We start from the raw sequence: 72,089 nt of genomic DNA, 5'->3' as shown, positions 1-72,089 counted from the left end.
GTAAGTCTAGTACATGTGCCTAAAAAGGGTGGAATCACAGTGAAGAAGACCATTTTTCCATTGCCTTTCATTGATTAGATGTTGGAGAGATTGGTAGGTCATTCTCATTACTGCTTTTTGGACGAATATTCAGGGTACAATTAGATAGTTATTGCTCCAGAAGACCAAGAAAAAAAACCTTCACATGCCTTTACAAAACTTTAACATTTAGAAGGATGCCTTTCGGTCGATGCAATGCAACTACAACCTTTCAATGGTGTATGATGGCCATATTTTCTGACATGGTAAAAAAGTACATCGAGGTTTTCATGGATGATTTTTTTTACGTTTGGAGATTTCTTCGACGACTGTTTGGATCATCTTTCTCTCATGTTGCAAAGCTGTGAAGAGAAGAACCTGGTGCTAAGTTGGAAAAATGTCATTTCATGGTAAAAGAGGGAATAGTACTGGGACATAGAATTATTGCAAAGGGTATTGAGGTGGCAAAGCCAAGATACAGATGATTGAGAAATTGTAGCCACCTAATTCGATACAGGGTATCAGAAGTTTTCTGGGACATACAAGGTTTTACAGAAGATTTATTCAAAACTTTTCAAAGATTACTAAACCGTTGTGCAGTCGTTGGAGAAAGATGTGACATTTAATTTTTTTTATGAGTGTTTAGAAGCCTTTAACACTTTGAAGGAAAATTTGACATCGGCACAAGATTCAGACTACCTTTTGAGCTCATGTATAACGCCAGTGATTTTGCAGTGAGGGTAGTGGTAGAGAAAAGCAAAGGAAAAGTATTGCATGCTATATACTATGTTAGCAAAACATTGACAGTTGCTCAAATCAATTATGCAACAACTGAAAAGGAAATGCTCGCAGTGGTTTTTGTGTTTGGCAAATTTCATTCATATTTGATTGGTTCAAAGGTGATAGTCTATACAGACCATGTGACTTTGGAGTATTTGTTTGGGAAGAAAGATGCGAGACCAAGGCTGATTCGATGGGTTTTGTTGCTGGAAGAGTTTGACGTCGAAATTCATGATAAAAAAGGAATAGAAAATTAGGTAGCTAATTAGTTATCGAGGTTAAAGCAGTAACATGAGTCAGATGAGGTGGACATCAATGAGATATTTCCAGATAAACAATTATTACAAGTGGACAAAGCACCGTGGTCTACAGACATCATCAATTACTTAGTAAATGGCTATGTAGATCTAGACCTTACCTACCATAAGAAGAAGAAGCTGCTACATGAAGCCAAGTTCTATTATTGGGATGATCTAAACTTATATAGAAGGAGTGGACCAACTTATCAAGAGATGTATTCCAGAGGATGAGATGAAATCTATCATTTCAAGGGTTCATGCTTCAGTATACGGAGGGCGCTTTGGCCCTACTAAAACCGTAGCAAAGGTACTTTAGTGCTAGTTCTATTTGCCAACACTATTTAAGGACTGCCACATTTTTTGTAGGTCGTGTGATAAGTGTCAAAAAACTAGTAATATATCAACTCATCGCGAGATGTCGCTAAACAATATTCTAGAGGTGGAAATATTTGATGTATAGAGAGTTCATTTTATGGGACCTTTCCCTTCGTCCTATAATAATTGATGTATATTGGCAGTAGTGGATTATGTCTCCAAGTGGGTAGAAGCCAAGGTGTTGCCCACCAATGATGCAAGGGTAGTAGTGGATTTTATAAAGAAACATATCGTCAACCGCTATGGATTCCCAAGAGCCATAATAAGTGATGGTGGGACTCATTTTCACAATCTGACTATTTCAGGTTGTACTTCATAAGTACGGGATACAACATCGAATTGCCAATCCCTACAATCTTCTAACAAGTGGACATGTAGAAACTTCTAACAAACAATTGAAAGGAATTTGAGAGCTCACTATGAATGCATCTCGAAAGGATTAGTCAAAGAAATTGGAAAATACTTTATAGGCATATCACATAGCGTACAAGACACCTATTGGAATATCCCCATATCGACTAGTCTTTGAAAAAGTGTGTCACCTATCAGTGGAGTTTGAACATAAAACGTACTAGACATTGAAGTAGTTGAACATGGACCTCAAAAAGGCTGAGGAAACAAGAATTCTACAATTGCATGAATTGGAAGAATTTGGTACAAGACCTGTGAGGACTTCTTAATGCTATGAGCTACTTTAGTTAGATTAGATAGAGAAAGGAAGAGCTTCGAGATGCTCGTACATTCAAGAATGACGAGCAAAAGGACGCCTTAAGGAGGAGAGTAGCTTACGAAAATGCATCTATCTAAAATGAAATGACAAAGCATTGGCATGATAAAAATAGTCGGCAACAAATTTTTAGATTGGGAGATCAAGTACTATTGTGTAATTCTAAGCTTAAACTCTTCCCAGGAAAGTTGAAATCCAAATGTTTCGACCCTTTCACGGTTGCTCAAGTATTTCCCTATGGCACAGTTGAATTGCACCATCCAACAAAGGAAAACTTCAAAGTTAAAGGCCAACGTATCAAGCACTACTTAGAAGAGTTTTCCACCGCTAAAGAGAGTCTTGAACTAGCTGTTCTAGAATGATCGTGGCACAAAGTCTAGATAATGACTTTAAATAAGTGCTTCTTGGGTGGCAACCCAAGCTCAACCCTTTGTTTGATTCTTAGTGTTTTTGTTTTAACTTTTCGTTCTTTTGATAATATAGGCTAAAGTATTAACAATTTTTTATTTTTTTATTTTGTAGGAATACTCTCAATTGAAAAATATATTACATGTGGACGTGAGATGGAAACCAAGCTATGACGTGTATGGGATGATAATAACAATGAAGGAGGTATTTTAATTTTAAAAAAATAAATAAAAAAAATAAATTGGCAGAGATGTGGCGCTGCGGTGCCACACCCAATCCCCGTTTCATTTTATTTTATTTTTATTTTGTTTTCTCTTTTACTTCCTTTATTTCCCTCTTTTATATATATTATACACCTCATCCCCACTTTATACCTATTTTTCTCAAATCTATTTCACCCTAACTCTCTCTCTTCTTTCTTCTTTCTATGATTTCACTTATAATTTTCTTTTACACACAAAATATTCACAACTTCATGTGTATAAATTAAACATCTCTACGTACCATCAACAAATTGGACTTGCTACAAGTGACAAGGTATGTGTTTATATGCATTTTGGTTTGTAGTGGTAGTATATGCTAAATGAACCTTAGCATCTATTTGGAATATGAAATTTCTAATGGGTTGTAGTGGATTTTGATTACATAACAACTTGAGATTGTACTTTTATAATTTGAATTAAGTTTGGGGGGATTGTATATGTGAATTGTGCTATGCTAGCAAGGTGTTATGTGATTAATTGATCACTTTACCTCCTTATTTTATGAACTTGTAGTATCTCTGTGGAGAATTGCACGGTTGGAGGTGATTGAATTGTTGCAAGACCTATGTTTTGGTCAGATCTTAATGTGTGTGGACAAGTTTGTAGTTTGTTGGTGGTAGATTCACTTTATTTCATTCTACTTCGTATAGTACACAATTCCACCGAAAAAGAAATCCAAGGCCTCCGTGTCCTCATCTAGCTCCTTTGACACCAGCAAATTTGTGAGAGGACGCAGAATGCAGATACCATGACATGGTAGTAAACAAGAACTGTATTCCAAAGAGGGGCTTTGATGATCTGGAGCCTTATATGCGGGAACTAATTAAGGAAAGAAATTGGGAGTGGTTTACATGACAACCACAGCTAGGATTGATACCAGTGTGTGGGAATTTTATGCCAATGCTAAGGAGCACCGGGACTTAAAAGTATATGTTTGTGGAAAGTGGATCCACTTTGACCAAACCGCAATTAATCGATAGTATGGACTACTAGATATCGACGAGGATGACTTTTTTAGACTGCATGACGAAGGGGTAATTGATCTGATCGATATAACTAGAAAGTTAGCCCACCCTAATGTCACATGGAAATGATTAGGCTCTGATGTCACCAACTTTCTAGCTGTGGGTATGTTCTCCAAATGCAAGGCTTGGTACTATTTCATTTGTGGTAAACTTTTGGCCAGTAGCAATATCAATGAGGTGACCAAGGTGGGGCTCTATTAAATTATGTTATTTAGCGGGGAGTAAGCATGGATGTGGGTATTGTTATTCAAACCAACTTCTTACGGTCAATATTAGGATCTATGACTACTAGTTTAGGTTATCCTTCCTTGATATATGCTCTGTGTAGGAGAGGAGGAATTGCGACTTCTCCAACTGAGGAGATAGTTCAACCTCAACCTGCCATGATTAAGAAGCTGATTTGGCAATTTCAGGTTACAGAAGCTCAGCTATCTCAACCTTGTGATCCTCTGCCTGCTAGCTCCCATATCGATGACATTACTGAGGGATTGAGGCTTTGCAGTTACAGCTGATCGAAAGATATGATGAATTGGAATCACAGAATCAAAAAAGATATGATGGACTTTAGCATCATTTGGATCAGTTGCAGGCTTCTATGTACAATCAATATCAGCAGTTACATAACTCTATGTATACCCGGTATCAGTACCCGAATGAGTTCTTTTTAGTGCTGGCCTCCGCTTATCCCAACATGCCATTCCCGCCATAGCCAACCTATCCGCCTTATCCAGCCAATCCAGATCCATCTCACAAGGGCGATAGCGATGACATCCATAGCAGATTTCAAGGAAGTCCTACCCCTTTTTTGCATTTATTTTCACATTGGGGACAATGTATGGTTTAAGTTTGGAAGGGGTCAATCATTTGGGTTACTTGCTATCGTTTCTTTTTGTTTTAGTATAAATTTGTGACTATTATTTAATTTCGTGTGAATGTCTGTGATAAAAATAAAAAATATATATTTAATTAAAATTATTTTGCGTGCTTGTATGAGTCCAATGGTTTTGTCAGCTATGATAAATATATTGGAGAGCATGTGTTAGTTTTTGGATTGTGGAAGATTTATATGCTTGAGTTGAGTTTTTACTTATCTATGTGAAGCAGTGTAATATTTATGCATGAGTATTAAGTTTAGCATTGTATATAAACATGATGGTTCATATGCACAGGCTAAATTGATAACTTAGGTATTTGACCTTTTACCCCATGATTCATAACATCCTTTGACCATTTATTTAATAATTTGGGGCATTCTAATAATTGAGATAATGGAAAAATAGTGTTAATATGCTATGTATTTAGTGAACGGATTTAGACAACTTAAATATTGAGACATGAGATTACAGATATAAGAGAAATTGATTGGAAAAAGAGTAATTAAGGAATATTCAGGCATGACTAACAAGAATGAGCTAATGCCATTAAGTTTTTTCCTTTGCATTAGTCGGTTATTCTTTTGAAGTTGAAGAATGAGTTCTAATATGTAATTTATCTTTATTTCAGACGATGACAGGAATACTGGAGAAGCCTACCAATCGAACTAGTTAACACAAATCTCTTGATGAGTGGAAAAATTTAATATATTAGAAATGATAATTTAATTATACTATCAAGTTACGTGTGATTTTTAAAGAATTATTTGTCAATTATGTGGTTACAGTGAAACAAAAGTATATTACATCATGATATTTGTGGAACTACAAATATTGTAAAGTGATTATCTTGCCCACGTCCGATAGTACACCGAGGGATCTTGACTGTCTACATATATTTCACTGAAGGGTCTTGGCTATAATGTACTAGAATTGATTACCAAAGGTTTTTGAGACTCACTTTCATTCATCGATGGGACCTAAGACACGTCACGAGTGCTTAGTCAAAGGGAAATTCTACATGCATATGACCAGAATACAGATTTTAGTCAAAGATTACACTTTTAGGGAGATTAATTTCTCTTTATATTGTGATGTGATGAGGTTGTTGTACAGATATGAGCTAATTATATTATTGTATATGATATTATATTACCTATTTGATTATAAATGTGTAGATTATATTTGTTTTAAGTGCTATTAAACTGTGTTACAAGAATGTCTCACTAACTTTACTATTATATGATGTTACACAGTGACTTGTCAGATAATATGAACTCGATTTTCGATAGATATATATAATTGAAGAAGTATAATTACAAATTGAGCCTGTTAACAAGGGCCGGCCCCGAGAATTTAGAGGCCTTAGGCGACTAAATAATATGAGGCCTTCAACATAATATTTTATTTTACAAGTGCAATAAAAACCTTAAATATGTAGTTATAAAGGACAAGACATTTAGCAAATAACTTAATGGATAAGCCAAATTCATTTAGTGAAATCAAATGGTTACAATCGATCAGATGTGTGCTCAAAATACAAGATGGTATTTATTCATAAATAGACCAAATTCAATTTTTGTTTGAATCGTAAGAGTAATCCCACAAAGAAGACACCTCTCCTCTATAGCAAACAAACAACAAATACACATGACTTCAGCAGAAAATAGTCCCAACCTATGAACTAACCAAAACTCCCGGTACCAAAATTAAAAAACTAAAAACACGAGTTACTTCAAGAAAAAGAAAAAATAAACGAAAAGGCAATCATGGAAACTACTGACAAGTATGCTTTAGTTGAATTTGATTGTAAAAAATTATACTCACCAAAATTCCACTAAAATTTCGAAATTTCACAAAAATTAGATTCGACAATGCCCTCTCATCTTGACGGTCTTGTTCTTGATTTTTTAAAATATTAATGTTCAATCTAATTTTTTGTGAACATGAATCTATATAAAGGCGAGGTCATTGAAGCGAGCTCAAGATCCACTACCATTTTGTTGAAGGTGGTTTTAAATATGATGTCGATTGAGCTCTTATTGTCTACCAACATTCACTTTAACCCTTGCGAGCCATCATGGCCCTTACGACTATGGCATCACAGTGGGAAAAATGTAGACCTGCTGTATCTTCCTGTGTGAAAATGATGAGAGCGCATCTTTGGACTCTCGTGGGCGATTGCTAACTATTAAGCTCGTCATGGGAGGATCTTTCGCCTCTCTTGCTTAATTTCTTCGAAAATTCCTAGTCTCATCCTCAACATAAAGGGCCTCCAAAGATGGTGTCTATTTCACAAATCCTTTCCGCTTGGGGCTCTCTCCCATAACTTTGTCCATCTTGTGGCCTCCATCGAATTTATTTCTCTCGGCAAGGAGAAACCTCTATGGGGGTCACCTCGCCTTAGCTTACACGGGTCTGTGCGGGGCTTATCCCTTCATTTAGTGGGAGTATTCTTGGGGCAATACGGTAAGGAAAGATAGTCCCAAGAAACCATTCAAGAGATTCAAGATTCAAGATCGTTCCTCTTCCTCTCAAATTATCCATAATCCATGTTTTGTCTTTCCAATTAATTATGTTTTCTTATGATTTTGTAATGCTAGTGATGATATTTTAATATAAATTCAATAATTTCATGCCTATACGCATTTATTCTTGGGTGATTGTTATAGAACTTAATGCATTCCAATTAATTGGCCACTAATTGGAGTGATTTGTAAGTTTTATCGTTATAGAGAGAAATAATAGATAAATTGCACTTCTACCAATTATTGTAAAGTCAGATAAGAACAAAGTTATACTACTATGCTTATTTCTATAGATGTTCTAGTGTTTTTAATGCCTGCTTTCACATTCGAATCTTTCATAAAGATATAGAAAGGTCATATAAGAGAATAAATTTAATTGTTATCAAGAGAGACTATTAATTTAACTTAGGACTATTAATCGACTAGAATGTGTACATTGTGAGAAATGGAGAAGAAGCTGGGGCGCCTAGGCGCTGGCCCGGTTCTGCTGAGGCAGAAACTTGGCACCTAGGCGCCACTCATGGGCGCCTAGGCGCCCCGATACAGCTATATAGAGCTAGTTTTTTTCCTTCCATTTGGAATATTGTAGAACCCAATTTTAGAGAAGAGAAAAGAGAGAAGGGCTTGGATAGAATTTATCAAGTAAGAGGTTGTTTTTCTTGAGTATAAATTCAAAGCCATTTTTCTTTCTTTGGGATTAACTTGAAGCTTGTTCAAGTAATCAAATCCATTGTTCTTCATTTATATTGAAAATCATTTCTTCCCCAATTTCTTATCTTCCAAGTGGTTTGGGATTTTTCATTTTTCAAGTTATCTTTCTTGGGCAATCTTGGGAGTGTTGTTTTCCCAACAATTTGGTATCAGAGCATCTTCTTAAATCAAGGTGGTTAAACTCCGATTTTTGGTGGGTTGGCTTGAACTTTGTTGTGCACACAAGGTGTTTGTGAAAAGTTCCAAGTGAACTTTGTTGGTTTATTTCCAGTAAACAAGTAGATAAATCATGTCTACTAGAGGAACGGTGAAGATTGGGAAGTATAAGATAGAGAAATTCAATGGGAAGAATGATTTCTCATATTGGAGAATGCAAATGAAAAATTTGTTAATTCCTCAAAAGTTGCACAAGGCATTGGCGGGAAAGGAGAAAAAGCACATAGATATGTCTGACGAGGATTGGGAAGAGCTAGATCTTGAGGCATGAGCGTCTATCATTCTATGCCTTGAAAGAGATGTTGCTTTCTTGGTTGATGGTGAGGAAACGACGGCGGAGGTGTGGACAAAGTTAGAGGCGAACTTCATGATGAAGACTCTAACTAACCGGATCTATTTGAAGTCCAAATTGTATACTTGCAAGATGGATAAAGGTACACCAATCCGGGAGTACGTCAACAAGTTTGATAGGTGCATATCAGACTTGAAAGACATTGATGTGAAAGTAGATGATGAGGATCAAGCACTTCTACTACTTCTTTCATTGCCAAAGTCCTACGAGAACCTAGTGCAAACATTGATGCTTGTGGGTGATAAACTTGTGATGGAAGACACTAGATCGTCACTTCTAAGGGATGATCTTCGTAAGATTGCAACTAGTGGCATGTCTACCATTGGTAACAAGGAGCAAGCTCAAGGATTGTTTGTAAGAGGTAGAAGCAATGTGCGATCAAAGGGTGAGGGAGAAAAATCTAGATCGAGTTCTAGACCTCTTGTGGAAAGGACTTGTTTCAAATTTGGTGAGCTTGGGCATTTCAAGGCGAATTGTACAAACAAAAGGAGTTCAAAGAAGAACAATAAGAACAACAACAACGGGAAGGTACAAGTCAAGCAAGAGGTTAGCTATGCCTCGGAAGGAGGGAAAAGCGATGAATGCTACACCATCTCTTGTGATGAGGAAATCTCTGATAAGTGAATTCTTGACTCTGGATGCTCTTACCATATGTGTCCAAATAGGAAGTGGTTTACTACCTATAGAAGCACTGATGGTGGAACCGTGTTGATGGGTAATAACCATTCCTGTAAAACGGTGGGGCTCAATTCAATTAGAATCAAGATATTTGATGAAGTGGTTAGAACATTGATGGATGTTAGACATGTTCCTGATTTGCGGAAGAACCTTATCTCTGTTGGTGCTTTAGACTCCGGTGGTTGCAAGATTGTAACATGAAATGGAGTAAAGAAGGTCATTCGTGGTTCTTTGATTGTGATGAAGAGTATTCGTGACGGCAATCTCTATGCTCTTTAGGGTACTACAGTTACAGAAGATGTAGCGGTTGGAATAAGTGGAAGTGGTGGAGACCCATGTGAGTGCACTCGACTATGGCATAGGAGGCTTGGGCATATTCTAAAAAGGGGCTAGATCTGCTAGTCAAGAAAGGTTTGCTAAAGAACTTGAAGAAGCCTTGCATGGATTTTTGAGAGCATTGCATGTACGGTAAAGCACATCGAGTTCAGTTCCAGCCAAGCAAACATAGAAGCAGAGGTATTCTAGACTATGTGCACATGGATGTATAGGGTCCGGCTTCTGTCACTTCCAAAGGCGGTTCCAGGTATTTTATCACATTTGTTGATGATTATTCTAGATATGCTTGGATTTATTTTTTGAAGCATAAGAATGAGGTATTCGACACTTTCAAGAAGTGGAAAGCAATGGTTGAAAACAGAATAGGAAAGAAATTGAAGACACTGCGATCTGATAATGGTACTGAGTATACAGATGGTGCTTTCAAGGAGTTATGTGGTAAGGAAGGCATTGCGAGACACTAGACAGTTAGAAATACACTGCAACAGAATGGGGAAGATTGAATTGCACATTTCGAGAGAAATCGATATGTATGCCATCCTATGCTGGTTTGGGCAGAGTCGGTTGCAAATGCTTGCTACATAGTGAACCGATCTCCACATTCAAAGTTAGATGGAGATGTACCTTATAGAGCATTGACAGGAGAACATGCAGATTATGAGAAACTCAGAATATTCGGATGTACAGCCTACTATCATGTCAACGAGGGAAAGCTTGATGCGAGGGCCAAGAAGGCTATATTCTTGGGGTATGCGGCAGATGTAAAAGGCTATCGCCTATGGTGTGTAGAGGATTCTAAGTTCATAATCAGCAGAGATGTTACTTTTGATGAGAACTCCATGATAGCTTCGTTGAAAGCTACAGTGCCTGGTGGTGATGATGTTGAGACTACAAAGTCTCAAGTTATTAACATAGAACCTAGAGATCAACCTGGTTCTAGGCATGTTCAAGAGGAGCATCATGCAGACACTCAAGATGAGAGTGATGATGAGCTTGAACAAGAGGCGGTTCAGCAAGAGAATGTATAGGCACAACAACAACAACAGCTTGCAGATAACTTGGCTTCCTCTAGGCCACGCCGTACTTACAAGCAAGTTCTAAATTTGGGGTCAGACGAGCCTTTGAGGCACTATGGGCAGACAAATTTGGTTGAGTATGCACTCTCAGTGGAGGATGATGAGCCTGCCACTTTCAAGGAAGCTATTTTAAACAACAATAGTGAGAGTTGGTTGGCAGCGATGGAATAAGAGATGGAATCACTTCACAAGAACCAAACATGGGAGGTTGTCCCATTGCCCATAGGTAAGAAAGCTATTGGTTGCAAGTGGTTGTACAAAACGAAAGAGGATCCTACCAAGCTCGGCGGTACAAGGTTCAAAGCAAGGTTAGAGGCTAAGGGATTTGCACAAAGAGAGGGAGTTGACTACAATGAGATCTTTTCTCTGGTGGTCAAGCACACTTCCATTCGGGTGCTATTAAGTATTATTGCTCATCATGATCTTGAGCTGGAACAACTCGATGTCAAAACCACCTTCTTGCACGGGGACTTGGATGAGGAAATTTATATGCATCAACCTGAGGGCTACAAGGTTGAGGCTAAGGAACGTCAGGTATGTCGCTTGAGAAAATCACTATATGGATTGAAGCAATCTCCTCGACAGTGGTACAAGCGATTTGACTCCTTCATGCTAAAGCATGGTTTCTCCAGAAGTGAGTATGACTGTTGTGTTTATATTCGAAAACTTTGGAGAGGTAACTATATCGATCTTCTTTTGTATGTGGATGACATGCTTATCGTTTCGAAAAGCAAGGTGGAGATAGATAGGTTGAAATCTCAACTTGGTAAAGAGTTTGAGAAGAAGGATATGGGGGCTGCTAGGAAAATACTGGGTATGGAGATTAGAAGAGAGAGGACGAACCGGCAAATGTTCTTGAGTCAGAAAGGCTACATTGAGCGGGTTATTGCTAGGTTTGGATTGTAAGGTGCAAAGTCGGTGGTGGCTCCACATTTCAGGCTCTCTGGTAAACAATCTCCTACCACAGTGGAAAAAAAGGTACGCAGGGATCGTGTACCTTATGCTAGTGCAGTTGGCAATTTGATGTATGCCATGGTGTGTACACGCCCAGATATTTCACAGGCGGTTAGTGTGGTCAGTAGATTCATGACGAATCCGGGGAAGGCACACTGGGAAACTGTGAAGTGGATCCTGAGGTACTTAAAAGGTACTGCGGATACGGGTTTATGTTTTAGTGGAGATGCATGTCATATAAGTGGGTTTGTGGACTTGGATTATGCAGGTGATCTAGATAGAGGACGATCTACTACTGGATATGTATTTTGCATACATGGTGCCCCAGTTAGTTGGAGATCGATGTTACAGGCTACAGTTGCTCTTTCTACTACAGAGGCCGAGTATATGGCCATGGCAGAGGGAGTGAAGGAAGCATTGTGGTTGTGGGGTCTTCTAGATGATTTGGGGATTGAGCAGGATTGTGTGGACTTGTGGTGTGATAGCCAGAGTGTGATTCACTTGGCTAAGAATCAGGTTCATCATGCTTGAACCAAGCATATCGACGTCAGGTATCATTTTGTGTGTGATGTCATAGAGGAAGGTGATATTTCACTCTTGAAGGTACACACAAATGAGAACCCTGCAGACATGTTAACCAAAGTGGTAACGGGTAGCAAGTTTCAGCATTGCTTGGACTTGTTTCACATTAGTCTGTGTTGATAGCCCAAGTGGGCATGGCCCTTCAGGGTGGGGTTGAAATGAGATGAAGAGTATATGAAGGTGGAGGTGAACTACGGAGGCTTGCTCCCGAGTTTTGGGTACGTAGGCAACCATGGTTTGAATGGTGCAGCCGAGTTTGGCGCTTGCTTCTTCTTCTTGTATTCGTCCAAAATTTGAGGTCTATTAAATAATGTATGAGGTGGATAATTGTGAGAAATGGAGAAAAAGCTGGGGCGCCTAGGCGCCACTCATGGATGCCTAGGCGCTCTGAGGCCTGGAACCGGGCAGGAACTTGGCGCCTAGGCGCCCCGATACAGCTATATATAGCTGGCTTTTTCCTTTCATTTGGAATATTGTAGAACCCGATTTTAGAGAAGAGAAAAGAGAGAAGGGCTTGGATAGAATTTATCAAGTAAGAGGTTGTTCTTCTTGGGTATAAATTCAAAGCCATTTTTCTTTCTTTGGGATTAACTTGAGGCTTGTTCAAGTAATCAAATCCATTGTTCTTCATTTATATTGAAAATCATTTCTTTCCCAATTTCTTATCTTTCAAGTGGTTTGGGATTTTTCATTTTTCAAGTTATCTTTCTTGGGCAATCTTGGGAGTGTTGTTTTCCCAACATACATGTTGTCATGTTATTGAATTGCATTAAAACGGATTAATAAGGGAAATTCGAAATCTTAGTAATATCTCATCTAAATTTACGAAAGCTTCTTAATTTGCTTATTAGAATAGTTAATTCAATTAGATAAATATAATTGATAATAAAAAGTTGGCTATTTGATTAAGATTAAAATTAATTGATCCTATATTTAGTACGTAGTCCTTGTGGGAACAATACTTTAATCATCATTATATTACTTGTTTGCGATATAGTACACTTGTGGATTTAGTACAACAACTTTCTTGGGTGTTCTCTAAATTTAATGTCAAAGTGTAATTCATCTTGCAATTGCTTACAAATGTTAATAACTTACCAGCATATATAAAGAATTATGAAAATGGAACAATGCATAGAAATCCAAATAACCAACTATATATTACCAAAAAGTAAAAAAGAAATTCATCTTATCGCACAATTATATGCTGCATATCATTTAATAAGAGAACAAAAAAGGCAAAAATTCTGCCTCGCGTCAATGAGGCAGGCCTTTATTAACTTAACTAGAGTCGGTAAAGACCCTTTTTCTTTACCTACTGGCATTGTTGAGGTAGTTGCCACACCGGTGCTGTCCCATAAGGCAATACTTCATCATTTCTGATGAGTTTTGACCAGAAATCATTCATTTTTCACATATTCTTCAATTTTAAGTACGTATACACCTCAATAAAAGTATTAAAAGCATAAGTAACATTATCCATCAAAATTACAAGTAAAATAAAAGATTTGTAAACTAACTATTCGAAAAATCAAGAATATAAACCATTAATGAAGAATCTAACCTTGAATATTATTGGACATATTGTTGTCAAATGATCTCCCGGGCGATGATGTAAACCAGTTATTAATTGTTAGTCAGCGATTACCATATGACTGAGTGATAAATCAATACCAAGTTGGAACGACCCGACCCAAGAAGAGATTCGACCATTTGAAGCAACCAATTTAATTGTGTTGCTCATGGGTCACGTTTTCACCTGCTTGGATGGCTAACGAGTCTTAAGGCCAACTCTATTGTCCACTTATATGCTATTGGGTCTTGAACCATTACGTAGACCTAACTTACCTTATTTGTGACTTGGCCCAATATATATTTCTTGGTCTTGCACGCCTCTTTGAAGAACAAGACTTGGTGTCTCTCTTTTCTTCTCCCTGCGTGCTCTCTCTTGGCTTCAACCTCTCTACCTTCTGCCACTTTCTTTAGTGTATATATCTTGGTGATATTTCTCTCCTTTGTGGTGGTCTCTAAGTGGCAAAAGGTTTAGCAACCGTAGGTGAAACCTTTGTGGTGTTCTTGGATCGTTTATTTTGGTATTGATTCGGATTTGGTAAACTGAGATTGTATATTGCCTTCGTGGTTAATGATTTCACTTCCTTACAATTGGTATTAAAGCGTAGGGCTTCAATTTCTATCAAAATCGGTCCAAAATCGAGAGAGAGAGGTGCTAATCTCCAAACTGACCGAACCTTAATCTGCCAATTACTCCCAAACCCGACCTCATTTGGACAAACGGAGGCTGGACCCATCATCAGCAGGCCGGGGCACCCCCTATGAGGTGGCGCGTGGCAGCACCGACGATCAGCGATTGGCGGTGCATGGACTACCCTACGATGTGATTTTTTTTGCCATTTCATTTATTTTAATCTCCTAAACGTACTATTGTGTTTGGTTTAGTGTTTCAGGTTGTGTGGGAATGTTTGGACGATTTTGTCCCTAACCACCATCTGTATTTGTTGCTAAAAGAAACTGCTATATTTGCTGAATCTTTAAGGCGAATAGTGGTTGCCCTAAAGCAGCAAATTCGTATCTCTCCATGTTACAGACTCAGATAGGTCTGCTATGGTAAATTGATTGAAACCTTTAAGTTTTGCAGATCATCTTGTGGGATAATCGTTAGGATTGGGGGTTCTCATTGCTTGGCAACTATTACTTGTGCTAGAAACTAGGGTTACTTGCTCTTAATAGATTAATTGAATACTTGTCTTTTGATTAGATCAGTATCTAACTCTTAGTGTCATAATTGCCGTAAAATTGGTTATTTGTTAGACGTACCTTTTGTTGCATTGTTATTTCCACTGAGTGTTAATTTCATTAGAATTACCGTGACTTTACCAGTTCGAAAGTTCCCTTGATCTAAGATCGCGAGTCTTACGAAACCCTGGAAATTTAGAACAATGTATACTGTCTGTGACCCTAGGGCTACTTTGTGTGATTTGATTGTGTTTTGTGCATTCTTTGACTGTTGTGTGAAGATGGCAACTTACAACTTTGATTTGGGGATTTTTAACGGAAAGGTTGATTTTTTTATTTGGTAACAAAAAATGAAGGGTATTTTAGTCCAACAAAAAGTTTCAAAAGCCATCGAAGGTAATTTTTCAACGGATTTTTCAAAAGAACGAAGGGAAGAAGCCGATGAGCTTGCTTACACATTAATCATTTTATACTTGTCTGACGTCGTTTTAAGAAAGGTGGGTAAACTAAAAATCACCAAAGAACTTTGAAAAAAATTAGAAGACTTGTATTTGCTTAAATCTACATCGAATAAACTCTACCTGCTTGAATGTTTTTTCAATTTTAAAATGGACCCATAAAGGATCTCGATGACAATTTAGATGTATTTAACAAATTGGTGCAAGATATAGTTAATAGTGATGAGGCTGTGTCCGAAACTTATAAGACTACAATTTTGCTCAGTACGATTCCTGATTCTTCTAAGAAAGTTAAAAATGCCATTAAATATGGTAGGGATACGTTGACACCTGAAATTGTCAAAAATTCCCTTAGAAGTAAAGAGGTGGAAATCATGGCTGAAAACACGATAAAAGGAGTGGTGAGTTATATATGATGCGGGGTAGAACTCAATTTAGGCAAAATAGTCATAACGGATATCAAAGTGGTGGTGAGTCGAGTGGTAATGGATGGAAAAAGAAGGGCAAGGGTAGGTCTAGATCAAGATCTAAGACTAAGGTTAGAAAATGCTATGGCTGCGGAAGCACGGGACATTTTATAAAGGATTGCCATAAAGAGAAGGGTAAGTTAAAGATTAAGGAGAGAGATGAGGTAACTGTGTTATCCTTTACATCTGAGATAGATAGCGGTGAGGTCTATATGATTACAAGTCCTGTTACATAAATTGTTGAATTGAATCTAACTGCTAATTCCCGCATGCATGAGTGAATACTTGATTCTAGTGCATCTTTTCATGTGACGTCTGAAAAGAATTGTTTTGATAACTTGCATGAACCTAATGCCGGGCATGTTGTGCCGTGTGATAACTTTGCCTGACATAAACATAAAATTTGACACGGGTTTTGTGTACAAGTTAAAGGATGTTAGATATATTCCAGAATTGTCTAGGAATTTGATTTCAACGGGAAGACTTGAAAATGATGACTTCACTGGTAAAATTGGAAATATTATGCTAAAGATGATTAAGAGTGCTTTAGTTTCCATTAAGAGAACTAAGAAAAACGACATCTATACCACTACTGGGGAAGTGATTAGAGGTTTGAACTCCTCTATCACTTCTGTCAAGATTGATCACACACACACATGGCATAATAGACTTGCACACATAGGCATTAAGGGACTAGAGCTTCTTAATGAAAAATATGCATTTGGTAATGACTGTGTGTCAAATTTGTCATTCTGTGATCACTGTGTGCTTGGTAAGTATCATAAAACATCATTCTCCTCGAGTATTCATAAGGCTAAAGATATGCTTGAATATGTGCATTCTGATCTGTGGGGTCCTGCTAGTAATCCCACATCGGGTGGAAATAGGTATTTCCTATCTATTATCGATGACAATACTAGCAAAGTGTGGGTCTATCTATTGGAGGATAAATCTGGGACTTTTCATAAGTTTAATAACTAGAAGCGATAAATGGAAAACAAAACTGGCAAGAAGATCAAATTTTTAAGGACAGATAACGGCCTAGAATTTTGCAACACGGAATTTGATAGTATGTGTAAAGAAAATGGTATAACTAGATATAAGACTATCCTTTACACTCCCCAACAAAATGGGGTAGCCAACGGGATGAATAGGACAATACTTGATAAAGTGCGTTGCATGATGTTAAGTTCTGGTGTCCGCAAATCATTTTGGGGTGAGACTGTTATGACCACTTGTTTTCTTGATTAATTTGACTCCATCTGTTGCATTGAATGGTGACACTCCGCACGAGAGATGATCGGGTAAACTGAGTGATTATTCTATGCTTAGAAATTTTGGCTGTGCTGCCTTTACCCATCAGAGTGAGGGAAAGCTGGAACCTAGAGCTAGCAAGTGTGTCTTTCTAAGATATTCCAAGGGTGTTAAAGCATATAGGTTATAGGATAGAAGTCAAAAGGGTGTTAAGATCATCATAAATAGAGACATCACAATTAACGAAAATGAGATGCCATGTATTAAAAGGAAAACTGAACCTGTTAGTGAAATTGAACCAGGTGAGAAAAGAGATCGGTTTAAGGTGGAGTTAGGAAAACTTAGTACACCTGTCCCTACTACTCCTAATGAGGTGGAGATTCAAGTTCAGGAACCTGAGGTGGAAAACGGTAACGAAGTAGTGATAGAAGAACACCCCAAGGAAGAAAATCATTTAGCTAATTATAACCTAGTTAGGGATAGAGAGATGAGACAAACGAGAGAATCTAGAAAGTTCGGTTTTGAGTCTGAGTTAGCTTTTGCCCATGCCAATTACGAAGAACTAGTCGATAGAAAGCCAAAAACCTTTGAAGAGGCGACAAGTAGTGATCAATCTAAAGAGTGGCTTAAGGCAATGAATGAAGAGATGAGTTCTCTAGAAAAGAATTAGACTTGGGAGCTAGTACCTAGGCCTAAGAACAAATCGATCGTCGATTACAAACCTGTTATGTTGTCTTTTGCTGATCATTTTTTTTTATCAAAAGAACAATCTCCTTGCAATAAATGTGAAATAGAATAAATGAGTAGAGTTCCTTATTCTAATGTGATTAGTTCCATAATGTATTTGATGGTTTGCACTAGACCGGATTTAGGTCTTGCTGTTAGTACTCTTAGTAGGTACATGACTAATCCGGGTCCTGAACATTGATAAGCGTTAAAGTAGCTATTAAGGTACTTGAAATGTACGAGTGACGTAGGTCTAAAGTTTAGTGCTAATAAAGAAGGTGTGAAATTGAAGGGTTTTGTAGTTGCTAATTATGCCGGAGATAGGGATGGTAGGAAATCGACTTCATCTTATGTGTTTACCTTATCTAGTTCATGTGTTAGTTGAAAATCGCAGTTACAACACATTATTGCACTATCCACTGCAGAATCAAAATATATTGCCACCACTGAAGCTATTAAAGAAGCTCTATGGCTTAGAGATTTACTCCATGAACTATGTGTCTTGAATGATTATGTGGTAATATATTCTGATAGTCAGTCGTCTATACATTTATTCAAGAACCCTGTTTTTCACGAGTACACTAAACACATTGACGTTAAACTTCACTTCATTAGAGATATAGTGTCTCAAGAGGTGATAAGACTTGAAAAGGTCCACACACAATACAACCCTTCTAATATGGGCACGAAGGTGCTGCCACTGGTAAAGTTTAGAAGTTACAAGGAACTTCTCAACATTGGTACAGGCAAATGATTTCCCATTTTATTGGTTTTTCGTTAGTGGTGTCACTAATGGGAAACATTCTTTTTTGCAGGTCTTTTGACACCAAGGTGGAGGTTGTTGGACATATTTTTGTCAAACGACCTCCTAGACGATGTTGTAAACCGGTTATTAATTGTCAGTCAGCGATTGCGATATGATTGAACGATAAATCAATACCAAATTGAAGCAACAAATTTAATTGTGTTGCTCACAGGTCACGTTTTCACCTACTTGGATGGCTAACTAGTCTTGAGGCCCACTCTATTGTCCACTTATATGCTATTAGGCCTTGACCCATTACCTAGACCTAACTTACCTTATTTGTGACTTGGCCCAATATATATTTCTTGGTCTTGCACATCACTTTGAACAACAAGACATGGTGTCTCTCTTTCTTCTCCCTTTGAATATGCACACCCAAACCACAAATCTTCAAAATTTTGCTCTTTCTCGACATCACCATTAGATACATAAATATCTATACATGTGATCCACAACTTCCATTTGAACATCATGCCCAACAAGTTTCAATGTAGATTACGGACAAAGTTATAGATGATGAAATAATGAAATCCAAGCAGAAATTATGGAAATATGAAAATATAATTATAACATTGATGAAAAAATTCTAGAATTGAGACACCATCTAGGCATTTGTCATAGAACACTTTCACCCCATCAATATTTAAACTCGCTAATGACATTTTCCATATGTTAAACAACAGTGCGACACATAGCTAAAAAGAACTACAATATCTGAGTTTGAAAACAAGTTCGCTGCTTGAATATCATAAAATTTTTAGTGAGCCCTTTAATATAGTCCTCGTGCCATAAAAGATAATAGCCAAGAGAAGAGTTCAAATTGTTCTTTTTTTCATCTCTATATCTGCTTTTTTTCAATCTGTGGCTCATGTTGCATTGAACCAAACCTCTACTAATCAATGTGGTAGAAACACGTGAACGGGGGCTATATGGTCTTTGACCTAATTCCACATGGATTCCTTCCTATCAATAAACGAATGGGGCTCTAGATTTACAGTGACTTTGGTGACTTAAATTCCAATTCCTCTTCATCTCCCTCTCAATACTTCAGCGTTTTCCTCAGTTTTACCCCTCCCCATTCTTATTAATTTTACATTTACCCCTTTCCCCATTCTAATTCTTTTAATTTTGGCTACAATAAGTAGAAAATAAGAGTTACTGAAATAATAAATTGTTCAATAATATCTTTATTGGCGTACCAATTTACGGTTTCGAGTTCTTCAGGCTACAAATTATTGGCGTTCTCCCGTCTGATTTACTGATTCATTTTCATCCCTGCCGTTAAAAATTTAATTAATTAATCAATTGAACAGGTGAGGTGACCTGACCTACAAGATATTAAAGGGGTTGGAGGGAGTGGTTTGAACTTGAAATTCAAACCTACAACTCCCTATAACCACATTTAGTCTTGCACTTGAGGGAGAGAATGATAGAAAAATGGTGAAATTCGTATGGAAAACATGAACAAAATTGGAAGGCCCTAAAATCATTATCTTGGCATGAAAACTCACAAAATAAGGCATTTAGATTGTGGATAATAATTCTCTTCCATTATGATCGAGATTGGGATCATTGGAGTGCAAGAAAATTCTAAATTTTGAGTTTTGGAAATCAAGGTGATTCGACCATTTAAAAGATCTTGAAATTCATCATTTCATGTACGGATTCTTGACCCGAAATTTATGTTCAAGAATACTACGAATTATTACACTGGTATCAGAGTCTTAAGGTTGAATTCCATGCAATATTTCATGCTTAAATATTCCATTACATAATTCAATTAAGTTACGAATTTTGTGCTTAAAGTTTTCAAACCTTATGTGGGTTTTATGGCATCTTTTGATAATTTACTGCTTTTTGTACATTGATAATTATGCAGTTGATAATTATGCAGTAAGATTGGTATAATTAGAAAGATATTTCAATGAGCATCCCAACCACATAAAGAACTTAGATTTTGGACTTAAAATGAAGAAGTTACGAGGTTTTGAAATTTAGATGAAAATTTGATATATATTTTTTTTATGAAAATTTGTAAAATTCGAAATTTCATTACATGATAACTTCTTCTACACTTCATTTCATGCTTCCCATTTAGTATGGTTAGATAGATCTACTCAAGACCTTTCCAAAGACATAAAGATCATTAATTTTGCTCTTGAAATGAAGAAGTTATGCACTCCCGAAATTTGTATGAACTTTGTCCCTACGAACCCTTTGAAGATGAATATAATACGTCGCATAAATTTTTTCTCAATATAATTATTTGTCTACTACAGTTACTTTGGGCCTACGAAATGGTTTTGCGCGCGCGCGCCCACATACACACACATATATAAATATTTGTGGAGAAAGAACATTTATGGGCTCAATATATTATTTGTCCAAATAATTAAAGAATTTTCATGGAGAAATTAAATTATTTTCAAATATTTTATTTTTTCTTCTTATGTTGTATTATTTCTTTAGACTTTATTCAAAATAATATAAAGATACGAAAAGATAATAAATTAAATTAAAACATTTAGAGTGTGTTTAATTGGCTTTATATATATATATATAGTCATTTTTACCCAAATTCCTACTTTTAGGGGTATTTGTTGACAATTTTTTTCATGAAATTTTTTTTCCAACTTTTGGTCATGTGATTATATTTCCTCAAAAACAAGGAAAATATTTTCTGTAGGGAGAGTTGATTTTTATTTCCAGGTAACTCACTCTCTTTCTCTCTCTCATCTATCCATTCTTTCATCTACCCATCAATAAAAATTGAACAAATATAATATTTCGGAGGTTGAAAACTAAATCAATTAAGCATATTTAATTAATAGTTTTCATACAAATAAGTTTTAGGTAATTGAATTTCCTAGAATTTATTTTTTCCCATGTAAAATTCATGGTCGCAATCAAAGCTACGCTTAGCGTCTATTAATGTAGCATCCAATCCAAAATATTACATCAAAACATAAATAAAACTCATTCACTTAGTATGGTTACATAACTTAAAAAGAGTATAGTAAATATGCTCTGTATCAGCTATTATGTATCTAAAAAAACATAACTCCACATAATCATGAATTAAATATGTTGGTCCTCGCCAAAGTTGTGCTCTCATCAAAGTTGTTCTCTTCGTCCTCAATAGCATTATTTTCCTCATTAACATTATTCTCTATTGACAAAATGGTGAAATGGTGGTACAACAAGTTCAAGAACCTTACCACATAGCCGGTGCGTAGAATGATGCAAAGACTTCAAAGTCAAATTAATGGAACTATGGAAAGATTCATCAGGCCCTTCATTTAACAAGATAAAATTGATAATTGATTCTTCACTATTCCAACTCAATTTAGTATCCTTAACTAAGCGAAGTAATGAGGCAAGAAGACTAATAGTAAGACAATTTTTGCATATAATTTTCCTGATTAAACATTTCTTGATGAAGAGTTTTGTTTATAGTTTCTTTACAAGTAAAAACTAATAGCAGGATTTGGGTATAACATAAATATTATGCCCTAGGTCTTAGCGATTTTGGACGTAAACACTTTCAATATATTTAATGCATTTTATTTATGGAAGATCTATTATTTAGTTGATTGAAATATTATTCTAATAAATTAAATTCATAGAGTTTGTAGATTCAAGTTTTAGTAACTTATTAATCAAAAGAAATTATGATAGTGAGAGACAAATTAAATATGATTGAATTTTAATTTATCAGTGGTCGTAAGTAATAATGAGATTTGGATATTGTTATTATAAGAGGTGATGTGTGTCATTTCTTACTTGTGAAGCGAATACTTGATCTCACAAACTAAAATATGGAGACATTTAAACGAATATGTAGATGTTTTGTCATAAGAAAAAAAAGTGGAGACCAGTTGGAGAGATCAACATGAATAACTATTTGAATGTTAATGGTTAATTCCTAACATTTGGTAGTGGAATTGGTTCTACGATTTGAGGACATCTTTTTACTTCAAATATACATTAATAGGGCCAAAAATACAAATTAAAATAAAAAAACTCCCGCTAATTATCAGCCTACAAACAAGTCTAATATTTTTATTGAAAGAAGATATATCTTGCATATCAAATTTTTGTCGAGAAAATATACAATTTTTTGTGTGCCTATCCTCCAATTATTGAAAATTTTGAAGCAAATCATAGCCCTATGAAATGTCTTTTTTGTGGAAAAAGTGAACTTCGTCTACCAATTTCAATGTCTCCCAAAATTTTATAAGGAAAGTTTAAATTTCTTGTAGTGCTTGTATGGCCATCAGGAGTACCATGCATACTCATAGTACTAGTACAAACATTTTACTTTCGGGTTTTGAATTTTCAGCTAATGTATGGGCATATCTATTAAAACCATGTGTACACGTGGCCTTTTTCCAAGCCTCTTTCGTTGAAAATTAATGTTTTACTCGTTGCACTTGAACTCTCGGCCCATGTAGCATGGACAAGTCCTTGCATGGCCCATACAAACTACCTCTTTCATCAATAGATAAAGGAATTAAATCCGAAGAAGTTAGTAGATTAAAACCACACACAATTTTAAAGGGAGAGTAAGAAGTAGTAGAATACATGACCCTATTGTATGCAAAATCTACAAATGGTAAGCAATACTCCCAATTTCTCAAATTTTTATTGATTTTAGTACATAAAAGTTGATTAAGTGTTTCTATTAACTAATTCAAATTTCCCTGTGAATGCAAGCAATACATGGTTTATTAACTCATGAATCTATTAGGTGCATTAGTAAGACTGAATGTCACATAACTAACTACTTATATAACCCATATTTTATTTGAAATGTGTTTCCACTAATCTTCTTCTTTCATCCTAATGTGATGATACACATTTTTAAAATCTATCATACTGAAAATACATAACCTTGCAATTCATTGAGCATATCATCTAATCTAGGTATAGGATAACGACACTTTACCATTATATTGTTGTCTGCCCTGGAATCAATGCAAATTCTCCATGTTCAATCCTTTTTATGTACAAGTAGCAATGGCACAGTACATGGACCCATGCTCTCCTTCACGCACCTTTTGCCCATCAACTCCTCAAGTTGCTTTAGAAATTCCTTTGTCTCCTTGAGAATACTTCTTAGGCTGTCAGTTTGGGAAAACAGCTTCAGGTCAAAATTGAGGACGGTTTTCTTGTATACAATAATATCAGATGCTGGTTTTCGATGAAAGTCCTTTTAACTCACTCTCTTTCGAATAAAACTTCACTTTTTTCTTTCATTTTCTCTTATGGCTCTGCTCTTTTTTCATGATTTTCAGCCACCTTTTTGTTTTCTCTCTCACTTTCTCTTTTCTCGTAGTTTCGGCCTCACTTTTATTTTTCCTCTCTTTTTCTTTTCTTGTATTTCTGCTTCACTCTCATTTTTCCTTTTTCATAATCTTTGTCACCTCACCTTTTAACTACATTTGGTTTTTAGAGACCTATTTTGGTGTTAAAAGAACAAGAGTATCCATCTTCGATAAATATGTACATATTCTTAAACCCATCATGGATCTTAGTTCTATCATACTGCCGTGGTCTCTCTAACACAATATAGTCAACATGCATAGGAATCACATCACACGTCACCTTATCACTATACCTCCCAATATCAAAGCTCACCAGGAATTGCTCGTTAACCTTGACCTCTGCATATTCATTTAACCAATGCAACTTATAAGCTCTTGGATTGGTGCAACTCTTTCCATCTATAAACATGTTACATATTTTATTTTTAACATAGCATCTATTATGAATAATATCCTCTCTGCTGCTCCATGTCAACAGTTTTAATTTGTGCACTAAGAGTACGCCTCACAATAACGATATAATTTTTAAAGCGTATTGACCTGATGGAAACTTTATGCAAAGTTTAGTAATGAATTAGGTAATTAGCCCTATTTCCTTGTGTTCTTTTATCATCTTTTTTTTATTTTGCAGTTTGTTTTCATTTTTATCAATCTTTATATTTTTTTAGTCTGTTTCTTTCTCTTTTGTGTACTCCTACCCCACATTTTATGCTCTCTAGCATCACCAAACATCATTGATCACTTAGTAGTATTCGATTTTGAAATTCGTACACAAATTTAGCTAAGAATCTAATAGATTTTTAGTTTTTATTTAGGTGTGTCCTAATGGAAAGAGATCTAAACTGAAACAGCCCCTGGAACTATCACACGTGACCACAAAGCTCATCAAAAAACCAGCACAAACAGTATTGCTTCAATCTTTTTTCGGACTCGGGGGCTGTCACACCAATAACTGAATTTGTTTTTGAGTTCAACAATTTGCAATAATGATATGGAAAAGTTACATATCCTTTTTACACTTCAAAGTTTAATGGTTTCCTTTAAACATGAATAAGAAAAAATAATTTTCAAGCAAGCAAAATGCTTAGGGCGAAATTGGACAATGATGTGAAGCTCTTTCTAATACTAGAAGCAGCATATATTGGAGCAGTGGAGTCTGGAAAGATTACCAAGGATCTTGCCCTTATTATCCACGGATCCAAGTGAGTGATCATTGCATCATTTTATCAGTCTATAGTCCTAAAATCATTTTACTTTTTTCCTGAACAAAAGGTTGTCATTATGCTCAATATTATGCACTCTTTTATAATGTTATTATAGGCTTGGCCAAGACAAGTATCTGATCACTGAAGAGTTCACGGATACTATGGCAGAGGAACTCAAAGATGAACTTTCTTGTTAAGTTAATGACTTGAATCATCATTAAACTTTGCGCAAAATTTCCACCAAGTCACTGAACTTTAAAATTATCACATTAATCATTGAATTTTCCAATTCATTACACGATCCCTCATTCAGTTTTTAAATTGCTAATGATGTAGATGCCGAGTGAAAAATAAATTCCAAGTACGTTCAATCCAAAACGATCGCTACCTTTTCGAAAAGTATTTATGGGCCCAAAACAGACACCGTATGCAAAAGTTACATTCAATTCTTCGAACTACAAACCAATTTCATTAGCCATGTTAGCAAATTCGTTAATATTTTTATTGTCCATTGAGCGAGTGATGGATGTGATAACGAATCACAATGTTTAGTGATTAATGGGATAATTTTTAAAGTTCGATAATTTGGCGGAAGCTTTATGCAAAGTTCAGTGATGATTTGAGTGATAAACCCATTTTTTAATGGATAAACTAGGATAAACTAACAAATATAGATACTGGGTGACTTTTGCAACGTTTGGGAGATTTAATCGGGTTTTGCTCTAAAATGAAAGATTATGAGGTATTTTCAAAAATGGCAAACTTTAGGAAGTATTGCACCAGTTACCCAATATTTAAAATAAAATATGATAATTAAGAATTTCTTAAAAAAGTTAAACTGGAGATAAATGGTGAAGGGGCTCCTTCACCCTGCCTTGCCCTGTCCCCAATTAAGTTGGATGGGGCAAGGATGGGATGGGGAATCCTCGATAGGGTGAGGACAGGAATGTGTTTTTTCGGCTCAAACCCACCCTGTTGTTATTCCTGAAAAAGGCAGTCAGTTTTTAACAAACTTTGACAGTTGAGAATAAACACATTCCCCCATACGAGTATAATTATTTAGAATTAATAAGAAACTTTATGAATTTCATCAGGTCATGTCAAAACAACCTTCTTTCACGTCAATTTTGAGCAACATATAATGAGTTTTCATATAAAATTTTACTTTCACGTCCAACCTTCTTTCTTCAAAAAACAATTTACTTATAAACTTTGATAAATTCAGTTTCTTTCCCATACATCAGGTTCGATGTCCTCATAAAAAAGATGGGAGAGACCAGATGGGTCTTAATGGTTTGTGCTTATAATCAATTTTGACTACAATGATCTCCAATTCAAAAACAATAACATTGTGAACAACCATTACGAACTATCAAAGATCTCACTAAATTAAAAAAATGTTACCACTATATAGAATTTCACTCATAAAAACACCCAAGTATTTTTTATGCGGACATCCATTTATTATTTATTTTCTATTAGTTATATTTTATTTGGACTATTGTTTATGTTTTCGTTATTGGGCTTGTTTAGTGGGTTTGGCCCAAGCCCTTCTCTTTAAGGTTTGTGTTTTGCTATTTATTTCCGTTTTGTTTCTCATTTGAGACAGTTGATGATGAATTAGAATTAAAAGTTGGTTTTGGCTTGCAGCCGGCCATTTCCACCCTTGCTTCTCCCTTTCTGTCCCCTGGTCTCCCCTCGTTCCCCCTTATTTCTCTCCGGTTCCTCCCCCTTTCTTACTGCTTCCGCCTTCTTCTTCTTCTTCTTCTGGTTATGCTATATTCTGCCTGCTCTAACTACTTTGCAGGAATTTATTTTCATCCTGCATCAAATTGGTATCAGAGCTAAAATTGGGAATATTTCAATTGTCTTTCAGATATTTTTCCATTCATCTTCACAAAAATATACACAACACCGCCATCCAATCGCTCATCCAAACCCTTTAACCATCTTCCGTCAAAACCTTAGAACAGCAATTAAAAAAAAAATTCAGCAGCAGTTTCTCCAATTTCAGTTAGTTGCAAAAAAAAAAAAAAAAGAGAGAGAGAAAGAGGTTACTGTTCGGGTTACTGTTCACCCGAAATCAGTAAAAATAAATAAATAAATAAAAATTTGAAGCCTTTATCATTTAGAAGTCTATTGTTGCACACTGCTGCTCAAGTTCTATTATTGTTGTTGTTTAATATTAATCAATTTTTACAGATTTATATTCAAAACCCTAGCCTCATAACCCTAGACTAGCTCGGGCATCTAGAAAATTACGTAGCCCATTTAACGTAACCCAGTAGTTGTTTCCCTGTTTGATCCAAATCGATGACCCAGCTCACCTACCCTCTCTCAACAAACCCAGGCCCAGCCCACTAATCCATTTCCAGAAACTCAATACTCCAGCCGGCAACCCAATCACCCGAACCTTCAGCGTCGGCAAACCATCAATCACCGAAAACCCACTCACAACCCACCATCTCCACCACCAGCACCAGTATCGCACAACTCATGTCATCCTCCTCACACCGTCTTCTTCTTTTCGCCTGGCACAGCGCAGCTTCCCCAGCGTTGCGGCGGTGTCTCGCAGTCGTCACCAACTACAGCCCCATCTCTCGTTTCCTTCCACATCAACAAAGCCGCTACCTACAATAATCAATCATCCCCCTCACATAGGCAACAATCCACTATACTTCTCCATCTTCTTGCCCTTTAATTATAATTGGCCATTCTTCAATTTTGTCAGCAGCCCACACACCCATCATCAATTGAAGAGACCCATTCATTACCCAGGCACATTCACGCATCAATTCCTCAGAAGCCAGGCCATCACAGTATCTACGCCGATTAACTGCAACTGCCCTTCCGCCGACAGCAGCATCATCGTAGGTGACCCACCACTGGCCCAATTGTTCAACAACTTTCTTTGAGGATTGCAGCCAGCCACCGACTTCATTGATCAAGTAGTTTACTGTCTCTACTACCAAGCAACCCATTCAGTTACATAGAGGTTTCTATTTCAGCATCTGTCCAATTTCAGTGAAGCCAACAATTTAGAATATGCAATGACCGTGAGTTCAGGAGCTGGAGACATTTGACACAGGCAGATCAGAGGCCCAATCATTAGTAATGCAACTAGACTACAGGGAGTTGCTATCTCCTAATTCTCATTGGTTTATACTGCTATTTTATTTTAAAAGTGCATCACTTAGATTCTTTGTATTGCTGTTACTATCACAACTTTGGCCTCAAACTTCACTTGACTAGAATCACTCATTGAATTGACTTGCCATTGTTGCCCCATTTATCTCACTGAATTGATTGCCATTGTTACCTCTTTTATCTACCTGATTGGAAATCTTAACAATACCATTTGATCATGACAAGCATTGGACCCTTGCTTTATTATTTACAAGCATCAGCACTATTAACTTGCATTTTTGGAAGGGAAGAAAAGAGAGAGAGAGAATTTCAAATTGATGTTTTAATCATTGGTCCTTGATGCATATTGGTCTCTCTATTGCATTTCATTTAGGTAGTATTGCTTTGCGTACAATTGCATAGTGGTCGTCCTGTCACTTTACTACTTTAACATGAACCCCTCACAATTTGATGCACTCACCCGACAAATAGCGGAACTCAGGTGATTACTACTCTTGAAGAAAGTAAGGCTTTATCTGCTAATTTGAACAACTTTAAGAAAATCCCTCGTTCAACAGACGTTCATAAATCCAAAGTGTCCCATAATAGACATTATCATCATCATCATGGTGATCAAAAATGCTTTAGACACGATCGTAGGTATAGGGATCAGATTCGTGAGCGAGAACGAGATAATTTTGAAATTCTTACTCAATGGAATGCCCTTAAACAAGGAAATCAACTAGTGACTGAGTATATCGCAGAATTTGAGGAATTTCGAATCAAATGTCATTTAATTGAGGATGAGACTACGACTTTGAGTAGGTTTAGCCAAGGTCTGAGAGATGATCTTAGGCGTGAGCTTTTCCTTCGAGGTGTCACTACTCTTGATCACGCTTACTCGTTAACTCGAGATTATGAGTTGATTATTAGTACTCCATATGAAAGGCGTGGTCATCGTCGTTCACCCATCCCATTAGCTTCGCCTCGTCACAAGTCTATCATAAAGCCTTCTCCGTCTAATGTTCCTCCTATTTGGAAAAATAATTGTAAAGGTCGTGATAGTCCAAGATCTTCTTCTCCATGTAGAAAGCATATTGACAAACATCTTTCGATTTCATTGGCTCCACCTCCTCCCGTTAAGTCCCTTCTAAGACCTTTCCCGTCTAATCTTTATACAATCTTGGAAAATAAGGGTACAATTTTTGAAGCTTCAAGGACTTCTTCTCACTTGTTGTGCATCAGTTGTAAGGACTTTGGCCACATTTCTTCCAAATGTACTAATCGAACCTTAGTCATGGAAGAACGAAAGAATGTAATAGATATGCCATTAGAAGATCTAGTCTATGAACCTAAACTTGAAGATTTTGATGACTTGGATGATAGTGAGGACACTTCTTTAGGTGGACTCTAGACTCTTCTCGAGACTTTAGATACTATACCCCTTGTTTCTGACAACTCTCAGTCACATGTTATATGTCATACCCTTACACAACTCAAAGAGCTTGATGATTTCACTGGCCACCCTTGGAGAATCCAGTCGCCTGTGGTTAGCATTAAATCAACCTTCCCCACTACTAACCAACTTCAAACTGATGGTCAAAATGAAGTCGTTAACCAAAGTCCTGGCAATTTATTCAAGTCTCTAGTCCAGAAAAATCTTAGAAATTGGGACTTGATTCCCCCAACTGTTCAAATTGCGTATAACAATTCTGTAAATTGGTCTCTAGGTTTGAATCCATTTGAAGCTGTTCATAGTTATAAGTCTAGGCAGCCGTTAGACCTTATTTCCATGTCCCCACATGCTAGTGTGTCGATATCAGTTGAAGCATTTGTGCATCATCTTCATGATGTGCATATGAAGATCAATAAACAACTTCATGTAAGTAATGCATTATATAAACTTCAAACTGATTTGCATAAACAATATTTTCAATTTCATATTGGGGATTATGTTATATTGCAAGCCGGTAGTGCTGATCCTTTTAAAGTTTTAAAGCATGTTGGTCCATACACACATGTCATTAATTTTTCATCACATTTTGGCCACCACTCTACTTTACATATTGAAGACTTAGTTACTTACAAAGGCCTTTTTAATTTCCTTGATGATCCTTTTCTACTTCCTTATGTGGATCCCCAACCTAAATATATTACCATTTTCACTCCAATAACACATGTCACAGTACACAAAAATGTAATTGATGCTAGTTTAGATAAACAGGTTGTGTTGACCAATGAGGAAGATTTTGGAGATGAGTGGCATGAATTTTTACTATTGGGAGTTCAATATCGGTATGTGATTACAAAGAAAGATTGTCCTCCTTGGTTGGATCATATCCTTGAGGATAAGCTACAACTATCCTTGTTATCATTTGTGGAGTTTCGGTATTTGGTCATCGAGAAAGGTCGTTCCCTGTGGCATGACTTGGAGCCTTTCGCATCAGATTCAGTGCAACATTCTGCTTTATCTACTCGACGGGGTCGAGTTTTTCTCCCACCCCGAGAGAGTTGATGCTGACATCCATTTATTATTTATTTTCTATTAGTTATATTTTATTTGGACTATTGTTTATGTTTTCGTTATTGGGCTTGTTTAGTGGTTTGGCCCAAGCCCTTCTCTTTAGGGTTTGTGTTTTGCTATTTATTTCTGTTTTGTTTCTCATTTGAGACAGTTGATGATGAATTAGAATTGAAAGTTGGTTTTGGCTTGCAGCCGGCCGTTTTCCCCCTTGCTTCTCCCTTTTTGTCCCCTAGTCTCCCCTCGTTCTCCCTTGTTTCTCTCCGGTTCCTCCCCCTTTCTTACTGCTTCCGCCTTCTTCTTCTTCTTCTGGTTATGCTATATTCTGCCTGTTCTAACTACTTTACAGGAATTCATTTTCATCCTGCATCAATTTTAAAACAAATATTGCCAAAAGTTTTACCACAACCAGAATTTTTAAATCTTGGAACAACTCACAAAGAGAACAAGAAAAATTAAGATGCTAAGTTTACAATATTTTTCTCCTGAACACTCACTAGTCACAATCATGCAAACAAAAGAGAAAAGAGTTTATGCATATTCAAACAAATTAGCCTATTTTTCTCCAAATTGTTCAAGTGTACTGATTGAAGTGAACACTATTTGTACTAGTTTTTTCCTCCAAAGAGTCCAAATCCCAACACTAATACTACTCCATGGCGTACTTCCGAGTCCAACTCCTTGCAATGGCTTCATACTTCTTCTTGTCCATAATGTAAATGTAAGCAATCTCAGGCACCAAAGGATCATCAATGACTGGATCCGCCAACAATGCAGAAATAATAAGTAACACCTAAAATTGATAACCAAACAATTCAACTACATTAGAAGTTTAACTTGAATTACCAAGCCAAAGCAATTGAAGGAGCAATTTATTCAGTGTAGAGGAAAAAATAAAATAAAATCTTTTGGGAAATTGGATCCCTTACTGTAGCAACCAAATCAATAAGATTTCAAGTTTGTGCCCTCTTTTGATTTCTACACTAGAATGTTCCTTCCATGTCGACAGTAAAATACGCTAGACAAAATAAGTGAAGATTTTGAGAGATAGAACATGAAGGTTAGTGATGGTGGAAGACAATGACTATGGAGTACCTAAGAATCCAATTTGTAAATGAATGAGAGAGAGAGAGAGAGAGAGAGAGAGAGAGAGAGAGAGAGAAGATTAGTGGTGGTGGAAGATTATAGTGTACCAAAGAATCCAAGAAAGAGAATTAAGTTGTCCTAATGTTATATAGGTATATTTTTTTCATAAAAAAAGAGGTAGATAAATATGTAGAGGCAATCTAGCTGAACACCAGTTAGTTCTAGGGCCGGACCTAGAAATTTTTTTATTGCAAAAGATATTAGTAAAGGTAAAAGAAATAACAATAACATTACAACACAAACATTATGCTAAAAATTATTCTACTTTTCTTTAACCACTAACTAAGGTCATTACTTTTAATATTTACCAAATGTTAATATTTTTTGTTCAGCCCATTTCGTCCATATTTGTGTAAATTGCCCAACAATAAACCAATACTATAAATGAGCAGCCACATAACAATTCAGAATCTCATTCCAACCCATCAAATATTGAAATCACACCAAACCCCAGAGACATGATAAACCAAACACAACCTTAATTGGGTCCTATAAACACTTTTAGGTTTTTGGTTTTCCCTTTCTCCCTTTAGTTTTTCAATATGAGCAACAATGATAGCTTGAATATGGCAGATCTTGGTGATGGTAAAAATATTTTTTCCAAAGTTCAGTGCAGGCAGTGCACTGGGCCTTCATTGGGTCTGTCCCTGGTTGGTTCACAACCACCATCTATTCCTTTGATGGAAGTTTTAGGGTGGGGAAAAGGATGTGAATTTGGAGAAAGATGTTCAATTGTTTTCGTTTAAATAAAAATAAGTTACATTGGTAGAGGGATGAGGTCCAGTATATGAGAAGTTAGCTTTTCAAATTAAAGAGAGTTTGCATGCTTATAAGTAAAGAATTTTGGGTTCAAAAAAAAAAGTGAGTACTTATAATTAAAGTATTCACTCATATATGTGAAGGCGAAACCATTTTTTATCATAGAACTACGTCGTAGAAGAAGAGTGAAAATGAGACCAAGCAAACCAATCAAAATTGGAAATCAACCTTTTTCTTTTCATTTTTTTTTAATCTTTGGGTATTGTAACAAAAACTACCCCCAATGGTCTAAAGGTGACCATCAATGCAATTGGAAGTTGGGTGTTGAACATCAATTTTCTAACTTATTTCATAATGGTAAGGGGCAGATATTAACAATGTTTTGGAACATTTTTGTTATTGTACTGTTAACAAATAAAGTTCAGACAAAAATACACAATGGCTAAAGATTGGCCTTACATTTTGTCCACTGATATTAATAAGAAATTCATTACAAAGCATTTGAATTATTAAAACATGTACGAAATAATTGTGATTAACCGAGAAAATACATAACAATTTCAAAACGTCTATGTTTAATAAAACTTATGTCATGTCCCCACTGAGTTATCTTTATGGCTCCTCCACACTACAATTAACAGTCATTAGACAAAAATCTAACTCGTTAATGGACAAATGGACAAAATCCTCCCCCAAGGATCAAGGTGCTACAAACTAGTATGATTGGGGACTCAAGTGCCAAAGAAATAGAAGGGTGGTGGGGATCCAAATGTACAATTACAACATGTTAAGAACCCCGGACTTATTTTCAAAGTAGAAGGTTGAATACATGGACAAATAAGGTGAACCAACATTAGAGAATTAGAAAACAAACCTTGGGAACAGTTACGGCAGCACTGTAATTCTCAAACATTGCAGGGCATATAGTTCTGTTACTGTTTATATTTGGGTGGAAAACTTTTGTTCTAAAAGCAATCTGCAAAACCCGTCGAAATGAAAACTTTCATATTTTAAAAATGAGCTATGCGAGATGTAACACTCAATATTAAGAATTACTGGGATAAACTTCTGTAGTTGTTTTGCGCGGGTTAGTCGCTCACAATTAAAAGGGATCAGACGATTGTGTAAGGGACAAACCTCTCGAGACAAAGTCCCAAAAAGGGGTGTTCTTTTATTGGCGATGACTTTACAATTGGAAATTAAAAATAACGTGCCTCCAAGGGGCGCAAGCACACGAGTTACTGAAAGAAAAGTGTTTAAGTCTAAACTAAGGAAATTAAAATTACATGTTCTCTGTTCGAGAGTTTTTGATTCGATCTTTTGCTCTATATCTTTTCTCCCTTTTATACTTCATGGACGATCTTTTTGTGATCAACCGCTCTAAAAACTGCTTGATCGTCCTATAACTGCCACTTTCTTCGTAATGGCCAACTTGTCATGAAAACTGTCTTTTTTAACTGCTGCCATTACTCTTTGTCGTTCAACCGCTTTCGATTGAATTCCTTAAATCGTGGAACGTGATAGGGCTGCTTTAATAACTGCTTTGATAACTGCACTTTTTGATAACCATGACGCTTTATGTTTGTTAAGACCTTGGGCGACTTGAAGGTTTGAGCGAGAATAGAGTAACAACTCTGGGCGACTGTATGACACTCCATTCGTTCAGATTCTGGGCGACTTGCAAGCTTGGACGATGGCGTTACCGCGTTTTTGGGCCTCCCTATTTAGGCCTTCATCTTGATTTGTTTGATTGGGCTTCGTTCTTTGGGGTATCTAATTTGGGGATCCTCCAATTGGGCTTCACTCCTTGAGCCGTTCGATTTGGGCTGAATTTTTATGTGTCAACAATTACCCCCCAATATGGCAGAATTAATAATAATTATTAAATTTTGCCATATTCACTTTGTGTTTCCAGCAACATTCGAAATTTTCAAGAATTTCAATCATTGTTTTCTTCTATAACTTGAAAAGGTGCGTCGTTTTGCAAACCCTTATAACCCCCAAACACGCCATTTCATTGTACCACCAAATCACACCTCAAATTTTTCGCGTCTCTCCCACGATTTACTGTTCATCTTTTGCTTCCCTACTACGTAACCCTGAAAAACTTCGTTCCATCTCAAATGGCTGCTTCACAATCTCAAGCTGGCGACTCCTTTAGTTTTGATGACTTTCAGAAACTCCTGAGTCGTCCATACATAACACCGAGTTTTCTCGCGCCCGCTGATGTTGAACGCAATGAGTTCTACTTAGGTCATTTCTTCAACAATGCAGAGGCAGTTGAACAGGCGGCGGTGGGTCAGCTGTTTTCTTGTACTCAAGGCCCTTCATTTCTAAACTCTTTGCCACTGGGGCCACTTCGTGAGAGAGGTATTCGCACTTGGCCTAAATCCGATGTAGCTTTCCGTAGGTGGCATGCTCGCCTTGTGGGTCATGGTCCTACTAAGGCACTTTTTGATAGCGCTAGGATTTCTGATTTGTTAGAAATCTCTATTCGCCCCCCTACTTTTGATTCAGCACTTTTTTCGATTGCTTTGAGTTTTTGGTCTTCCGAGTATAATGCCTTTATTTTCCCTCTTGGCCCCATGTCTATTACCTTAAGGGATGTTTGGGCCCTGGTGAATCTACCACCTTTGGGCGATACCATTTTTCCTGGTATCTTGGTTTCTGGTGGCGCCCCAAAGTTTGGTAAAAACTACACCGAATCTTATTCAAGCTTGCAAACCCTTCACAATCATTCGAGTACTGAGCCTTCCCATACTGAGCGAGTGGCCTTCCTTCTAGTTTGGCTTTGTAAATATGTTTTGTGTGTGCCAAGCATAAAGCCCTCCCTGAGTTACTTACCTATAGTGCACGAATTGGCACGTGGTAGGCCTTTGAATTTATGTTCTTTGTTTTTGGCTGCCCTTTATAGAGGCATGGCCTCTCTTCAAACTCAATTGAAGAATGGTGCATCTCCCACTGGCAATGGACCTCTTTGGTTCACTCAACTGTGGTTGAGATCCTATTTTCCATTGCTTGATGCTCCATCAATTTCTCGCTCCTCTGCTAGCTGTTATGGGCTAGCCATGGAGCCCTTGGCTCCTGTAAATATGTCCAGAAGGGATATTTTTTCATTCTTTTATTCTTTGGATTCAATCTCTTCCTTTTTTCCTTTTCCTTCTTTTTTGACTCCAAACTATGTACATTCCCCCTCCACTATAGACAATGCGAGAACCTCCCTGCTTATTTGGATCCAGTTTTTAACTTGGAGGGAGCTATTTCATGATATTTTAACTGGGACCAATGCTAAGGCAGGGGTAGAAATTTATGCTCCCCAATTTTTTGCTCGCCAGCTTGGTTTCGGCCAAACTTGGCATGTTCCTCCTTGCTATTTAAGGAACTTAATTGACCATTTTCATACTATTAATAAGGCGGAGGCAGAGGCTATAAATGCTCGCAATCTTCTTTTAAACAGCCATTTTTCATTAGCCCCCTTCAATTCTAGCCACGCCATTCACCCACTTTTTGAACAGCTCTAGCCGTCAGTGAAGCATATATTATTTGCAACTGACGCCAATCGTGCCTTTCATTCACTAGACCAGCCGAGCATTTCTTCCCCTCCTCCTGTTTTAGTCACTCCCTTGTCCATTCGGAGTCCTTCTCCTTCTCGTCGCACTAAACAGTCTGCTCGTCCATCTTCTTCTCTCCCTGCCAAGCCTACTACAGCCAAGAATGCCCCAAGCCGCAAACAGCTAGGCTCAGCATCTCCCATTCTGGAGGATGATGTTGATGATGATGATGATGATGCCCCTCTTATCGTCAGGAGGAAGGTAATTAAATTGGTTTACTCATAAGCATACTTTTCCACACTTGAAACTTTTCTGTGTGCTGATGATCTTTTGGATTTCTCAGAAAAGTTCAGCCTCTCCTTCAAAGGCTTTTGGCATCGACAGCTCCTGCTCCATCATCCTTCACTGAGGCTGCTTCATCTAAATCAGTTGATGAGGGGGCTACGCTTAAAGAGACATCTTCAGTCCCAGAGTCCTCATCACAACCCATGGATGAGCCACCTTCTCCCCAGGACGTCAACCCCCCAAACATCGAAGCAGAAGGTAATTCAGTCTTTTGATGTCTTACCTTTGCTTGTGCCGTTGGTTTCTGATTTGTTGCTCTTGAGTTTTGCAGATACTCCTATGAGTCCGTCCGTTGTGGCAACATCTTCTCGCTTAGACAAGGGGAAGTCCTCACGAATGGAGAAGTCGTTGGTGGCAAACTTGGCTGAGGACATGCCATCTTCTATGATTGTTGATGAGGTAGTCTTTGCTTCACTTCTATTTCTATCTTGTTCGTTGTAGTGAGAATCTTTAGTATTGGCAATTTTCTTTGCAAGATGCTAACAAAATTGTGCGTTCTATCCAAGACTTGTTCGCTTCCTGGGGGCAAGTCCAGACGTCTCGCCCTGCTCCATCTGATCATCCTACCGCTTCTTCAGAGGAAGATTTGAAGTTCCTCAAGGAGTCGATATTTGAGTACGTGTCCTTCATGGATATGGACATTGGAAGGGCTAGTGCTGCCAGACACAAGGATAAACTTGAGCATTTGAATGCAAAGTTGGAGCAAGCACTGATGCTTCCGTCGCTCAATCTTTCTGCTGATTTTAAAGCGACGTTGAAGGTTATCCACTCCGAGGTCCTTTCTTTGCTGGCCAAGAATGCTAAACTAAAGGCCAAAAGTACTCAATATCTTCGAGCCGTAGCTGAGAAAGAGTCTTTGCGTATGGAGATTAACAAAGCTGAGGACGAGTTGAAAGAAATCTCTTCCGAAATCATGGCTGAAGACTCTTTGATGGTTAATTTGGCTGCTCAGATGAAGGAACTTCAAGCCAAAATGGACGACTGCAGGACGAGAATGGCTGCTAAAAAGTGCAACGCCTCCCAGGGAATTGAGCGAACTATGTCCTTGGTCGAGCAGTACAAGAAGTTGGAAGTTGATGATGATGTTGCGGCCGAATTGAACATCACTTCCTCTCGGCAGAACGAGGATTGGGAAAAACTGAGGAAACGAATTCGTTCAGTATGGGGTGGACTGTAATTAAGACACATGATGTCCCTTTTTTTTTTTTTTTTTGTAATTTGATTTTCCCTTTGTAACTTTGTTCATCATTAATGAACATTAACTTCTTGTGCATTTATTTGACGTTTGTTTTTTTTAGTCGTCAATTCTTCAAGCATTTAACTGCTTTGTGCTAAAAATCTTGTCCATTTTCTTTTGATATTTCCACCACTTTTCCCAAGACTTTGGGCTATTTAATTCCATTTACTAGGCAGAAATGTGGCTGTTCATATTCTGTCTCTTCATCTCCACCCCTTATAAATGCTTCGCATTTTCCATCTTCCATCTTCATCTTCATTTTCTTCTTCGAAACTAGTTTGCTGCCATTGCTTGGCATTCTGACAATCAATCCGATCCGAAAATGGACTGTTTAGTCCGCCCATTTTACTATTTACCTTGATGTCACCTTTGGTGTGGGAGGTATAGGAAATATTTTCTGGCCAGCAGCAAAGTTTTTACCATCGAAGTTCTTCCCATCGTCTCTTTGTCCTTTACAAGGAGTCGATGATAGAAGGCAATTTTTGGGATGCTTGCGGGCCATTTTGCTTGCTGAGAGTGCTTCTCAACTTGCTTGCTGAGAGTGCTTCTCAGCCTCTTTGCCCGCCATTGCAGCGATACATTTAGGAAGGTGGTGAGGCTAGTCAACCCTCTTACTCGACAATCCCACCATTGTAGCGATGCATTTAGGAAGGCTGTGTGAGGCTTACTCAGCGATCAACCAGGAGATTAGTTTACTTTTAATTTTATTTTGTAGAGCATCCATTATTTGTATTTTTGCATTTTTGTAATGAACGTTTGATAATAAAGGACTTCATTTGAACGTATTTCGCTCTGACCTTGTTATCCTTTAATCTTTCAACATATTTGATTATGATTTTATCTGTTCACATTCCCATAAAGAAGGAACATATTTTTTCAAATATTTGCCGTTAATGAATCTCACGTGCTTGGTGACATCTAAATCTTCCAAGTGATACGCTCCATTGGGCAACACACTGTTTATTTTGTATGGTCTTTCCCAATTGGGCGACCACTTCCCGTACTTTGAATCTTTGCTATCCAAAGGGAGTATCGTCTTCCAAACTAGTTCACCCAGGCTGAACGACTTGGCTATGACTCTTTTATTATAAAACTTAGCCATTCTTTGTTTTTGAACTTGCAATCTATCTAAGACGTCCAACTTTAATTCGTCTAACCTCAATAAATTTTGAACTAGTGATTCGACATACTCATCATCATTCAACTTATGTTGCAAGCACACTCTAATCGATTGCACATTGATTTCCATAGGTAAAACGGCCTCCTGTCCATAAACAAGTTGGAAAGGAGTAACTTTGGTACTTGACCGAGGTGATATTCTATAAACCCATAAGGCCTTGTTCAGACATTCGTGCCAATTTCTAGCATTTTCATCTGTCATTTTTCTGATGATATTTTTTAGAATCTTATTAGAAGATTTCGCTTGTCTGTTGGATAGAAGCATAGTATGGTGTCGAGTTTACTAATTTAACCCCAAATTCGCTCAAAAATTTGTTCAATTGATCCCCATTCAGAGATGTTCCGTGATCTACCATTAACGTTTGTGGAATTCCAAACCTATAAATGATGTGATCACGGATGAACACTATAATATTTTTCTGGGTGATCTCTTTCAAAGGTACCGCTTCTATCCATTTGGTGAAATAATCGGTTGCAACTATAACAAAAGTATGTTGCTTGGACGATGAGGGATAAATCTTCCCTATCATGTCTATCGCCCAACCCTTGAACGGCCAAGGTTTAATAATAGGTGCTATCTCTCGTGCTGGCGCACTTTGTATTGGACCATGCTTTTGGCATGCTAAACAACTCTTTGCATACTGAACGCAAAATTCTCCCATCTTTGGCCAAAAATATCCACTCCTAATAATTAACCATCTCATCCTTTGGCCAGCTTGATGAGCTTCACATATCCCTTCGTGCACCTCAGGCATGATCGTCTTGGCTTCTTGCAAACTTACACACTTTAGTAATACACCATCAGAGCGTTTCTTAAACAACTCTTCATCTATTAGTGCATAGTTCAGCAAACACAGCTTCATTTTCCTAATAATCCCTACATTAGGTTCTTTAAGGAATCATTTAATCTCTGCTCTCCAATCCATTGCATCTCTATCTTGTATGCAGTGAAGTTCAATCTTTCTCGCCCTTCTTTGAGTCACGGGCAATATGATTCTATACTCACAAGTAGACTTCCAATTCAAAACCTTTGAGTACCCTGAGGCCATTTGGGCTAACTCATTTGCCACGTCGTTATATATCCTATTAACGCATAGAAGTTCTACTTGATCGAATTCCTCTAATAATTCTTGGGCGATCTCATATTGACTTATAATGGAGTCACTTTGGCATTTAAAATCATCGATCAATTGATGGATCACCAATTGAGAATCGCCCCTAACGATCACATTTCTTACTCCCATATCTATCAATAGTTCTAGGCCTACAATTAAGGCTTCATATTCGGCTTGATTGTTGGTGCACATTCTGTCTAAAATAAATGTGAACTTGTAGCAAATCCCTAAAGGATTAATCAATGCTACTACTACTCCGGCACCATTAGAGGTTTTTGACCCATTGAAATACAACACCCAAGGTTTTAACTCAAACGAATTGATTTCTAGTTCGATTTCTTCAGGCATGTCAAGGCATGGATGATCGGCTAGAAAGTTAGCCAAAGCCTGATTTTTGGCTGCCTTTTGAGGTATATATTGTTTTTCGAATTCTGATAAAGCTAGTGTCCAAAGGCCTACCCTTTGGTGTAAAATAGGGCGCGAGAACATATACTTAACTAAATTTACTTTAGAAATTAAATAAACGGTTATGGGCCATAAATAAGCCCTTAATTTTGTACATGTGAAATACAATGCAAGACATAATTTTTCGATAGCAGAGTAATTACAATCACATTTCGTTAACCGTCTACTTAAATAGTAAATTGCCCTTTCTTCACCAAATTGGTATTCCTGTGCGACCATTCCAGCTATTGATTCTTTTTCAGTCGATACATACACTTTCATTGGCCGTCCTTGGATTGGTGACACCAACACTAGTGGACTTGATAGATATGTCTTCTGGCTTTCAAAAGCCTTTTGATGTTCTTCTTTCCAGACGAATTCGTCCTGATTTTTCAGCTTTAGGAACAGCGAAAAGACATTAGTTCGCCCTGCACAGTTAGAAATAAAGCGTCTTAAAAAGTTTACTTGGCCTAGAAACCTTTGCAATTCTTTTTTGTTGCTAGGTGGTTTGGCCTCTAAAATGGCCTTCGATTTATTTTTATCAAGTTCAATCCCTCTCTTGTGTACTAAGAAACCAAGAAAATTCTCTGCATTAACACCGAATGCACACTTCAAGGGATTCAACTTTAGCTTATACTGCTTCATTCGCTCAAACGAACATCTTAACTGTTCGAAATGGTCTTCTTCTTTGATGGACTTGACTACTATGTCATCTACAAACACTTCAACAAACTTGCCTATCATATCATGAAAGATTAAATTCATTGCCCTTTGATAAGTTGCCCTTGCATTTTTTAGGCCGAAAGACATAACCACCCATTCAAAACATCCTAGAGACCCAGGGCATCTAAAGGCAGTTTTCTGTATGTCTTCTTTAGCTTTATAAATTTGATTGTATCCTGAATACCCATCCATGAAAGAATACATGACATGTCCGGCAGTCGAGTCTACTAAAGAATCCACCGTGGGCATTGGATACTCATCTTTGGATGTGGCTATGTTTAAATTCCAAAAGTCTATACACACCCTTAGTTTACCATTCTTTTTTAGTACTGGCACGATATTGGACAACCATTCGACATATCTGGCTGTTCTAATAAAACCTGCTTTCAATAATCGCTCTATCTCTTTCTTAATCTCAGGGAGCACATTAGGAGCAAAATGCCTAGGAGGTTGCCTATGAGGTTTAAAATTAGGCTTAGTTGGTAACCTATGTTCCACCAAGTCTCTATCTAAACCAGGCATTTGTTCATATTCCCAAGCAAAACAATCTTTGTACTCTTTTAGTAAAGTGATTAATTTGTTACTAACCTCTGGATCGAGCATTTGGCTGATGAATGTTGGGCGATCTTCTCCTTCATTGCCAATATTTACTTTGATCAGAGGGTCTTGTGCTTGAGCGTATCCAGGTTTGGCGATCCGCATCACTTCGGCGTCCAGTTTCCTTGTAAGTACTTCTTCTTCCAAACAGTCCACCTTGTTGACTTCTCGGCCAATGCTTTGCTCTAACTCAAATACTGCCAACTTGTCTTTCAGCGCTTTTAGGGCTGTCTCTTCTTTTGCCTTGTCATTGCATTCCTTATTGAAAGCCATTAGTCTGGCTTTAAAGGCCTGAATGTCGGCCATTTGCTTTTGTAACTTAGAATCCATTCAAGACTCCTTGATTATTCTTTTGCCAATTACTGGCTCTTCCAGGGCCACTATATTTGGCCTCATCTGTTTGAACATTTCAGTGAGTGCGTCCACTGAGAACAGTTCTTCGCTTTGCGCGACAACCTGAGTTTCTTCCCCGTCTTGTACTACCCTGACAGGTCCATAGTTTCCTTCGTACATGAACTTTTCCACCGAGTTTGCTTCTGCGACAAAAGGCCTATGATCGGCCTGTACCACCTCTGCTTCGCCTTTGTTATTCCAAAAGATCAGGCATTGATGGAGCGATGAGGGTATACAGCGACTTCCGTGTATCCAATCTCTTCCTAGTAGCACATTGTAACTAGTAGGACCATCTATTACAAAGAAGACAGTGGTCCTAGTAGTTGTCCCTATAGTTATGTCCAATGGCATAACTCCCTTAGCTAAAGTTGCTCCTCCATTGAAGCTAGTGAGGATGACTTCTATAGGAATCATGTCACCCTCTGTCTTTGCAAACTTCCTCATCATCCTAGATGGAATGGTGTTTATAGCTGCTCCATTGTCGACAAGCACTTTTGCCACTGGGATGCCGTTAACTAGAGCTTTAACGTACAACGGCCTCAAGTGTTTAGTCAATTTCATGGCTGGCCGTTTAAAAATAACCTTTTCGACAGCCTCTATTTCGACTTCCTGCTTGTTTTCTGTCAAATTATCACGCTGTGATAAGTCGACGTGCAGTATGTCATGCTGATCCTCTGTCTTCTGAACTTCCTTCTTACATTTTTCTAATACTTCCTCATCAGTTATCCAACCTGTGGGAGGGGGCATTATTCTTGGAGGTGACCCATACTTTTCAGAGCAAGGCACTCTCTTCTTCCTTTTGGGTGTCCTATACAGTACGTAGAAATCGAAAGGACGCCCAGATGGTTCTCCCAACAAATCTACTTCGCGAACTCCCTCTCGATGTAGTTGCTTCAACAGAGTATTGCGCTATGCTCCTCTCTTTCTTCTTTCTGCTTCTAGGTCGATTTCTTGTTTAATGTCTATCATCCCATCGTCTTCTTCATCGTTGTAGGCCTCTCTAGAAGTCTGGCCTACTTCACATACCAGCACGCAAGCTTCTCCTTCATTGTCCTCCCTCTCTTCTTCTTTTTCTTTATTCTTGAATTCATTGGCCAGTAAGTAATTATTGGCCACAACAGGAGGTAACGTACCAAACTGGATGGTAAGGGGCTGATCTTGATCTTCTCCATCCCTTCTGTCTCGCTCAAACTTTGATCTCCCAGAAGAAGTTTCTGGCAATTCCTTCATTGATTCATCTGTACCGATCTCTTCACTGTTTTTGAGGACATTTTGATTGGCTACCTTGAGTAGTTTAGGCGTTTTAGGATGTGGCACTCCCTGTTGCTACCTCATCATCCGTCCGTAGTTTCGTTGGAAACACCTTTGTTGGGTCCTAGTCATCTCATCGAAGGGTATTGCCCTTCTTGCATTGTACTGGAATGAATGTCATGCATTTGGCCGACGAGGTTGCGGCCTGAATGTTCTTCCATTATCTGTTGGCCTGAACTGCCTCTCAAAAGGCGGTCCTCTATAGAATGATGTACCTCGCCCTCTACCAGGCTGAGTGTTTGGGAGGAAGGTAGGGCGATGAGGATGCTGCCATGTCCCGGTTTGTCCGTATTTCCATTCACTTCTCTTTTACACCTTGCACATAGGACGTCTTCATCCTTTTTTGGTTCTTTCTCCTTGATTCGTTCAAAGACGCTGGGATGTGTTCTAGGATCCTCTTCTCCATCATCTACGACCAACTTGAATTTTGGTAACTTGTTTTTGAATCCAGATTCACCATGTTTACTCCAAGTGGCTGTGGGAAAGGATTTTCGTCCACTGCCATCTTCTTCTTATCATCGAACGTAATTCGTCCTGATTCAATAGCATCCTGCAATACATGGTGGAAAACCAAGCAATTATTAGTCAAATGTGACCATGTATTATGCCACTTACAATATTTTTTACCCTTAATTTGTTCAGGGTTTGGCAATTTGTGCTTATCGCTCAACTTTATCTGCTTATCCCTATATAATTTATCAAATATAAGGTCAGCTTTGGTTACGTCGAACGAGAACGTTCTAGCCTTTATATTTCCATCTTTTATGGGCTCATCTTTGTCCGATGGTCTAAGCTTGGCCATTATGGGACAAGTATATGTATCTCCTTTGACCAATTCGGCCAAACACATTTCGGCCTAGTCGTATGACTCGTCACTGATGGTATGAACATCAAAATTTGGGTCTTTGTAATAAGTCCCTTTACTAGAATTTTTCATCTGTTCTTCCTCTCTTATCAGTCGTTCATACCTAATCACATTCGCACTCAACTGAAAAAGGTCAGGAAATTCCTTGTCTTGGAATTTCTTCTTTAAATCAAAGCTCAAGCAGCCCTGAGCGATTTTGACAAATTCTTTTTCGGGCAGAGGTACAAAACACTTGCTTCTTGCTGTCTTGAACCTTTGGAGAAAACTTTCTGCCCATTCGTTTGGCATTTGACGTAGATTCGCCAAATCAGCCAAAGTGACTTCAAACTCAGTTTTATAAAACTGAGCATGAAACAACTGTTCCAATTATTGCCATGTTTGAACAGAGTTCGCTAGCAAGTTGATGAACCGGGAGAAAGCTACTCTGTTAATGAACTAGGGAAAAGCCTCATTTTATGGTAATCGGTTACATCACCACTTTGCAATGTGAATCGCCCTATGTGTTCTAGAGTAGACACCTCTCCTAAATCGGTAAACAGTGAGAATTATAGCACTTTGTACCCTCTAGGCCATGGATATGCTTGGTCTACCCAATCAGGATATGGCTTTGTGTACATCGGCCTAACGACGGGACGCACCCCAAAAGCCATCTGATCCTGTACAATTTCCATAATCTGATTCCTCAACATGACGTTGGGGTCATATGGAATTCCTACAGGTTGGTTAACCGGTTGATTTGCATGAGGTCTGATGTTTGGTCCTTGATTGGCAACCAAATTACCATGATTAGGGCCATTACCATTAGCCTGAACATCTATTTCCTCATTAACACGTGGAATATTCTATCCATTGTTTAGGACATTATCTCTTATGTTTGGATTACCCCCCAAGTTAGGCATACCACTACCATTCTTCTGATTTGGCACTATAGTACCCCCTTGGTTTGAAGTAGAGGGACCAGAAAGCGGTTCTACCCCTTGATTCAGATTTAGGACCGAGGGATTACGTCCCACAATTGTCCTAGTTTGAAAGTGATTTGTAAGAGGTATAACCGATTGACATATTTGGCCTACTAACTTATTCATTGTTTCGTTCAAAGTGTTTAGTTGTTTGGCCATGTTGTCATAGTGTACATTCCCATTTTGGGTAAATCTTTCCATATTATGAATACTTTGAAGATTTACCTGTTCAACGACGTCTTGTGTGAGTTCTCCAAGTAATGCATGCATGGTTTGAGGACTCAACTCCGTCATTGGTTCGTAACGACTGCTACTGCTCTGATTCTATCCATCTGTTCGTGGAGAGGCATGCTGCTCCTCATATCGCTCGATCACAGACTGAATTCCTCCCTGACTTGCTGCTTCCTTATCGGATCTCTGAGGCATATTGTTTCACCTTTTGTACTTTCAACACCTAACACCACTGTCCCACTGGGCGTGCCAAATTGTTTCGCGCGGGTTAGTCGCTAACAATTAAAAGGGATCAGACGATTGTGTAAGGGATAAACCTCTCGAGACAAAGTCCCAAAAAGGGGTGTTCTTTTATTGGCGATGACTTTACAATTGGAAATTAAAAACAACGTGCCTCCAAGGGGCGCAAGCACACGAGTTACTGAAAGAAAAGTGTTTAAGTCTAAGCTAAGGAAATTAAAATTACATATTCTCTGTTCGAGAGTTTTTGATTCGGTCTTTTGCTCTATGTCTTTTCTCCCTTTTATACTTCATGGACGATCTTTTTGTGATCAACCGCTCTAAAAACTGCTTGATCGTCCTATAACTGCCCACTTTTTTCGTAATGGCCAACTTGTCATGAAAACTGCCTTTTTTAACTGCTGCCATTACTCTTCGTCGTTCAACCGCTTTGGATTGAATTCCTTGAATCGTGAAACGTGATAGGGCTGCTTTAATAACTGCTTTGATAACTGCACTTTTTGATAACCACGACGCTTCATATTTGTTAAGACCTTGGGCGACTAGAAAGTTTGGGCGAGAATAGAGTAACAGCTCTGAGCGACTGTATGCACTCCATTCGCTTAGATTCTGGGCGACTTGCAAGTTTGGGCGATGGCGTTACCGCATTTTTGGGCCTCCCTATTTGGGCCTTCATCTTGATTTGTTTGATTGGGTTTCGTTCTTTGGGTTATCTGATTTGGGGATCCTCCAATTGGGCTTCACTCCTTGGGCCATTCGATTTGGGTTGAATTTTTATGTGTCAACAGCAGTAGATAATGTTTGTGTTTAAAATAGAAAGGTATGGAATGTCAAAGTACAGTGTGATGAAAATTAGCACTTCTCACCCACCCTAGGTGGCTTCCAAGGGTAATCCTGTGGAAAAAGGATGGTAAGTAGGAAAACTCCTCCAGCATATGGACTGTCAAGAGGACCAAAGATAGTAGCTTGCCAATGGTACAAGTCCCGGGCTACATGACCTGAAATTTACGTGCAGTGGAAAAGCAAATAAGCAACACAAAAAATAAATGAAACTTATGGTGCATGTTTAAATAGATTTTCGTGTTTAAATATACAAGTGATTCCCAAAAGGTAAAACTAAAAAGTATACAAGTGAACATGTTTAAATAGATTTTCATAAAATGACTAAGGCATATCCATTTAAATACTCAACTGCAAGGATAATCCAAGTTAATGATTATTTTTGTACTTTGGTGACAGTTTTCGAAGACTAAAAGCATGGTTGGAAGTGGCCATATTTGCTTAAAACCAGAGTTCAGAGTAATATCTTAACAAATAAATTTTGAATTGAATGAAATTAAATTCAATAGTTTATGATAAAAATGGGTTGCAACTTCAGCTTTTGCTTTTAAGCATTGAAAATTTTGTTTCTGGTCGAAATGCATTACATTTTTTGTACAGTCAGTAAAATATTAATGCCGCTGAAACCTGACAAAGCTCAATTAGGCATTAAAGGATTTATAGATTTGATCTCCAAATCAGAAATTGGAAATGTTTGTTAGAGAAAAACCATTTTGCGAAAGAGAAATGGGACCTCATAAAACAAATGTGCATGTTTATACATTAGATCATAATATCCTTCTTAGTCTCCGCTGCAATAAATTTTATCTATTATCACACTTTAACAACAACACCCCCACCTAGTCTAAAAACTAAAGCAAATTCATAGTCAATAAAGTTGAGGAAAGAACACATAACACCCAATAAAAACGAGTATAAGTCTGTCATGTCCCATCAAAAACCACAACTTTTATTTGTAAATAGTGGATTAGCAACGCCACCTTTCACTGTTATCTTAGTTGCAGAAGGGGAAAAAAAAATCCTGTGAAAATAAAGCTCCACATAAAGAATTTCCTAACGCCCCAAAAAAAAAAAGGAAAAAAGAAGATGCACACCAAGTTGAAAACAAGCTGCTTCTTTTACCCTCAAGAATTATGTAGTAACATACCAGCACTGATATTGGCAGGAGGATCCTTTTGAATTTCCTTGAGATACTTCAAGATCCTCTTTGCACTCGGCAATTCCTGTTTTTCATTCACACACATACACAACAACAACAACAATAATAATACCCAGATCTACCTTAAAAATATAAAGCAATTTAATAATTTTCCCCAAAAATTTAATTAAAAAAAAAAATTCAAAAAAGAAGTTCGTCAAATCAATTCCACAAGAATCTGCATACGTAGACTAAGAGTCTGAAATTTTACCGTACGGAATTTTGATTCTCTTGCCGGCTTTTGGTAGATGGGGTGATCTGAGGAGAAGGATTTTAAGCCAATAATATTTCATACATTTTGCAAGCAGGGATTATAATATAGAATTAAGAAGAAATGTATTTATTCTCTAATCCTATATTCACCTTTAATACTTGAGGAGGCTATGAAAGAACTGCTACTTGAATTCCTTCTTCCATATTCAACATTTTGTTCTTCTCTTAGCAAACTCAGGGATAGATCTTCAATATCCAATGATATGGAAATGGAACTGGAGCTTGTGCTTCTTGAATTGGCTCGGGCCACTTCCCGATCCCGCTCTAGCTGCAGTACAGCTCCTACCAACCTCCCCCAGTTGTCATAATTCCTAGACATCTCTGTTTCAGCTTTAACAACTTCAAATAAACACAATGTTCAGCTATGGATCTTGATTGCCTGTACACATGGAAAATTTATACAGGTGCAGACACAATTTTCACATTCCATACATGGAACAAGAAGAACCTTTGGTAATCTTTGGTTTATATAGTTCCCGAAAACAAAATATAAACGCTGTGGTGCAGCACACAATTTACAGTTTAGACAGACAATTTCCTAGAAACCACGCTCGCAATTTCTTGTTTGATTGTAAAAGTAAGATATTAGTGTGGAGAAATCAATATATATTCTTTGTCTTGATAACTAATAAATCAATACAAAGAAATTTTGAAGTCATTTTCAACATTTCTTTGTGTTAATCGCTTCATTTGATAAACAGTTAAAAACCATCTCAACTACAAATCAAATTTTCTTGTTTGAGCTGGTTTATATCGTTTTAAAAAAATATATCCAACAATGAATTTACAGCTTAGAAAAACATGGCTATGTTTGAGCTCCATTTTTATGTTAACAAAAAATAATAAATAATAATAATAATAATAATAATAATAATAAACATGTAAATTATTTTATTGAAAAAGTGTTTGGATGTAAACGATTTTGAAAAAAAGTAAATTTTTAGAAATTAAGGCTCAATCAGGGACTATATATCCTAATTTCTCATATATATATAAACTTCTTGTCTTAATTTTAAATAAAAAGGTTTTTTTTAAAATAACCTGTCAAAATAAGTAATTTACGTCATAACTTTCACCAATTGTATTTTGAAATAGGGGGCGAGCAAGCAAATGCGAAAGTAATTACAAAACTTGATTATTGTATTGCAATGTGGATATGACCTTAATTAATGTTGATTGGGGCGTTATGATTAGTATAATCTAGTGATATATGACCATCTTCCTTGTATTCTTTTGGATATTTCGTCCCGTTGCTTAAATCAGTCTCGTTTTTATCAGCATACTCAAATAATGTAATTTTACTAATTACATTTATCCATCATAATGTCTAGGATTATGTTCGGATGAGATCATTAACAAGTAATAATATAATTGGAAGAGTATTGTCACACGAGTAATAAATTTTTAAATGAATTCTGTTGACTCGTTACTGAACTTGAATTTAAAGTAACACAAGAAAGATTAATTATTTGTTTCTAAATTAATATACTAATTAACCAAAATATTTTTAAACTAAATATACAATGTATGTGTTGGAATTTCAAATCCACCTATTATTATCTTATTTTCAATTCTCGACTTATTTAATTTAGTGCGATTTATGGGTTCATAACAATTTATAATTCAATTATTTTAACTCTCCCTCTCTCAATCAGGAGAAGCTTAACATATTCTAAGCATGATCCGATCAAAATCCAATGATATGGATTTGGAACAGGAGCTTGTGCTTCTTGAATCGGCTCAAACTACTTCTCGATCATGCTCTCGCTACAACACAGCTCCCACCAATCTCCTCCATTTGCCATAATTCCTAGACATCTCTGTTTCGGCTTTAACAACTTCAAATAAATACAATGTTCAACTATGGATATTGTTTTGTTTTGATATGTAATAAATCCTTGACTATGATGTTAAATGTCGAAATATATTTTTAGGCCTCGATCAATAAGTGAAATAATTATCAATAACCAAGTCCAAAGGCTCAACCCTGCCCATTTATATTACCTCGTGGATGACTTTGAATATTGATCCATTTAACCTTATTATCGGTCTTACTAAAGCCTAACCTGTTATATCCCACACGTTTATATCCCACACGTTTATAGTCAAAGTCAAATAATACTACTTGTCAAAGTCAAATAAAGACTTATGTTGAACAAATAATTTAATGGAGCTTAACTTGTAATTAATAATATACAAAGGGCAATTAAAAAAAAACTGGAATTTTTGGATTTAGTTCCCTATTATTACAAATAAAGGGACTAAATGTTACATTGTCCAAAGATTGGGGACTTGGCTTATAATTAATCTATATCAATCCACTTTAAAAGTGTAAGGATTCTGATTTTTTTCTCATTTTAGAAGAAACGGACAAAAAAGAAAACAAAGTGGGGAAGGAGAGAGAAAGATAGAAGGGGGAAAAAAAGGAAAAAAGAAGGAATGGTTTGTTGGAGGAAAGAGGAGTTTACTAACTTGGATTGGATAAGACTTTTAAGGAAGACAACACTAATAGAAAGAAGGAAGTGAATAAAAGGAAACTTGTATTTCTCAACTTCAAGACTTGCACACTTTTTTTTGGCTTGTTACAAAATGGAGGACACTATCGCTTTATATATTGTTTACATTAAACTTCTAGTCCACACATTTTCTAGAGAATCCTAGACCACATATTTATATAACACTATTAGACCGCACATTGGACAAGATATTTTTCTAGAATACTCTAGATAGACTTTATAAGACCACATATTCTTCTTGACACATTATCTCATTTATCACCACATATTTTACTTAAATATTTATATGAATTTTTCTAGTAGATATTTATATACATTTTTCTAGATAATGTTTCTACAAATGCTAGACATGTTGGGCCTTTTAATTGATTGGGGGCCTATGGGCAAAGTTCTTAAGCCCATATTTTTAGTCCAAAAATCAAGTTTACTACTCAACATCCCCCTTTAAACTTGATTTTACTATTCCAACTAGAGTTCTTAACTTTTGAAACACGTCATGCTTGAGTGACTTAGTGAGAATGTCGGCGATCCACTCTTGGGAGGTTACATGTTTCAGCTACACTTCTTTATTTGCAATACTTTCTCTTATGAAGTGATATCTTGTATCAATGTGCTTGCTTCTATCGTGGAATACTAGATTCTTTGCCAATGCCAATGCTGATTTGTTATTAACATGGATTTCAGTTGGCTCTTCTTGTGATACTCAAAGCATCTTCGACAAGTTTCTAAGCCAAATCGCATGGCAGACACTTGATGTAGCTACAACATATTCAGCTTCACACATAGATAGTGCTATGATCGATTGTTTCTTTGAGCTCCAAGTGAAAGCTGTGTCGCCCAAGTAAAACACATACCAGTCGTACTCTTTCTATCATCACTGTCTCCGCCCCAATCGCTGTCACTATATCCAACTAGTTTGAATTCATTAGATGATGAATAGACGAAGTCATAATCAAACGTACTTTTGATGTAGCAAAAACTTCTCTTTGCAGCTTTCATATGGGTCATGCTAGGTGTCTCCATATAGCGACTAATGAGCCCTACTCCAAAAAGAATAGCTGGTCTTGTGCACGTCAAATATCTTAGACTTCCAATAAGACTCTTAAAAAGTGTTGGGTTTATTGTTCACCTTCATCATTCTTCGACAATTTGATTTCGCATTCGATAGGGGTGCATACAGGCTTGCAATCCTCCATATTGAATTTCTTTCGCATATCTTGCTTGTGAGATAAAGATGCAATCCTTCATTTGCTTTACTTCAATCCTAAGATAGTAGGCCATGAGACCAATATCCGTCATCTCAAATTCTTAAGCCATAACCTTCTTAAACTCAATGATCATATTTTTATTATTTCATGTGAATATATGATCATCTACAAACAAGCAAGCAAGCAAAATATCTCCTTTCTCATTTACCTTTATATAAAGGGCATACTCATGAGGGCATTTTGTGAAATTATTTTCTAAAAAGTACTTGTCAATTCTACTATTTGATGCCTTTGGAGCCTGTTTCAACCCATATAAAGCCTTTTTTAGTTTTAAGACTTTACTTTCATGTCCTTTTATCTTATAGCCAATTGGCTGCTCCACATAGATTTCTTCTTCAAGATAACCATTTAGAAAAGCCGTTTTCATGTCCTTTGAAATATCTTCCACTTATTTTGCACTACAAAAATAGATAATTAATCTTATGGTTTCTAAACGAGCAACATGAGCAAATACATCTTCTAATTCGATTCCCGACTATTGGTTGTATCTTTTAGCAACCAATCTTGCTTTATATCTCTCCACTTCCCCTTTAGCATTTTTCTTTACCTTGTACACACACTTAACTCCAATTGCTTTTTTTCCTTTGGGAAGAGTCGTCAGCTCCCACGTATCATTTTTCTCAATAGCCTTAATCTCTTCATCCATGGCATCTCTCCATCTTTTATTTTGCACTACTTCTTCATACCCTATTGGGTCACAATCAGTAAAAAGACAAAAGAGTGTGAGATCATTTTGATTTTCTGTTATCTCATATAGCTCTTGTAGGATCTGCATCTGTGGTGTCCTTTTGCTTGAGCTTTTTCCTAGTGAAGATGATGGAGAAGCATCTCCATGAGTAGGTGATAGAGATAGACTAATAATATGTTGCTGCTCTCCATTCTCTTGTTATTCTTCATCAAAGAATGGTAAGAAGTCGTAGTCTTCTTCTTGGACACTCCAATCCTAAGCTCCTTCACCATCAAACTCGATATCTCTACTTATACAATTTGTAGCCTTTAGAGCGAGAGTCATAACCGATAAAAACATACATTTCACTCCTATCAACTAGCTTGGACCATTTTTGATCTGGCACTTGAGCATATGCAATGCTCCCAAATACTCGTAGGTGAGAGATACTGGGCTTTCTTCCACTCCATGCTTCTTGTGGTGTCTTATTCCACACACTTCTAGATGGCGATCGATTAGACAGATACACGACACAATTAACAATCTCTTACTTTTAAGCATACAGAGGGCCATATTAAGAATGGATCTGTTCTTTCTTTCAGCGATATCATTTTGTTGTGGAGAGTATGGAACCATCAATGGGCGATGAGTTCTATTCTCCTCACAATATTTCTCAAACTTTTTGGAGGTGAACTCTCCTCTTCTATTCGATCTCAAGGCTTTTATACTATATCCGCTTTCTTTTTCAACAAGAGTTTTAAACCTCTTAAAAGTTTCAACAACTTCCAATTTTTATTTGAGAAAATAGACCCGAGTGTTTCTACTAAAATCATCAATAACAAGAACAAAGTAATTGCTCTTACTGAGAGAGTTTGGATTAATTGGCCCACAAACATCGGACTGTACAAGTTCTAGCGGCTTCTTAGTTCTAGTAGAAGCTTCTTTTGGAAAACTTTTTCTCGAATACTTTCCATGTAAGCATCCTTCACATAATTGATCCGCATGATTTATTGAAGGCAAGCCTTTCACCATCTTCTTCTTACTCAACAACTTCAAGCCTCCAAAATTAAGATGCCCAAATCTCAAGTGCCAAAGCCAAGATGAATCTTTAAAACAAGGTTTTAAGCATTTGGCAACATCATGTTGAATGCTTAACGCAAACATTCTATTTTTTGTAATAGGGACTTTGACAATTAAATTTTCCCTTTGATCTCTTATTGAAAGACTATGATCTTTTAAATGAATATCATAGCCCTTCTCTAAGAGTTGTCTCAAACTTAAAATGTTATTGTTCATATTGGGTACATAATAGACATTTGAGATAAATTGATGCGTACCATTTTTCAAGCGGATCAAGATTTTACCTTTTCCTTTCATTGGGATCTTGGATTCATTTTCAAATGTAATGTTTTCGCTTACTGATTTATCAAGCTCCACAAACATGTTTTTTCTTCCACACATATGGTTGTTTGCTCCCGTATCCAAATTCCAAGTGTTCTTTTCTCTGCTCTCTTCACCCTTGTAAGCCAACAGTAATGCAGGATCCACTTCACTTTCCCGACAAGCTTAGTTGGCTTTTTCCTCAACTTGGTTAGTAATATTTCTACATTCTGAAGCATAATGATAAAGTTTTTGACAATTGCAACATTTAATTTGAGATTTGTCAGACCTTGGCCCTTCATTTTGCCTCGTACCTTTTCCTCTTCCACGACCTCTGGTGGAAAATAAGCTTTGTCTTCTTTCCTCCTTGTAGAATGCACTTCTTCCTCTATCTTGGCCTCATCCTCTTTCTCTTTGGCTTTGTTTACTGTCGAACCTTCCTTCAACCTCGTTCAAAGTGAGCATTGCTTGAAGAGCTTTCTCTAATGACTCTTCTTTAACCTTCTTATTTAGTCTTTTCTCATGGGCTTGTAAAGATCTCATGAGTTGATTGACACTCATACTATCTAAATCTTTAGATTCCTCAATTGCTACAACTATGTAGTCAAATTGAGAATCTAAAGACCTAGGTATCTTCTCAATTTTTCAACTTTTTTCCATTCCTCTTTAATTGATTCACAATAGCCAATACTCTAGAAAAGTAATCAGAAATTGATTCCGATTCTTTCATATTTAAGGCTTCAAACTCACCTCGAAGTGTTTGGAGTCGAACCTTTTTCACCTTCTCATCTCCTTTGTGGGAGTTTTGCAAGATCTCCTATGCTTCCTTACTTGTAGTAGCACAAGCTACTTTCTCGAACATACATTCATCTAAGGCTTGATAGATAAGGGTGAGCGCCTTCTTATCCTTCTTCCTTGCATCCTTCAAACTATCCCTTTGTGCTTGGGATAGAGTGACCTTGTCTTGTGGCTCTATGTAGCCTTTCTCTATGATCTCTCATGCATCTTGCGACCCGAGCAACGCTTTCATCCTTATGCTCCAATTGTTGTAGTTATCCTTGTTGAGTTTGGAAACTTGAAAAGGATTCATCCCACTTGCCATTTTTTACAAGAGCCTTAGGGCTCTGATACCAATTTCTCGGACGAAAGAGGAGTTTACTAACTTGGATTGGCTAAGGCTTTTAAGGAGGACAACACTAATAGGAAGAAGGAAGTGAACAAAAGGAAACTTGTATTTCTTAATTTCAAGATTTACACACTTTTTTTGGCTTGTTACAAAATGGAGGACACTACCCCTTTATATAGTGTATACATGAAGCTTCTAGTCCACACATTTTCTAGAGAATCCTAGACCACATATTTACATAAGGCTTTTAGACCGCACATTGGACAAGATATTTTCCTAAAATACTCTAAATAGAATTTATAAGACCATATATTCTTCTTGACACATTGCCACATTTATCACCACATATTTTACTTAGATATTTACATGAATTTTTCCAGTAGATATTTATATAGATTTTTCTAGATTATGTTTCTAGAAATGCTAGACTTGTTGGGCCTTTTAATTGATTTGGGGCCTATGGGCAAAGTCCTTAAGCCCATATTTTTAGTCTAAAAATCAAGTTTACTACTCAACATAGTTGTCGATTTTTATTTTTTTTTTGGCTTGGGATTTTCATTTCTCAAGTTTTATTATTTTCAAGAGGTAACTAATATTTTTGTCGCTTGAATTTATAAATATTCTAGGATATCAAGAGGTAAGTGAAAGATTTATAACTATCAACGCTATAGGCATAGCAGAAGGATGAAGAAATTCCATTCCATCAAGCACTCCTACAATACCAGCAAATCCTTACACAAGAGGCCGTAGTCCACAAAGAATTCTATTTCATGCAAGGGAATAATCGTAGAAAATATTGAAATAAGGTAGTATAGATTGCAATCGCCTAAATAGTGCCCACCGGAGGGATGGAGGGGTGTTCAATGAAGCTAAAGTTTGAGGCATAACTGCGTCGAATTTAACTTTTAAGTAACCTACACAATGAAAAGCTAAAGAAAAAATATAGTTTCTTCAAGAGTTCTATACTGTGTTGATAGAATTCACTCTTTTCGATTGATCATCTTTAATTTTCTTAGCCTTTTGAATTGGATTCACTTTGACTGTAACGAGCCTTCTAGCCTAGACTCAAGTCCATGTGCTTTCATTTAAGGAAATAAATAAAAAAGATCCAAGCCAGATCTAAGCGTTGGCTAGGTAAACGTCCTATAGTAATAGGAGTAGTTATGAACCCGGAACAAAGTATGTCATATTTCTCATCATTATGTGCTCTTTTAAAATGTTATAGGCTTGGCCAAGATAGGTATCTGCACACCTAAGAGTTCATGGATATTGTGGCAGACGAACTCAACGATAACTTTCTAGTTAAGTTAATTACCTGAATCATCATTAAATTTTGTGTAAAATTTCCACTGGGTTACCAACTTTAAAATTACCACATTAATCATTGAATTTGCAATTCATTATACCATCCCTCATTTAGTTTTTAAATTGCTAACGATGTGGACGTTGAGTGAAAAATAAATTGCCATGTATGCAATTTCGTTAGCCATGTTAGCAAATCCATTAATATTTTTATTTTTCATTGAATGAGTGATGGATGTGATAGTGAATTACAAAGTTCAGTGATTAACGGTATAATTTTTGAAGGTCGGTGATCCAGTGGAAGCTTTGCTCAAATTTAATGATGATTTAAGTAATTAACCAATTTTTAATGAATGAACTAACAAATATAGATACTGGGTGACTTCTACAACATTTGGAGATTTAATAGGGTTTTCCTCTATAATGAAAGATTATGAGGTATTTTCAAAAATGGCAAACTTTAGGAAGTATTGCCCTAATTACCCAATATTTAAAATAAAAAGTGATAATTGAGAATTTCTTTAAAAAGTTAAACTAGAGATAAATGGTGATGGGGATATCCTTCAGCCGTCCGCACTTGAGCAGGAGGGGGCAAAGATGGGGTGGGAAAATCCTCGATAGGGTGAAGATGGGAATGTGTTTTTTCACCTCAAACCCACCATAACAATTCTTGAAAAGATCAATATGTTTTAAACGAACTTTGAAGTCAAGAATAAACATATTATAATTATTTAGAAGGGAAAACCACATAAATCCTCCATCCAAAAATCAGATTTCAAAACTAACAAACTTCTAAAAATCTTTCAAAAATCAGGAGATAATTAAATTTATTAAATATTTAATTACACTATAATATAATTAATCTATTTTCCCCACCCACCCCATCTCACCTCCAACCACCCACCCATCACATCAAACCATTCTCTCTCTCCACCCAACCCACTCTGGCTCCGGTGACGATTCCAGCAACCTCTCGGGTGAATATTCCGACGACCTCCCAAAAACCATTTCGATGACCGCTCAACTTCCAACAAAAAAAGGTAGTCGTCGAAAATGTGAGCGGTTTTCGATGACTGCTCACCTTTTCAGCGACTACCTTTTTTCTTTTTTATTCTTTTTTAGCACTGACCTGTAACTAGTTCCATTAGATCTGTGACCTGTGCACATTGTGATCTGTGACCAATTCTATTGAATCTATGACCTTATCAATTTCAAAGTTAAGAAAATAAAGTTTGAAATTCCAAAAATCAAATACTATTAAAATTTTAGTTATGAAATAATTATTCAAAAAATATTTTTGTAACTAAATATATTAAGTTCACAATTTTTTTTTCTTTTTAAAGGACAATAACATGTTATTTGTGTACATTCTGACATATAAAACATGATTTTTAACCTGTGATTTGTTACCCGTGACTCGTAACATAAAATGTGACATATAAATTTGATTCGTGACTTCTACAAAACAACGTGTGATCTATTAATATTGACATGTGACCCGTTTACACTGATTTGTGACTTATATGAAATGATTATGACTTGTGAAATCAAACCTGTGACCTGTGAACTATGAACTTAACGTCGAATTGTGATCTATAACGTATGAACCGTGACCTTATGTGTTCATGATCAAATTTGTCTTTGGTGTGACTGTCTATGACCATGTTAGTCTAATTTGTGATTATATGTAACCAAGTCACATACGGTCGTAGTTAACACAAATCTGGTCACAGGCAATCACAATGAAGATATATTTGGTCACTCACCACCATTCCCAACATCGACAACTAAATATACACCACTTCACTAGAATCACACGTACTACCAGCAACAACACCGGTACTCATGCCACGCCATCCAAAATTGGAACTACAATCACCACCAGAACCTCATCGCCATGGCCAACACCACTACCACCAATAAAGATGGCTAAGAAAGTGATAAGATACTTGAAGAAAACTGAAAGTTACATGCTTACATTCCAGCGTTCAAATCATCTTGAGGTGCTAGGTTATTCAGATTCTGATTTTGCTAGATGTCAAGATAATTTGAAATCAACCTCGGGTTATATTTTTATATTAGCTGGTGGTGCTATCTCTTGAAAAAGTGCTAAACAGAATCTAGTGGTATCTTTTACTATGCAAGCTAAATTTATGGCATGTTGTGGGGGTACAGTTCAAGCCGTTTGGTTATGAAATTTAATCTCTGGCTTGAAAGTTGTTGATTCCATCTCAAGACCGATCACCATTTACTGTGATAACAGTGCAGCAATATTCTTTTCAAAGAATAATAAAAGTTCTGGTGGGTCAAAGCATATTCATATAAAATATTTGGTTGTTAGAAATAGAGTCAAAGAAGGGTAGACAAAAATAGGGTATATCAATACAGAGACAATGATTTCAGATCCCTTGATTAAGGGACTCGCTCCAAAAGTCTTTAAGACACATGTTGCTAATATGAGCATTGTGGAAACATTTGATATTTTTGGTTAGTGGGAGTTATATATATGTAAAGAACTACGTTTTAGGCTTGACCCCTTTACGGGATACGTAGGCAACCCATATTTTCAGGTACAGCCTCTTCTGATAATAAAATATTTTTCCCTTATCCATGAACTATTTTGAGCATGCATTTAACTTATGTCTTTTATTATGATATTATTGTGATCGCGAGATATGACAAATAAAGACTTAAAATAAGTCTCTTTTGGAGACATGTATCTTCATTTTGATTTGAAGCATTATGAGGACCTATATGAATTAGCGCAATTTTTTTTATCGCATTTGGTGGTAAGTTCATATTACATACTACCACATTGGTTGGAGGATGGGGATTCATGTCAATAAGAATGTTGGCATTTGTAACTGTAGAATGGTCTTATATCGCTTAATTGGTGTAATGACTTCCATGTTCGGTGTTAATATTCTTGTTGGACCGGATCATGTTATGTAAGGTATCATAATTGGAGCTACACTTTTGTGGCCGCTTATGTAGTCTTACCCAGGTGTTAAAAATTTGTTATAACAATCAAATGTTTGTCCAAGTGGAAGAATTTTGGAATATTCTAATATGAGCTTCACATTTGATTATTTATTTTACGGGTTAGATACATGGCTCATAATGATATAGGAAAAGTTCATAATTCAGGGGTATTCTTTATACCAATTCAAGAATGAGGTAGATTGTTTAAAAATTCAAAAATCAGATATATATTTAATTAATTAAAAATAATGATGTCACAGAGACATCATTATAGGTCACATTTTATTTATTGATCACAAATCGTTAAATTAATTAGTGAAATATTATTTTGAGGTCATAAATTAAAAGTTTTATAGATCACAAATGGTCAAATTAATTAGTCACATATGTTTTATAGGTCACAATTTATTTCTTTGATCACAGATCTAAAAATTTTTAGGTCAAAAATTATTTCAAGATCACATTAATTGGTCACAGATTATCAAATTTTTAGGTCACATGGTCACAAATAATTAAATGATTGATCACATACATCAAATACTGGTCACAGACCACCACCACCATCACCATCACCATCACACCACCACTGCCACCACGGTGGTCACAAATTATCAATTTTTTAGGTCACATGGTTATAGATAACTAAATGGTTGGTCACATATGGTCAAAGACCACTACCACCAACACTATCGCATCGCTACTGCCATCATGGCCACTTGCAATCACCCTCACCTTGTCAGCGACGCCAACACCAACACAAACACAAACACAAACACAAACACAAACAAAAATTAGCTTTTTACGGCATTTATTTACAGCGTGCATCTATGCCATAAAAAGAGACTAATTACGGGATGCACTATATGAATGTTGTAAAAGATTACTTAATTAAAGTATGTACTGCATACATCCTCTGCATGCTGTTCGTAAAATTATTTGTTTCGATTTAAAATCCACCGCAAGTGTACGATTCGTTAACAAGTAGTAAAATGGACTATGATTCCAAGTATCGATCTCACAAGGATTGAATTAGTTCAAATCAATCTATTATGACCTTAACCGAAACACGAAAGTAAAATTGATGTTTTGTACTTTAACTAAAAAGATGTAAACTATGATGTAATTATGAATAAAAAATTATATTAAGTGCAAAATAACTTGGATGCAATTTAACTCGAATTTATGTAATTAATGGATTTACTAACTCACTAGGATCACAAATCCCCAAGCAATACTCGTTCAATTTTCAATCGTGTAAATTTGACACACAGTTTCACAAAAGATGAATCAATATTCCTATTTTAATTTAGCAATCTCTCTCGAGCAATGCCAAACCTATCCCACTATGTGATTCGACTATATCTCTATGACGAATACTAACATACCAAAATGCATTATAAATTCATGAATATCTAATAATTCACACAAGGAATAAAGGTATATTTCTATCCCCTATCGGACCCTATGATGATTTATACTATGTCAAACCTATTTTCCTTCTTTTGAATGCATAAAACAAGCCACCACAATCATACAATTACGTGCACAATAATCATATGAAAATAAAAACGTAATAAATCAATCAATTTCGGAACTTGCATTTAAATACGTCAAAAATCCAAAAAATATATCTAACATAGTATTACAAGGTTCATCAATCTCCTAGCAATTATAATTCTATCCTAACATGCTAAAAAGAAGAAAACATAAAAATATTTGAAAAAAAGTCATCACCCGAATCAATCTTCAATCGAATCTTCACTTGGCGCGATGTTATCCTCTCTTGTTCTCTCCTCGTTTCTCCTTCAAAATCTCTCAAAAACTTTTAAAAATGGCATACCCATCATCTTGGTCGAGTTTTTATTTTTATAGGACCCTAAAAATATTGTTTCCATAAGAGTTTCGGCGGAAAAAGGAAACTGCAATTTTACTCGAGAATTGCTCTATGCGACCGCATAGACATAGAGGGGTCGCATAGTGCTACCAACTATAAAAGGTGTTCATTTTGGTTCTCCGCTTGAATCCTTCACTTCTTGGCATATTTTCTTCATTCTTTTCATTCCATCATCCCAAGATATCATTAATTAGCAATTAGCTTAATCAATTTCTTGATTTATTTATCAGGTCAACTTTTGGATAATTGAACCTTGGTCCCTAAACTTTCACTTTGCATAATTTTAGTCATTTTTCGCATCTTTTTCTTGAATTTCACCATGTTCATCGTTGTTCCCTACAATTCACAAATGTAATGAGATTAAGTCATAGTTCAATCATTTTGCTCGTTATTCAGTCATGTTTGTGACCTAAATAAGTGTGCAAAAGTACACTTATCAAATCCCCCAAACTTGAACTATTGTTTGTCCTCAAATAGGATAATGACTTAATTCTGAACAAACATGGCTTAATACCCTGTTGTGGCTTAGGATTGGACTAAGTATTTGACTTTATGAAAATTTATCAGTGCAAACAAGACACCAACCTTTACCTGTTAAATGCAAATTAACGTGTGTGTGTGTGTGTGAATTCACGCCAACATATCAGGTTCATGATGAATTTGAGTCCCGACCCCAAATGGTCAAATGTACCCTTACTCGCTCGAGAGATACACAATTCCCCAAACTTATTTTTTTCACTCAATTATCCCGGAGTTATGTTTTAAGATTAGGAATTTATATAGCGGTAGTCCTCACCCTCTCGTAGCTTGGATTTAGCCTTACTATCACAAGTTTACATTTCAAAAAGTGAAGGCTCTCCTAAGTTTGATTGTTTCGACACTCAATATTAAAATAGCTTACTTGCCTCACCTCGGAGGTGTAGTCTTTTCAACCAAATGTCTAAGGGCTTTTCGTCATGTTATTGTCTCTCTTTTGTTTTTCTCACCTTTCTTTAATTTCTGATCGATTGTCATCTTCTCATTTGCTTTCTATATAACCATGTAACGAGTTTTAGGCCGGTGATTCCCAAACCAGTTGGCTTCAGGGCACCAAGTTTTAAACCCTTGCAGGCTTATTCACTTGAGTTATAAAGGCTTGATAAGATGACTTTTTATTAACTTCTTTCCCTCTTGCTTTCTATATGACGCATGTATCGAGCTTTGGGTCGGTGACTCCCAGGCCAATTAGCTTTAGGGTACCAGATTTTGAAATATCCTTATAGGCTTATTTGCTCGAATCATAAAGGTGTGAAAAGAAGTGTTTTATTCTCACATATTAATTTTGTGCCCTTTTTTTATTTTTTTAGACATTTAGTTTCCAAAACCAACCCCCAATTTAAGATTTTCACCTACTCTTCATCCCACTGATCTAGGCAATCCACACAATAAATTTCATGTACGGAGCGCCCGCTCATTTCAATGCTTTCCTATAATAACTAAACTATCACCAAACTGTCTTAAGGTAGTTTATGGGTTAATTCAATAGAGGGTTATCATTCTTTTCCTGCTTTATGCTCAAAATCCAGTCATTCTCCTAATATGTCAAGCATGAATAGCGTCCATATATAATGTCAAGTGTTGCATTAACAAGTATCAGTTAGTCTAATTAACACCAGATCCAAAGTTTTGCAGTTTACACAAGTCCAATAATATCATTATAGCTAACAAGGTTATCAAGCCCACACAAGCATGCATGAAGAGAATTTAAAACAAACTGAATAAAATGTAATTTTTTTTATAACACTCATCATGCACACATTATGCAGTAATGTAAATCAGTGGAAAATAAATAATGATGAACACAGATAGAGATTTAAAATTATGTCACCCTCCCTAAACTTAGTTAATACATTGTCCTCAATGTAAGATTAACAAAAGATTAAAAATATAATTTTAAGGACAAAATGAAGAAGAAAAATCAAAATGGGATAAATAGTACTCCCCTAATCAAAATGGTGGCTACGAAGGAAAGCAAGGTCCGGCAGCATCATCCCCAGGAAGGGACGACTGGCAGGCTAAAATCTCTCGCAATATGGCAGATTGCTGGGTCTGCTTCGCCTGCATAGCCTGAACCCTTGTCTCCAAACTCCCTAGACGGTCCCAAGTCTCATTTACCCACCACTGTATACCACCCATCCTACCAACGTACATGCCCAATCGCCCGTCAAACATACTCATCTGTCGGCGTCCCGTGAGGAACTCACTACTGGCAGTGAAAATGAAGTTTCGTGCGGATGCCATATCCATCTGTACCTACTGGATGGTGGTACTTAGTGCTCCAAAGGAGTGCTGAAGCTGCTGCATGTCTCGACTGTGTCCAGTCATAGTTGCAAACATCTACCTCAATAATTGGGTGTCCATGTCAGCCGGTGGTGGCGGAGCTTGTGGCATTTCAAAGTCCTCAACTGCTTGCCCTTCTTCAGCCTGTTGCTATCGTCGGCGCTCACTTTCTAACTTCTGTTGATGTTTAATTCTGGCCCAGTCCTGGGCCTCGAGTGTGAGGCGCTTGATAAATAGACTTGGTTTCTCCGGTACCTTCCCAGGCTGAACTTGTATGCCTGCAGCTTTACAAACCCCACTTATCAAGCTCGAGAAAATTAGTGAGGTGTGTTTGTCACCCTATGTGCCTGTAATGTGTATCTGATTGTAAATGTAAGTAGCCAAGTCAATCTTGCTGCCCCGAACTAAGTGATAGATGAACCCCACCTTCTGATTTATGAATGTCGTCCCATGGGAGATGGGCAAATGGTGTGGCAGATGAACAACCATAGGATGGCTATAAAAGGAGTGAGGTCAATCTGATACCAATCAGCAGTAGGGAGAGGCCAAGCATTTTCACGTCCCAATAATACTTCTACAACCTCAACCCAGTTGAAATCATGCGGGACTGTGACTACATTAGTCCAGGTGAGATGATAGTAGTCATGAATTACTTCAGGTGAAAACATGATCCATTTGCCCCGAACCCATGTTTGATGCAGATGATCGGATCCAGGTATGTCTATTTCAGCATTGAAGTTTGCATAGAATCCCCCTACCAAATTTTTATAGACGGGGTATGGTCTTTCAATCAATTTCTCCCAACCACAGTTGTGGATTAAATACACCAATTCAAAACTTGGGAAATCATCCAACTTAACTGGTCTTTTGGGGATGAGTGCCCACTCACGAACAACGTTGGCGCAATGGGCTGCTTGGCTGAGGATAGAAAACGCCTGACACCCCTTTCGGGCTCCCTAGTCCGGGCTGTGCCAGATGTGGAACCAACCTTCTCCTTTTCTTTTGATGTTCTTTTTGGAGGCATCCTGCAAAGGTAAATGAATAGCATTCATTGAATTTCATTTTGAAAAATGAGAGGGGGAATGAGATTAGCAAGATATGTATTTCACAAATTCCCCAAACTTGCTTCAACATGCATATAAAACTTCTTGATGTGCACTCATCAAAACATGACATTCAAGGTAGTGTAAATAGTGTGCCAAGATGAAAAACTAGAAATTTAGGCTGAAACAAGCACATTTGAAAAATTGGACCTATGACCGAGTGCGCATGTTTGGCCTCGGACATCATTGAAAAATATCGAAATTTCCTCAGGCAATCTCCTGGCATATAAAAGTATTCAATGAGATCTACCATATATTCAAATTTCAAAGCAAATGGACTTCATTTGGTATGCCGTATAATGGTGTAAAGTACGGGACGTAGGGTGCCGTGACATGCCGTAACCTAGCCATGTGCCTGCGTGTTGCAAAATGAATGTGATGTTTTACATGTGTTTATGAATGTGGCACATGCAAACTTCAAGAAGCATGCTCAAGAACATAGAAGGAAGGCAAAATAATAATACACACACAAAATGAAGCTCAAAACATCTAAAAATGTGTCAAGTGACCCGTGAGTAAGTGAGCACTTTCACCCCTAGAAATCATCGAGAAAACTCGAAATTTTCCCGAGCAACCTCTGGGCATATGAAAGTACGTAGTGTAGAGTGGCAAATATTCAAATTTCAAGCTCATTGGATGTCGTACGAGTATTTAACGCAAGGGACGAAGTGGGTGTTGTTAAGTGACGTGAGCCTACATGTGTGTGGTTGGCACGTGAGTGTTTTGAGCTCAATTTTTATGGCATTTGATCGCAATGTGCATGGTAGTGTACATATTTAGATTATCAAATGCGCGATTCCACATAATGCACCACAAAGCTCGATTAGGCAGTTTATCAAACATGTAACATTCATTCATTGTAAACCTTACAAAATACCTAAAATGTGATGTGCCACCAATCCATAACATAACACAACCTCAAAATGCACAACACATCGACTACAATAGCCCATTCTCTGTAATCAAGCTCAAAATATTCTTGGTTCTTCACGAAACAAACTTAAAGAAAGTCAAAGAGAAGAAGGAATGAGAAATTACCTTGAAGTCTCAATGGAAGTGTGGAGTAATTATATATCACGCCAAAGTGAGGAGGAATTATCGTGTAATAAGCGTGGACAATGTGTGTGAATGTGGTATATGCAAGAGCTATGTGAAGAGGGAGAAATGAGAAGAGTGTCTCGGTCATGATTTAAAACCATGACCGAGGTTGAACTATGCGGCTGCATAGTACTAAACTATGCGGTCGCATAGTATTAAGAATTCCACCAATGTTGGCTTCGGATGGTCTCTATGCGGCCGCATAGAAATTATATCTATGTAATCGCATAGACCATTTTTTTTATTTTTATTTTTAAAAACATATTGAAATGCAATTCCTCGTAAATTTTTGTTTTTTTAAAATAAAAAAACATTCTTTTATCTAGAAATGCATGAACCATACTTCAAACACCCAAAATCATTTCAAACTCACCGATCATGTGTGTAATGCCTAGGAAATTATGGGGACGATAATTTGATCCTATTAACATGCATGTATGAACGATGACCTAGAAAAATGTAAATGCAAGAATGAAATAATTCAAAAAAAATTAAGTTGAAAAGTAAGCTAAATAGAAGGATACAGTGGGTTGCCTCCCATCCAATGCTAGGTTATAGTCGATAGGTCGACTTTACCGTATTACGTCATTCTGGTGGTCTAAGATGAACGGTAAACTTTTCCTTTGAAAGATTACCACCCCAATAGTGCTTCAAACACCGTCCATTAACCTTGAATGTCCCCTTGCTGTCGTGAGTGATCTCAACTGTCCCCTGTGAAAATACCTGTGTAATAGTATACGGGCCAGACCATCTCGATCGTAGCTTTCCTGGAAACAGCTTAATCCTAGAGTTGTAGAGTAGCACTTTTTCCCCACCGTAAATTCACTCCTCTAAATATGCATATCATGCCACTTTTTGGTGCGTTCTTTGTAGAGTCTTGAATTCTCATAAGCTTCCATTCTAAGCTCTACTCATTAAGTTGTAGTAGACGTTTTTCACCCGCAGCCTTCAAATTCAAATTCAATTTTTTCATTGCCCAGTAAGCATGATGTTCTATCTCAAGAGGTAAGTGGCATGCCTTCTCGAAAACCAGTCGATATGGTGACATTCCTATAGGGGTCTTGAATGCAGTCCTATAGGCACACAAGGCGTCGTCCAGTTTCTTAGACCAATCTTTTCGTGACGAGCTTACTGTGACTTCAAGTATTTGCTTCAATTGCCTATTGGATACTTCGACCTGTTCACTGATTTGTTGATGATATGCAGTGGCTACACGATGTTTAACATCATATTTAGTCAACAATTATTCAAACTGGCGACTGCAGAAATGTTTACCCCCGTCATTGATTATAGCCCTCGATGTGCCAAAGCAGGTAAAAATATTTTTCTTTAAAAACTCAATCACCACCTTCCCATCATTGGTAGGCAATGCAATGGCTTCTACCTACTTCGATATGTAATCCATAGCCACTAATATGTACTGATTAGAGAAGGATGGGGAGAATGGCCCCATGAAGTCGATCCCCTAGACGTCGAATAGTTCCGCCTCCAGGATACTATTCAAAGGAATTTCGTTTCTCCTGGATATATTACCGGTGCGTTGACATCGGTCACACCTTAGCATCCTTAAACAAAGTAGGGAAGTAAAAACCTTGTTGAAGGATCTTCGTCGCTGTTTTTGAAGCACCAAAATGCCCTGCATATGTAGATGAATGATAATGTTCTAATATCAAAGGCACTTCTTCCTCAGGTATGCAGCGACGAACAATTTGATTAGCCCTCTGTCTGTATAGAATGGGATCCTCCAAAAAATAATACTTCAATTCAGTGAAAAATTTCTTCTTCTGGTGACTTGAGTAATCTGGCGGCATGATAGACCTGACTAAGTAGTTAACTATGTCCGCATACCAGGGTGTTTTTCCCACACCAAAAATCTGTTCATCTGGGAAGATTTCGTTGATTTCCACTGTCTCTGTCTGTTCTGTGGCTTCAAGTCGAGACAAGTGGTCTGCTACCACGTTTTCACTGTCCTTCTTATCTCTGATTTCCAAGTCAAACTCTTGAAACAACAGTATCCAACGAATGAGACGTGGCTTTGCATCCTTCTTTTCCATTAAGTACTTGATAGCGACATGATCTGTGTAAACGATGACCTTTGACCCCACAAGATATGATCGAAATTTGTCAAAGGCGTAGACTACGGCAAGAAGCTTTTTTCTGTAGTGGCATAATTTAGTTGAGCGTCATTCAAGGTCTTACTTGCATAGTAGATCACTTGAAACATCTTATTTCTTCGTTGTCCCAATCCGGCCCCAACAGCAAAATCACTGGCGTCGCACATTAATTCAAATGGTAGATTCTAATCCGGTGTAATGATCACGGGTGTTGAAATCAACTTCTCTTTCAAGGTGTTAAAAGTCAGTAAACACTCATCCGTGAACTCAAATGTGGATTCCTTCATCAATAAACAGCATAGTGGTTTGGAAATTTTTGAGAAATCCTTGATGAACTTTCGGTAGAACCCGGCATGCCCGAGAAATCTACGAATACCTTTCACTAATGTTGGTGGCGGTAATTTCTCGATCACCTGAATTTTTGCTCTGTCCACCTCAATACCCTTTGTTGAGATTCGGTGTCCGAACATGATGCCTTCCTGTACTATAAAGTGGCATTTCTCCCAATTCAATACCAAGTTAATCTCCGTACACCGCTGTAACACAAGACTCAGATGCTCCAAACACTCATCAACTGAATACCCAAACACTGAGAAGTCATCCATGAATACCTCGATGAATTTCTTGATCATATCCGAAAAGATAGCCATCATGCAGCGCTGAAAAGCGGCTGGAGCGTTGCATAAACCAAAAGGCATCCTATGGTATGCAAAGGTACCGTTGGGACAGTGAAAGTTGTCTTCTCCTGATTGTCAGGTGCTACTGGAATCTGATTATACCCGGAGTACCCATCCAGAAAACAGTAATGCGAGTGCCCTGCTAGTCTCTCCAATATCTGATCAATGAATGGTAGTGGAAAGTGATCCTTTCGAGTATTAGTGTTTAGTTTGCGATAATCGATGCAAACTCTCCATCTAGTCACTGTTCTTGTAGGAATCGACTCATTTTTCTCGTTTTCCACCACTGTGATACCCCCTTTTTTGAGAACAACATGTACTGCACTTATCTATGCACTATCTGATATTGGGTAGATGATGCCTGCGTTGAGCAACTTCAATACCTCAGCCCTAACCACTTCCTTCATGTGTGGATTCAATCTCCGCTGACCATCAATGCTTGGCTTGAATTTTTTCGCCATGAGTATTTTGTGCATGCATAGCGACGGGCTGATCCCCTTGATATCTGCAACTGACCATCCAATGGCTATTTTATTCTCCCTTAGCACCCGAAGTAGTTTCTCTTCCTCCACTTCACTGACAGTATTTGAAATAAAAATTGGAAGTGTAGAAGATTCCCCCAGATAGGCATATCGAAGGTGTGGTGGCAATTGTTTGAGTTCCAACTTGGGAAGTTGCTGAATAGATGGCACTGACTTTGTGGTCCTAATTCCCAGTTCTTCAAAGTGACGCTTGCGCGTGTATGGTGGATTAGTTACCAAAAATTGTGCACATGTTTCAATCTCACTTGAATCAGTGTGAGTGGATTGAGCATGTGCAATGCATGCCTCGTATGCATCGGAAGATGATGTAGCCGAAATGTATCTTGAATTATTTTGTCAATTACATCGATCTGGAAACAGTTGTCTGACTCAGTAGGGAATTTCATTACCTTGAACACGTTGAAAGAGATTTGCTCTTCGCCAAGCCTCAATTTAAGCTGCCCTTTCTGAACATCGACAATTGCTCTTCCAGTAGCTAAGAAAGGTCGCCCCAATATGAGTGGAACATCCTTATCTTCCTACATGTCTAAGATGAGAAAATCGGCTGGAAATATAAACTTCTCCACTTTTACCAACACGTCTTCAATGATCCCTCTTGGATGTGTAAGGGATTGATGTGCTAACTATAAGGTGACTGTTGTGGCTTTAGCTTCTCCCAAGCCGAGTTTCCTGAAAATAGAGAGAGGCATTAAATTAATACTTGCACCTAAATCACACAACGCTTTACCAAAATGACAATTCCCAATAGTGCAAGGTACAGTAAAACTCCCTGGATCCTTTAGTTTTGGAGGTAGCTTTTTTCTAGATTCTGGCACTGCATTCCTCAATTAGCATCACTGTTTCGTTTTCTTCTATCTTTCACTTGTTAGAGAGGATATCCTTTAGAAATTTTGCATAGCTCGACATTTGAACAATTATTTCAGCAAATGGGATGTTGATGTGTAGTTTCTTGAAGACTTCAAGAAATTTACTATATTGCTGATCCAATTTGTGCTCTTTCAACCTCTGGGAGAATGGAATAGGAGGCTCGTGAGGGTTTATAGGATTGGTAGCTGTACCCCGTGATGTATTGGAATTCTTCTTGACCACATCCCTTGTTGTTTGTTCAGTCTGTTCCACAATCTCATCATCTGAGGTTGGTGCTGATTCCTTACTAGCTACCGATCTTTTTACTTGTATGTTCAGTAGTTGTACTCCACTTCTGGTTGTTATAGCCTTTGCGTTCTCCTTAGGGTTGATTTCAGTGTTGCTGGGTAAGTTTCGTGGTGCTCTACCTGTCATAGAGATTGCCATCTATCCCATTTGTGTCTCCAAATTTTTGATTGCTGCACTTTAGTCTTGAAGAGTTGTATCTGTCTTTCGTATAAACTGGTTGTTGGCTTCCATAAACTGATTATTTGTTGCTATGAACTTCTCGAACATCTCTTCCAATGACGGCTTTTTTGTCCTGCTGTTGATATTGACCTTGTGGTCTGTTTTGATTCTGATTACTCCACGAGAAGTTTGGGTGTTTTCTCCAGCCCCGATTGAAGGTTTCCAAATGTGGGTTGTTCTGTTGGCGTTGACCCCATTGCACAAAATCTGCATGTTCGACCCCTTGTGCAAGAATTAGACAATTGATAGTATTGTGGTCTGCTCCACATTCTTCACAACTTGGCTTCTTGACTTGTTTTGCAGTGGCAGTCTGTGAAATGCTCTTGACCTTATGGAACAAGGAGTTTATCTTTGCGAACAATGCTGAGTAAATAACTACTTCATAAAACCCCGATGTTCTCTTCTAAACCTCAATCCGTAGACCACATGGCTAAATTTATAGCCATTCTCTCAAACAGCTCCCATGCTCCATCAATTGTTCTTGTGGAGATAGACCCGTCAGATGATGAATCCACCATGCTCTTGAAGGATGGAAGTAGTCCAGTGTAGAAAAATCAGATCTGTGTCTTCCTGTCAAAGCCATGTTGAGAACACTTCCTTAACATATTTTTGAAATAATTCCATGCCTCTTCAAATGATTCAGACTCACATTGGTTGAATATAGAGACATCATACCGCATTTTGGCTACCTTAGCTGGCGAGAAGAACTTGGTGCAGAATTTGTGGGCTAGCTCGTTCTAAGTGGTGATGCCTGCAACGGGAAGTGAATCTAGCCATTCAAGTGCTTTACCCCGCAAAGTATGGGGAAACAAACACAGTCTTATAGCATCGTTTGAGATACCCTGGTACCTAAAGTGTTGGCACATATCCAGAAATCGGGATATGTTTGTATGCGAATTTTCACTAGCCATCTCGTGGTATTGATGCCCATTCTGAAACAGTTGAATCACATTTGTTTTCAGTTGGAAGTTCGGTTGCCCAAATGGAGGATACACAATGCTAGATTGACTTTGGACCACCAACGGTGCCATAAAGTCCCCAAGTACTGTATTCCCGTCATCTTCAACTGCCATGCCTTCGTTGAGGGGAATTATCGGTAGATTTTGCTCGTTGGCCATTTGTTGTGCCGCTCTTGCTTTTCTTTGCCTGTGATGAAATGTGCGTTCGATCTCTCGATATACGGGAACCAAGTCTCAATTAGGTGCTCCTTGCATACAAACCCTGAGATAGCAAAATTAACACACAATTAAGTTAAAGTAAATAATAAACTAAACCTAGTAAGCTAATTACTATTAATCTAGATAAGTTTGAATTAGTGTCACAATAGATAAAATTAAAACTAAACTTCAATCGCCGGCAACGGTCTCAAAAACTTGTTCGCAAAATTATTTGTTTCGATTTAAAATCCACCGCAAGTGTACGGTTCGTTAACAAGTAGTAAAATAAACTATGAGTCCAAGTATTGATCCCACAAGGAT

The 72,089-nt window shown here is 37.3% G+C and overlaps 1 protein-coding gene across 1 annotated transcript; it reads right to left on the bottom strand.

Moving 5' to 3' along the window:
- Positions 1-31,492: 31,492 nt before the first annotated feature.
- Positions 31,493-52,064, bottom strand: LOC111405562 (ubiquitin-conjugating enzyme E2 E1-like). The gene is made up of 8 exons (XM_023034511.1): positions 51,944-52,064; positions 51,620-51,805; positions 48,340-48,588; positions 48,188-48,234; positions 47,926-48,001; positions 46,809-46,936; positions 33,623-33,724; positions 31,493-31,636 (listed from the first exon to the last, which is right to left on the bottom strand). The coding sequence occupies exons 1-8, from the start codon at positions 52,062-52,064 to the stop codon at positions 31,493-31,495; spliced, it is 1,053 nt and encodes a 350-aa protein (XP_022890279.1).
- Positions 52,065-72,089: the final 20,025 nt, after the last annotated feature.

This window comes from Olea europaea, chromosome 1 (genome assembly GCF_002742605.1).
Source record: "Olea europaea var. sylvestris chromosome 1, O_europaea_v1, whole genome shotgun sequence".
Lineage (NCBI taxonomy): Eukaryota > Viridiplantae > Streptophyta > Magnoliopsida > Lamiales > Oleaceae > Olea > Olea europaea.
This window is presented reverse-complemented; position numbering and strand designations above follow the sequence as displayed.

Bases quoted from the DNA above. Each gene is read 5' to 3' on its own strand.
- LOC111405562 (XM_023034511.1), bottom strand. From the start codon at position 52,064: ATGACGGATATTGGTCTCATGGCCTACTATCTTAGGATTGAAGTAAAG. The intron at 51,806-51,943 runs GTATGCACCCCT...TTTTTGGAGTAG, and splicing joins ATATGGAGGATTGCAAGCCT to GGCTCATTAGTCGCTATATG. The intron at 48,589-51,619 runs GTATGTGTTTTA...GTTTATTTGAAG, and splicing joins TGATAGAAAGAGTACGACTG to TTGTTAAAGCTGAAACAGAG.